Source organism: Euphorbia lathyris, chromosome 2, assembly GCF_963576675.1.
Source record: "Euphorbia lathyris chromosome 2, ddEupLath1.1, whole genome shotgun sequence".
NCBI classification, from domain to species: domain Eukaryota; kingdom Viridiplantae; phylum Streptophyta; class Magnoliopsida; order Malpighiales; family Euphorbiaceae; genus Euphorbia; species Euphorbia lathyris.
Genome location: NC_088911.1, coordinates 56,980,818 through 57,052,906, shown reverse-complemented (window position 1 = coordinate 57,052,906; position 72,089 = coordinate 56,980,818). Strand labels below are relative to the sequence as shown.

Here is a 72,089-nt window from a genome sequence, read left to right as displayed (position 1 = left end):
GATGGAAGGAGTATGTCGCCAGATACATTCATCGAAACATGTGCGGGATCCATAGGAAGAGCGTTCGGCCCTGAGATGGAGAGCCGCCTAAGGTCGTTCATGATAATTCCAGAGCTTCGGCGCACGACACCAAATCCTATAGCATCTCAATGGCCACAGGCAGCTATAGGATCGAACGCCCATAATTCTTCATTCTTCCAAACTCAACCTACGGATTCCATGGTGATTACTACCGTCGCAGCTAGTAACCCGCCACTCAATCGGCAACTATTTTCTGATCATGCAGAATGGAGTCGAAGGAATGACCAAACTCTCCTGGGGGGACCAGAAAACCCTAGGGTGAGTCTGGGCGGATCAGGTGCCCCGAATCGTCCACGGTCGAATCTCCCAAAAGGCGGATCGGGAGGCCGAAGACACAAAAAGAGGAAGAAGGGAAGCAGCAGGCGATCAAGGTCACCTTCACCTCCAAGGCAGAGGTCATCCCGATGGGGTAGGTCACCCCCATCCTCAGGTCGGAGACCAAGTAAGAGGCCAGTAGAGACACCTCATCCGGATAGGCCACAACCACCACCGAACCAAGAGGAGGATCTACAAGCCCCTTCTAGAGGACAAGTAGGTGGAGGTGGGCGTTCGCCATCAGATCCGTCGTCCGGCTCTAGCTCCTAATCTTCTCCAAGTAGATCTCCCCATAGAAGACCTCCGAGGGCGGGTCCGGAAAATTTTGATGATCGCGTTAGAGCTGCGGTGCTCCGCATAAATGAAGAGAATGCCAGGCATAATCTGTTCGCCAATCGTGATTCGCCCTTTACGGCATGGATCGAAGCTGAGGAAACAGACAGGCATTTCAAAATACCTAATATCCCGGTGTACATGGGTGCGGACAACCCCGAGGCCCATGCTAGAAAGTACCGAATGTTGCTCAGCCTTAACCGTGCCAGTGAGGCGGTATTGTGCCGGATGTTTATCACCATATTAGGAGGCCCAGCGTATGATTGGTTCCAATCTTTACCTCCCGGATCGATAGACAGTTGGGATCAGTTGAGTAGGGAGTTTTGTGGTAAGTTCGCCGGATGTATCCCTCCAGTGGTCAAGTCACGGAAGCTTTTTGAATTAAAGCAGAAGGCGAATGAACCCCTTCGAGAATATGTAGACAATTTCAACAAATTGTGTATACGAATTGTCGATGTGGATGTCTCCATGGCAGCGGAAGCTCTAGCGAAAAACACCACGTGTAAAAGCTTGCAGGAAGATTTAATTCGGAAGAAACCCAGAGATATGGCCGAATTAATTGAAAGATGCAAGGACTTCATGGAGGTGGATGATATCCGCAGAGAGTCATTGTCTCCACCCAAGAAGGACAAAGGCGAATCTCGCCATCGGGATAAGGAGAAAGACAAGCACCCGGATTCGTCCTCTAGAGGTCGGCGGAGGGGCTCTAAGAACAAATCGGCATACGTGTCGTTATTTACGCTGCTCAATGCCTCTAAAAGCGAAGTGCTAATGTGGATTGAGAACAGCCAGCACAAGCGGAGCATTTCATACCCCGAACCAAAAGGGGGGAGTACACCAACACCGGAAAAAATCCCAAAAATTATTGCAAATACCATAGGAAGAATGGCCATGACACAAACGCATGCTGGGAGTTATCCAAAGAGATAGAAAGGCTTATCAAAAGGGGAAAGTTGGACAGGTTCGTCCAAAATGATAACAAGAAGGGAGATGGTGACAGATCCAGAGATGATCAGAAAAAGAAGGCAAAAGGGACCATCAATGTCATAGCAGGCGGACCAGGATACCAACCTGTGTTGAAAAAGGCAAAAACCACTGCTCTGGATAGGGCATCACTTAATCGTCCCTTTGCAGATGCCGGCTCAGAGATCTCTCCTCATGCGGATGCCCTAGTCATTACTATGATGGTGGAAGGCTGGGAGATGAAAAGAGTGATGATTGACACCAGAAGTTCATGCAATGTCATCACAAGAGGAGCATTCGCCAAGCTTATGGTCGACCCAATCAAAGTGGAAACCACCATAGTGGACATCCTGGGAGTAACAGGGCACACCATCCAAACGAAGGGCCAGGTAACATTAGATTGTGAGTTAGCCGATGAAGATCAAATCTGGAAAGGAGATCTAGAATTCTCCATCCTGGATGGCCAGTTAGCTTACAATATCATCCTTGGGCGACCCTTTATCTCCGAAGCCACAGCTCTCATCTCCATACGCCACTTAACTATTTACATCCCCACGGCCAAGGGAGGCGTAATGATCTGAGGAAACCAAAAGGTGGCTCAGGAAACGTATTCGACATCTTTGATGATTCGCCCACAGTCTAAAGATGAGGACGAGGAAGAACTTGTCACAATGGCCTTGGGTGAAACAGAGATGTACCTCATGGCGGATGAAAAACAGGTACGGATGGCTAAAGGGCTAAAAGGAGAAATTAAGGAAGCTATCACCAAGGTTCTCCATGAGTCAGAAGATGTCTTTGCATGGAAAGATGAGATTCTTCCCGGGATTAGTCCAGATGTGATCACTCACAAACTCAACATCGACAAAGACGCGGTACCGGTGGCACAAAAACGGAGAAACCATGGCCCTGAGAGGCAGAAGGTGATAGAAGAGGAGATCACCAAGCTCAAACGGGCGGATGCCATCGAATAGGTACTTTATACACAGTGGTTGGCGAATGTGGTTCTAGTCAAAAAAGCAGGCGGATCATACCGCATGTGTGTTGACTTCACAGATCTCAACAAAGCTTGTCCTAAAGACAACTACCCCCTGCCGTGTATTGATATCCTAGTAGATGGGACCGCGGGACACGCCATGTACTCCTTCACTGACGTGAAGTCGAGTTATCACCAGATTCCAATGGAGCCTTCGGATAGAATCAAAACTTCGTTCGTGACACACCAAGCAACCTATTGCTTCAAAGTCACGCCCTTTGGGCTTAAAAATGCAGGGGCAACTTATCAACGGATGATGAACAAGATATTCGAGGAAAGCAAATGTGATAATTTTTCTATCTATATGGATGATATGATCATCAAAAGTACCACTGTAGAGAAGCATGCGGATGATATAAAGGAGGTACTGGGCGTACTCCGACATCACAACATTAAACTGAATCCAGAGAAATGTACCTTTGGAGCGACATATGGAAAATTCTTAGGATTCATGATCAGCCAGAAGGGAGTGAGCCCAAACCCCGATAAGATCAAAGAAGTCTTGGAAATGAAAACGCCACAGAATGTTAGAGAAGTACAACGTCTTAACGGGTGTATCGTAGCCTTGGGCAGGTTTATCTCGTGTTCAGCTCGACGATGCCAACCCTTTTATGAAGTGATCAAGAAGCAAAAGGCGTTCGAATGGAGTGAGGATTGTGAAAAATGTTGGGGTTTGGTGTCCTATAGACAATTGTTCTAGGATACAAACTTAATGTAAATGAATTGTTCTTTATATCATTTGTTTTAATGAGATATATGTTTTATAACTATATAAAGGCAATCCCTTTTAAGCACTAAATAAAGTCTAATAAAAGGAAATCCGTAAGTTTGTTTAAAGTGATTATAAAGTGTTCATACAAGCATGAAGTGAGACAAAACTTTATAATAAACTAATAAACTTAAAACCACCCCAAGTCAAGTGATATGTTTAGGATTGATATATCACTGTTGAGACTTGTATGTAACAATGTCTTCTGTCCGACAGAAAGCTGATCTCACAAGCTTTATATATATAGATATCTAGACAGTTACACAGATCCGATAAAACGTTGTTCATTAGGATTGGGGATCCGATTTGAGATAACAGGATGGGTAGATTCATCCTTGTCACCTGTTCATCTCATTGGTATTAATAGGTATAACTAATCCTCAGACTCAAAGGAATGTTAATTGGTCATCCTGAATTACTGAATGTGAGACTTTGATCCTGCAGTCCCACGATCCTTAACAGAGATGACTCTGGGGTGTGAACTGCAAAGGTTGGGTGTCACAGGAGGTAATGTCAGGGTAGTTATACATTGGATTGAGCATTTATCACTCCCGATTAATGGGAGATACGTCCATGGATCACTTATGGAAGACTCGACTCTAAATCCTTGCAAGGTGATAGCTTAAGACTTGAAATGCGGATTTCACTTAACCTATCTATTTGAGTTGACTCGGCCTGTACAAGAAAAACGAACGTCTCGCTATATGTGACTTTACATCATCCATAGTCATAAGATTCAGTTCAAGGATGTAGTTGATAAAGGATCGAATTATGCTGTAACTAATACGGAAATGTTAACTACGGAATCAACCTGTCTTCTTAACGGACTCTGGGGGAATGATTACAGACTTGCCAATAACATACTCAGTACATCATTCTGTTATGCAAAGATTAAATATAATTCTTGAAGAAATTAATTTAATAGTTGCATACGGCCAGAAGTAGTAAGAACCTAATGGATCACACATAAGACTTGGAACCAAAAGAGAGATGGATGTTATTAATTGATGGAAGCCCAATTGAGCCCAGTAAGGCCCATTTAATTAAAGGGGGCCGAAATTTATATATAATTAGTAATTAATTATTTTGATTTTATTAATCCTAATTTGATTAGGAATATGAATTAAATTAATTAAGAGATAATTAAGTTAGGAGTTTTAATTAGATTAATATACTCCTATTATTATCCAATAAGGTTGTTTATTATTATCCTAGATATATTAGATATATAGTAAGATAATAATTAGGAATTCTATTCCGAATGGAATTCCTATTAAGTAACCTATTCCTATCTAACTAGGGTTTAGATACAAGTGATTATATATACCCCCTACTACATAGAATTTCGACTAAGCCTATAGACTCCCCTTTGTGAATTTCGATTTTTGCAAGAGAGAGAGAGAAAAGAATTCGACTCCCCTAGTTCGTGGACAAGAATTCATACGGCTTCCATCGATCGATTAATTTCATCTATCTCCCTTTTTCTTTGATCTTGTGTTGATTAATTAGAGGCAATCTATTTTGGTTGCATCTCATACAGTTGATTCTTACTTATCCTCACCGTGTTTTACTTCGTGCGTGGGAACTCGGAGAAGAGTTGTGGGCGCTTCTTTAACAACGGTAGATTGTTCTTCAAAAGGTATTTCTTCTTATCCCTCTTTATATGAAATAACGATTAACAGATCCTATGGTTAAAAGGAAGTAGGCTAAAATTTTTATATTTCCGCTGCTATACCTTAGCCTAATTTCCAACAAAAAAGCCTTCCAGGGGATCAAACGGTTTCTCACGGAACCACCCCTGATGAGTCGACCCTTGAAAGGTGAGGATCTCTACATGTATGTCTCCGTTACAGATAAAGTCGTTTGCATGGTCATGATAAGTGAAGAAGATGGCCAACAGTATCCAATTTATTACGTGAGCAAAGTATTAAAAGATGCTGAAACCCGATATTCCAAGCTGGATAAGATGGCGCTGGCCGTCGTCACCACGTCAATTCGCCTCAAGCCCTACTTTCAGGCTCATACAGTCATAGTTCACACAAGCATACCCATGAGGAAAGTGTTACAAAAGCCAGAAACCTCGGGGAGATTGATGGAATGGGCCATCCGCCTAGGGGAATTCGATGTTCGTTATGAAAGCCGATCAGCCCTGAAAAGTTAAGTCTTGGCAGACTTTGTGAATGAATTCACAGAAGACGGAATGAATCTCCCCAAATCTAAAGTTGAGGAATGGACGATGTACATAAATGGGGCTTCTTCGGCAGAAGGTGCAGGTATTGGCATCGTGATCAAAGGTCCCCAATATATAAAGCTACACTACGCGGCAAAATTGGATTTCCTCGCAACCAACAATGCAGCGGAGTATGAGGCCTTAATATTGGGACTACGCCTGCTAAAAGAAATCACTCCCGAGCGGATCGTAATCTACAGCGATTCCAAATTAATGGTCAACCAGGTGATCAAAAATTTTGAGGTAAAAGATGACATTCTTGCCAAATATGTCGACGGGGTTAAGAAACTGCTAAATCACCTCGAAGCCAGAGACACCAAGTGGGAATTAATCCATGTGCCTCGAGGATCCAACACAGAGGCCGATCACCTAGCCAAAATGGCTTCAAGCAATGAGCATTGGGCGGATCTGCAATGCCCGTTCGAAGTCAAGACAGCGCCGGCCTTCGCCTTGGAGATGGCATCCTTACTCATGTCTGTGGAGAGTGATTGGAGATCACCAATCCACCAGTATCTAATAGATGGAACATTGCCTTTGGACAAGGAAGAAGCTCGGCGGATCGGAAGAAAGGCGGCCTATTTCTCCGTGATAAATGATTGCCTATACAGAAAGTCTTTTAGCCACCCCTGGCTGAAATGCATCGTGCCGGAAGAGGGGCAAAAGATCCTCAAGGAGTTTCACGAAGGCACTTGTGGAGCCCATGAGGCATCTGCCTCCATTTTGAAAAAATCCAGGTTAGCAGGATTTTATTGGCCAACAGCGGAACTTGATGCTCAAAAGTTAGTGGAGTCTTGCCATAATTGTCAGATTCATGCAAATGAATCACACACAGCCAAACACCTTCAAAGTCCCATCATCGAAGGTCGACCCTTTGCAGTATGGGGAATTGACATCGTTGGACCATTTCCTCCTACCCGAAGACAGAGGAAGTATGTGGTAGTGGCTGTGGATCATTTCACCAAATGGGTAGAGGCTGAGGCTGTCTCCTCTATCACTGCTGAACGAATGGTGGAGTTCGTCAAGGATAACATCGTAGGAAGGTATGGAGTTCCCCACACAATTATCACTGACAATGGAACACAATTCAAATGTGAAGAGTTCAAAACTTTTTGTGAAAAATTGGGCATTCAGAACAGATTCGCCTCAGTTTATTATCCCCTATCTAACGGTATGACCGAAGTTACAAATCAGACAATCGTTAAAGGAATAAAGAAAAGGGTGGGAGAGCATGACAAGAAGTGGGCAGATCAGTTAATGAGCGTCCTATGGGCGTATCACACTACTCCCAGAACAACCACTGGCGAGACGCCATTCGCCCTTTCTCACGGTGTGGAAGCTGTAATCCCAGTTGAAATACAGGTCCCAAGTGACAGAGTTGCATTCTATTGCGAGGAGGATAACAGCCAAAGATTGAAGGCAAGTCTTGATCAAGTGGAGGAAAAGCGAGAAAAGGCATATGTACGCATGGCAGCTTACAAGCAGCGGATCGCAGCTTATCATGATGAAAATGCCAAGCTTGTAAACTTGAATGTGGGAGACCTCGTGCTCCGCAAAGCAGACAAGATCCAATCTAAGGAAGGGAAAGGAAAGCTGGGACTCACTTGGACAGGTCCGTACAAAATAATCAACAAGATTGGATTCGCCACATTTAAAATTCAAGACATGAAGGGAAATACGCTGTCGCGTACATGGAATCTCCAAAACCTCCGCAAATATTTCGCCAGAAAATAGAATGTAATCAAGGTCTTGAGTACTATTTTTCCTTTAGTAAGCTTTTTTCGCATGAGGTTTTTCTTATTAAAGGTTTTAATGAGGCTCACATATAAGATCCACTTACTGTAATAAAGCATATCGCCATTCAATAAAAAGCAATTCTTGTCTTGTCAAATTCTTTTTTTAATTATTTTCTTGTAGCAATATAAATATTCCAGCTTAAAAAAGAAGGGGGGCACCAACGCTTCCTACACAAAAAAGTAATGCTATCACGACATAGCTACTTTTTCTCCTTGAAGATAGGAGAATAATCTCATGGGCGGATCAATCCTTAAATGATCACCATTAGAGATAGAGTTAAAACATTTGTCGGACGCGAGATCTTTACACTCTCTTACATCCTTCCCAAAGAAGGGATCCTAAGTCCTAAGGGCGGATCGATTCACCTCAAAGATAGGAAGCAAATCGATCCCCTAAGGCAGCTTAACTTCCTCTAAAGGAATAAAATAGCTTCAAACCTTCACAAAGGTTCACACCATGGGGTATGGCTGGCCACCTACTTCACATCAATCCTAAAACCTATAATTTTACTTGCACAAAGCATAAAGTAAACATAAATAGTTATAGCAAGGATTAAAAATTGTACTTAGTTTTACAAAACTAAACATTCACAGGAGCATCCTCCTTAGCATCTACCACATTAGATGCACCCTCCAAAGGGGCTTCCTTCTCAACAGAAATAATTTCTCCTTGAGGAATGGTACCATCGGTTATCAACTTCTCATTCTGGTCACTCGCTTTTGGAAGCACTTTATCGTGGCCCTCTGGCTCAAGATCAACAAGGGGCTTGCTTTCTTCGGCGGATCCATTCATCACCTTGCGAATGTAATCACGGATATAGTCCTTGACTTCCAGGATTTTGCGATACTTAAGGACCACATCCACATCGGGAACCACAAACTCCGGATCTATAAAATCAATCTCGGGATGCGCCAGTTTAACATACGCCATGATCCATTCGCCGTAGTAGTAAGCTCGCTCCCCTGCCAAAATCTCCGTGTCCTCTAAGGCAGCTACATGTTCTTTAGCATCCGCATCCTTTAGAGCAATGGCGGACGCAACGTTCGCATTGGCAGCGGCGATCTCCTTCTCCAACCTTTCTATGGTTGCCTTATCCGCCACTCCTTGAAGGAGATCCGCTTCCATGGCACGCATACGGGTGTATACCTATCAATGCAAAAGCCCAATTCAAGCGAAAGAACAACAACAAAAATCTCCCCAAAGGAGATCACTCTTTCATCCAAAAATGCAGAAAAAGATAAAAAGAACTTACTGTAAGAAGCTCCATTTTTCCCATCTGAACATGGGCTGATCCTGGGATCTCATTTTGACTCTTCCGCACCCCGCCTAATTGACCAAGAGCTTCGTCCAGGTCATTGATGACAGATTCATTCCTCAAAGATCCCTTGTCACCATATTTGGCGGACCAGTAACCGCCTAGATCAGGCTTCACCATCTGCATAAGGATTGGAAGGTCAAAACTTAGACTCACAATATGGGGAAAAGAAACATTAAAGCAACCTACTGTAGACACCGGGGTCGGAGGACCGATGAAGAAAAATTATAAAAAGGAATCCAAATCAGTCGATTAAAATAAATGATGAGTCAATAAAAATAATAAATATAAAAAAACGTTGTTCAAAGGAACCGTGGAGACCGGTTTGATCGAATTCGGAAATCGAATCGAGATGACGGGCGAATCGGTTCCAAGAATGAAATCTTAAATCGTCTCGCCGAGTTCGGGGTGTTTCATTATTAATGAAATCTCGGATCGATAGGGGTTTTGGTTGTAGAATTTGAACAATAAAAAAATAGTTTTGTAAAAAGATCGATTTTATAAAAGCTAATTTTATAAAATCGGTTTTGACAAAAATCCTTTTTTTGATTTCGGTTAATTTTAGGTAGATTTTATTTGCTTAAATATTTTTTACTTTTATTTTTTTATTACAAATATAAACTCGGCCCCGTCGGGGGCCGCTATTTTCGTCACGGGCCGTTGGACGGCCCGTGACGGGGTTGGGCCGCCCAAGCCCAACCCAATTGCACTTGGCTTTGGCCAAGTGCTTTAATTTGTTTTTAAAGAAAATAAAAAATAAATAAAATAATAAATAATAATAATAATGATGATTAATGATGAAAAGGAAATTGCTATGTAATTTCCTAAGCTAATTTAGCTTGTCTTTGGCTCCAAGTTGGCTTGGAGCCAAAAATAAATTAAGCTTAGGGCTCCATTTGCCTATAAATAGGATGGAGTCCAAAGCATTAAGGAGGAGAAAAAAACCCGAACCCCTGGAAAAATTCCCCGAGATCCGAACAAAGCAAAAAAACAAAAAAATCCGACTCAAAACACTATCAATCGACTTGATTTGGCATTCCTATTACCGATTGAGAGGTAATAATCCGAGGAACTAGACCCGTTTATTTATTCATCTCTTTTTGTTGTTTAGATCTATTTATTTATTTGTTTTTGCACTTTTATTGTTTATATTTGTTGAATTAATTTCATGTTTTCATTAAATAAATCTTTGGTTTTGATTTGAAACGGAAAACCTCGTTTTAAGTCCCAATACGAACCGTGACCCGATTTAAGGGTAGTTCGGGACTAAAACGTTGTAGATCTAAAATTTAAAAATGTTTTTGATTAACGTTTTGAAATAAAACATCGTTTTTGGATGCTCCGTTATAGACTATGACCCGATTTGGGCAGTTCGGTGGCCAAAATGATAGATTAGATCAGATCTAAAGTTTTTTAATAAATCTGGAAAATATAGGAGCTGTTTCTGTAATTCTTCCGTTTCTGTCGGTAAAGGCAGTTTAGTGACGGAATTTCCATCGGTAAAGCTGCTGGAACTTAAAAAAACCCATTTTTCAACCTTTTTCTCATCTTTTTTGACATTTATTCTTGTATATGTATATGTATAATTATGCAATATGTTTTTTAAAATTATTTTTGAGGTATATAACTAATAATTACTTATTATGTATTTATTTATTTTGTACATTTGGGTATCCTTTTCATTAATTTGATTTTGCAAAACTATATGTATATATTTTCTTTTAACTCATTTAAACTATATTGGGTATTATTTTAGAGGGTTATTTACTTGGGCATTTTGGGGTAATTAATTAGTAGACGTTTTGGGGATAATTAGATGTTATTTTGATGTTTAATGTATATTTGGGGAGGGTTATTTTCTATATATTTATTATAATAGTTATTTTGGGATATAAGGTTTATTTTCTTATTCTTAATGAACTTTGTTCATTGCTTTACATGTTTTTAATTAGGATAAAAGTGTATTATACTTAGTATTTTTCATTATCATTATTATACATATATTTAGTATCTTTTACTTATTTTTTTTAATCTATAGATATATCCTTATTTTTGGATAAAAATGTATATATATATATATATATATATATGTATATATGTATATATGTATATTCACTTCACTTTTTGACCTTTATATGTATATATTTCAAATTTGTTTTATTTGGTGAATTTTGTGGATTTAAATGGTTCATTCTTGTAAATATATTCAAGTAAAGGTTAATTGAGTGAAAAGGGAAAATAAAAGACAAAAAGATATTTCAAGTTGTTTGTCTAAATTAAAAGTTTTTCTAGATATTCCTAAAGTGTAAATAACTTTTTTTTGTCATTTTTAAACCGTTTCCAAAACATCACGTGTTGAAACCTTAATCCGTTCCAACGACGGATTAAGCGAACATTGTAAATTGTTTCGTTGTAAATAATGAAGTTTTGAATTGCTTTCCTAACTAAATGGTTTTGTACAAAATAAATTGACTTGTATGCTTAATCACGTTTTTAGACTAAAACTATTTGCTCAACGTTTTCAAATGCTCAAGTCGTTCCAACGGCGATTCGAGTAATCATCATTAACAGGGCTTTGAAACGTACCTAAATCGTTCCAACGACGATTAAGGTACGAACCATGTAAATAAACTCGTTTTTGGGAGTGAGATTAGCATAGATGTAATATAGTCTAAAACATAAAATCACACTGTGAATAAATCAATTCTTTCTTCTCCCCCTCTCTCTCCTATATACTTTAAATTTATGCAAAATGGGTGATTCTTTACTAAAATGGCTTTCAAATAACATGCTCAAAACGGTTTTCAAAGCGAGAAAGAAAAGGTTTCAAATGAATTTTAAACTTAAAGAAATATGCGATTAGTCCGTTATCGCCTAACACGCTGAGTAGGAGGCCGGTGGTTCATAACCGGGCAATGTCGGGGTGCCTAGTAGCCTTTCTCCGGAAAGGAGCTAGCCTTCTTGGCTCGTACCTAAGTTTCCCGAACCCTCACCGGTCTCCCGCAAGGGATCGGTGTTCATTTTCCCATTCGTGGGTGGCGACTCTTCCATATCTCCGAGCTCCGGTCCTGCCGAGCAGCTTGATTCCACGATTGGTTGCTTTCGGCGCCAATCACCGCTTACGTCGCCATGAGGTGTCCACCCCCCGGTCCGCCCGGGCGAGGCCGTTCGGCACCTTGTCTAACAAGTGGCGACTCTGCTGGGAAAGCGAGAAATTTGATTCCGGAAGGCGTGTATTAAGCCCTTAACGGGGACGGATCGTATTATTTCTTTTCGTATGCATTCATAAGCATTATTGCAAACCTTTTGGGTAATTTCCGCGAAACCTCTAGCGAGAGTCCATTCGTCGCTCGAAAGAGGCTAGTGTAAGTTCCCCCTTACAGTAAGGCGCCAAAGGGTCCCCATCCATTTGTTAGGGGCGAATTTGTGCGGTCCTGTGAGGTCCCGCGATCAGCCGTGTCAGCATATAGTAGCCTTAGAAGTTGCCATAGGATTACCCGTTACCATTTTTGATGTGATAAATGAATCAGTTCGTGTTTTCAAATTGCCATGATACGTGTCTAATCCTAAAATATGTAAAGAAAATGAAATGATACGTTAATATATACTCTTAAACCGATATACAAATACCCCAAAACATCGAAACGATTCGAACTAAAGACGACTTAGTCATCTCGTATGAATGAACTTGTGCGACCCGCCTGGTCCCTTTCCGTGTCCCGAAGAAGGCACATGTTCAGGAAATGCGCTATGACGTAAGCACGTATTAGTATGAATTGGTTTGGTATTTAGGATAGTTATATCTCGATTCAAAAGACTATATTAACAGTAGCCGTTATTCACATTCTTTAAATAGGTTGGGATAAAACGAGATTATGACGAAACGAAAACGAAGAACATTTCTGTTTTGAACGACCCCATTGTAACGTAAAGAGTTTTGCAAACATGGCCCGCCCCTTCCGAATAAAAGACGAGCTCTTACGTTATGCCTTGCGTTGTTCTTAAGAGAAATGGATGTATCCGCAAAAGTGACTAAAGAAAATAAAAGAAAATAAACAAACGACCAAAGTCATTCTGTATCTACGATGTATATCCATCCCGAGGGTAGTTAAAGAAAATGAACCAATGCCGTTAAATACGTGCCTCAAGTCGGTATATACGCCGTTTAAAATCATAAAGCCAAATTAAGCTAAACTGCATAATTGCGCCGTATGGACGAGACTGTGGGCTTGACTAATGGCTCGATCATTTCGACCGTTACCAAAACTACAAGAAATATGGCCCGATCTGCGTGTTTGCTTAACTCGTGCCTAAATGAAAAAGAATGGTAATATCCCTGCTTCGAATAAGCATGCGATTCAACGAAACGTTGATTTTCTATAACCACGCCAGGATGGTATATCCCGTAAATTGGAAGAAATAAAAATTTGTGGCTAGCCGAAAGATTATCGTGCGCTCGAATAAGACTCGCCGTCTTTTCACGTAGCCAAAACGAGCAAGCAGGATTCTTGACGCTAAAAACAAACACGTTACACGATGAGTCTGTTCCCTAAAACAAAATCCAAAAGTGATTTCATCACTAAATAAACACGTGGTTGCGTCTCTCGATAGATCCAAAAGATCCTGTCGTAATCCAAAAATCGAGACACGAACCCACGCGAATAAAAGGGAACGAGTCATTGTCAATAATGAACGATTGAACCAGAAGAATAACTCGTACCACGTCTAAAAACCGAGATGCGTTCAAAGGGTGTCAAAACCGGAATTGAAGCATCTCGCAAAAATAACGAGGGACGAGTTATTCGGAAGAACAATCCATTTGGTCGATATCTTAGTCACTAAACGTTGATATGTCAAAACGAACTGTATTGTCTGGTGGATGATTTACTTTTTCCGTAATAATCGATGGCATCACCCATCCCTTGGACCGCAATGTGAGCCCCAAACCAAAATCCTAGGAAAGAGACTTGGACCATCGAGTGTGTGGAGGAATAAGGGTGGAAGAGAGATGTTGTGATACGTGTAATTAGACTGACGTTTGTTCTTCTTATCTTATATATCCGTAAATAAATAAACGCACACACCACGAATCATGCATATAAAATCATGCATACATACTAATGGATACCGTTCGCGCAAACTTCATCATTAAGCGGTTGTGGTTTCGCGAGAGTAACCGGCTAGTCAGGCAGTTTGATCAGCTACAGATTGACAGTTCCGAATCAGCAGTTGTGGCTTCTGAATCACCTTCGTCCGAGTATACTCAGTCTTCTGCCAGTATGTCTACGACCGACGAAAAAGTGGCCAAATTAGAAACCTCTGTGAACAACATTAATGATCAGTTGGCCACAATTTTGGCCCAGCTCGCCGAGCTAGCGTTAAAGGATAACAAGAGTGGTAGTAAGCGCGCTGAGAATGAAGTGAACGTCGGTCCCTGCCTCGGGAACGAAGATGACTATCAGGATTATATCCAGAAACAGCTTGAGAAAGAGAAGTCTAAGGAAGAGGAGTGGAAGCAGCACATCACTCAGGAGATGCAGGATCTGCGTGGGGGAAGTTCCGGGAGTCAAGACTTTTATAATTTGAAAAACTGCTTGTCGGTAACTGCTTTGCCTTTGAAATTCCGGCTTCCGGACATGAAAAAGTTCGATGGAACCGGGGATCCCACGGCTCACATGAATCAGTATGTCGCAGTAATGAAGCACACGATCCTAACTGAGGATCAAGTCCTGGGACTATTCAATACCTATCTGGAGGGAGCGGCCCTCGTATGGTTTCATGCGTTGCCGCTGGTGACGAAGAGAGATTGGAAGGAGTTGGCAAAGTCATTCATCGCCCGATATAGTTTCAACACTATGCTTGAGGTTACCCTGAAGGAGCTGGAGAGTACTAAGCAACAAACTGGTGAGTCTTTTTCCGATTTTGTGAGAAGGTGGAGAGCCAAGGCAGCAATCATGAAGCAGAAGCCGCTTGAGCAGGATCAGATCCGAATGGTAGTTGGTAACACGTTGCCGTATATTAAGAATGAGCTGCGGTATATGCCTTTTACCGATTTCAATCAGATGTATAGTTGTGCTTTGACAGTTGAGGGGGATGGAGAGCCGAAGAAAGCTTACACTAAGTGGACGAAGTCTGGATATAGTGCCGGAGGGCCAAGTGCGAGTACAGAATCAGCCGCAGTGAAAGTGCTTGAACTTAACGCTATCGAAAAGAGGCAGTTCGCCAAGTTTGATCAAAGCTACGCAAAAGTTTTCGAACGATTGCAGAAAAGGGGATTGTTGAAAGCCCTCACTCCTAATGGCAAAGCACCGTCTACTCCTCAGATGCAAGCTAGGGGGTACTGTGAGTTCCATAGCAACTACGGGCACACTATTGAGAACTGTGAGAGGTTGAAGCATGAGATTCAAAATTTGATTGAGGAGAAAAAGATAGCTCATCCATCATCAGCAAACCCTTCCACTAGGCGCAATCCATTTCCTAATCATAGGGTAAGTATGATCGAATCCGGGCTCGAGGAGAGTACGGTGGTAGAATCCTTTGAGGAGGATGAAGAGGAGTTGTTGGACTCCGATGAGAAAATGACGATAGGAAGCGGATTGTATGTGTCTTTTCTGGGAGAGGAAACAGCGGGCGAGATGATAGATGAGGAATTGGGCGATGGAGCGCTATATGACGAAGATGACACCGAAGAGACCAGGCAGGGGTCATCTCGGAGAATTATTCTTGAGTTAAAGATATTCAGTGGGGTGGAGGACCCTGAGGTCCACTTGTATGAGTATATGTGTGCTATGTTTGTTGAACCATTTAGGATTAATGAGATCGCTCAGTGGTTCCACCCTTCGTTGATAGGCGAGCATTTGGAGTGGTTCCGATCCTTGCCTGATTCCATCAAGGGTGATTGGTCACAATTGGCAAGTTTATTCTTGGAAAAGTATAAGAAGGCTAAAGAGAGAGCGGCAGAAAGTAGCGCAATGCAGGTTGGGCCCATCAAGCGCCCGTTGCCAGCAGTTAGTAAGTATAACGGCAACAAAGACCCTATGGAGCATTTGCACTTCTACTTGTCAGTGATGGGGCCGTTGGGCTTCAAAGGGGAGGAAATCACGAGTTTGTTTTGCAACTCGTTGGCAGGAGAATCGCTGGTGTGGTATATGTCTCTTCCGATGAATGTTAAGGTGAACTGGGCTGAAATGACTAAGAGATTCATCAAGAAATGCACCGCATGGGGACATCCAGAGGAAATGCTTGAGTCACTCGATGAGGAGACACCTGAGGAAGTATTAACCATGGCTAAGTACAAGGGAGATGAGAACCCCATCGATCATGTAAACCGTTTCCGTGCCTACATGTTTGACGCGGGACTCTATCGAAGTGAGTTGGTTCAGCATTTTCCAAAGACACTCATAGGAGAAGCTTTGATGTGGCACCGAATGCTCTCGGCAAAGACAAAAGGGGACTGGGGGTCCCTCATGGAGGCCTTTGTGCAAAGGTATGAGATGTACATTCCGTGGACGGGGTCGTTGGAAGATTTAGAAAGGATCAAGCAATTTCTCGAAGAAGCATTTGTGGATTACGCAAGAAGGCGGAGGTTCAAGTATGCTTCATGTCAGGTCACCTTGAGCGATCAGGAGCAACTCATGTGCATCCGAAAGGGTGCTTTTCCACTTGTGGCAAAGAGGTTAAGTAGGGTGTTCTTGAAGGATTATGATGAGGTTATAGGATGGGCTCGGTATGGATCGTCGGACACTTCCTACGTAAATCCGAACGTCCCTCACATGATGGATCTGATTGTTGTGGATATCTGGGGAAGTTCCTCGGAAGAGGAAGGTATCAATCAGAAAGCTCCAATCCATATCTGGGATGAGTCTGATGACGAGCCGGAAATTGCCGTAATGGTAGAGTCGGGCCGAGGCACCGAGGGAAAGAATCTGCCTGGATTTAAGATCTTCAACGATGTTACTGACTGGGGCAAAAGAAAGGAAAGCTGCTTCATAGAGGGGATCATGATGCTTGACCTGAATGCTGAGGAGCAGGTGATCACTATTGAGGCCACTGTGGGAGCGGTGGATGTGCCCAGTACCTCTAAGACTTATGAGAAACTCGAGAACCCTGTTGATGACAACTAGATTACCGCTTTGTTTGAATCTGATGATGTACTCACCAATACTATCAATGAAATGAATTCTGATTTTGCTTACTTGCTTGATGTTGATTCTGATCATTCCATGCATTCTCATTCATATAACATGCCTACATTTGAAATCAATACAATAGAAATGTCAACTTTCAATCTTGGCACGGATGAAAATCCTAAACTTATACAAATTGCTCAAGAATTAACTATTGAAGAGAGGAAAGAATTTGAGAGAATAATTAAAAAAAAATACGAAATAGTGTTTGCTTGGACGTACGAAGACATGCCTGAAACCGATAAATCCATCGTAGCTCACCGTATTCCAAAATACCCCGATGCTAAACCCGTAAAGCAAAAGCTCCGACGCATGAGGCCAGAATGGGTAGATAAGATCAGGGAAGAAGTGAAGAAACAGTTAGAGGCAGGTTTTATCGAAGTAATTGAATATCCATCGTGGGTGGCAAATGTAGTGCCAATCACAAAGAAGGACGGTAAGGTGCGAATGTGTGTCGACTATAGAGATCTCAACAAGGCTTGAAGATGAATTCGCATTGCCTCACATCGATGTATTGATCGACAGTGCAGCATCAAGCGTCTTGCACACGAATGTGGATGGCTTCATGGGCTACATGCAGGTTCAGATGGCTGAGAAGCACAAAGCAAAGACCTCATTCACTACTGAGTGGGGGACATGTTGCTATAGAGTAGTGCCATTTGGTTAAAAAAAAACGCCGGGGCAACTTATCAGCAAATGGCTACGGCACTATTCCACGACATGATACACAAAGAGGTGGAGGTCTATGGGGATGACATGATGGTCAATTCGGATACAAGAGAAGGGCACTTCATAGCACTTGAGAAGTTTTTGGCCCGAATCGCAGAATTCAAGCTAAGGTTGAACCCGAAGAAGTGCTTCTTTGGCGTTTCGTCGGGGAAAATCCTAGGCTACGTAATCAGTAACAAGGGGATTGAGGTGGATCCCGATAAAGTGAAAGCCATACAGGAAATGTCGGCACCGAAGAATGAGAAAGAAGTAAGGGGATTCCTGGGGCAGGTTCAGTATATCAGTCGGTTCATAGCACGACTCACCACGATCTGTGAACCCATTTTTAAGCTGTTACGGAAAGATCAACCCACAATTTGGAACGATAAGTGTCAGCAAGTGCTGGAGGGTGTACGGACTTATTTGACTAATCCGCCAGTTTTGAGGCCACCTAAACTCGGGAAACCACTTCTTCTATATGTGGCGATCGAGGAGCGATCTATTGGGGCAATGCTGGCCCAAGAAGGGGACATCGGTGTGGAGCATGCGGTGTATTATCTGAGTAAGAAATTCCTGGAATATGAGCTCAAGTATAACATGATCGAAAAGACGTGTGTGGCAGTAGTATGGCTAACAAGGAAGCTACGACACTATTTTCAGTCCTACAAGGTGATCATTATATCCCGGATGGATCCCGTGAAGTATCTGCATCGAACTCCATCTCTAACTGGGAAGCTGGCCCGATGGTTGTTGTTATTATCAGAGTTCGACATCGAATATATGACGAAGAAGGTTATTAAAGGGAGAGCCGTAGCAGAATTTTTAGCCAATCAGCCTCTAACTGCGGAAGAAGAAGAGATAAACTATGACTTCCCCGATGAGCACTTGAACGCAGTAGAAGTTATACCGTGGAAAATGTTCTTCGATGGTGCAGTTAACTCAAATGGAGCCGGGGTACGACTACTACTCATCTCACCGGAAGGAGAAAGGATCCCAATGGCGAAGAAGTTATCATTCCCTCTTACTAACAATATGGCTGAGTATGAAGCGTGCATCTACGGGTTAGAGTCGCTAGCAGTATTGGGAGCATCGTATGTCGAAATCTGGGGCGACTCAAAGCTGATCATCGAACAGGCACAAGGAAATTGGGAAGTAAGGGAGGAAAGGTTGCGCCCGTACCTGGACCAATTAGAAGGGTTGGCACAGAGATTCAACGAGTGTCGCTTTTATCACATCCCTCGAGCACAGAACCAAGCGGCGGATGCTTTGGCCACTCTGGTGTCAGTTTGGGATAATCCACGGAATCTGGCCTCAAAGCCTTTGGTGCTAAAGAGGTCTCACAAACCGTGCTATGAAGACGTAATGTTGCTGGGAGTGGATGAAAAGCCTTGGTATTTCGACATCGTGAACTTCATAAAAAAACGGGATGTATCCGGCGGGATCAGAACTTAGGGATCAGGCTGTGATCAGAAGGCTAGCTCAGCAATTTGTTATCCACAACGATCTGCTTTACAAAAGGCACACCGATGGGTTACAATTGAGATGTTTAGACGAAGGAGAAGGCCGTGAAGTAATGGAGTCAGTGCACTCGGGAATTTGTGGAGCCCACAAGGGAGGAGCAGTGCTAGCAAAGAAAATCATAAGGCAAGGCTTCTATTGGCTCACTATGGAAAGAGATTGCAATGAATATGCAAAGAAATGCCACGATTGTCAAATCCATGGCGATTATAATCACCTGCCAGCTATGGAACTGCATGTGTTGGCACCCGTTTGGCCGTTTGCAGCTTGGGGCAATGATATCATCGGTGAGGTGAGGCCTACTGCATCAAATGGACATAAGTTCATCGCAGTTGCCATTGATTACTTCACCAAGTGGGTAGAGGCAGAATTGTTTAGTAAGCTGGGATCGAAGCAGATGAGAAAGTTTATTGAAAAGCATCTAATCACCAGGTTTGGGGTGCCTCACCACATGATCACGGATAATGGGATCCAGTTTCAAGCGGAAGTGAAAAGTCTCTTCCAAGAGTATGGTATTGAGCATCATAGATTGTCTCCATATCGCCCACAAGCTAACGGGGCAGTAGAAGCGGCCAATAAGAACCTTATGAGGATTCTCGTAAAGACAATAGCATCGCATCGGAATTGGCACGAGCAGCTTCCGCTCGCTTTATGGGCTTATTGCATGACAGTTAGAGCGTCAACTAGGGCAACGCCGTTCTCCTTAGTATATGGGGCAGAAGCGGTTCTGCCTATTGAGGTTGAGAAGCGATCGCTGAGAATCGCGATAGAAGTAGAGATTCCTAAAGCAGAATGGGTGAAGAAGCGTTATGAACAGCTGGCATTGGTAGACGAGAAGAGGATGGAGGCCCTTTACCACATACAGCTATATCAAAGGAGGATGGCCCGGGCTTTCAACGAAAGGGTTAAGGTCAGTCCTATCAAAGAAGGAGACATGGTGCTGAAACAGATCCGAATGACGCGCATCGACCCTAGGGGCAAGTTTAGGCCAAATTGGGAAGGACCGTTTCTCGTGAAGAAGATCCTAAACAAAGGGGTGGTGAAACTAACCACGATGGATGGCATTGAGTTCTCCAAACCTACCAATCTAGATAGGCTTAAAAAATACTTTTCGTAAAAAAAAGAAATAAAAAGAAATAAAAATTCCCGATAGGTTGAAAACCCGCAAAGGGTGATCTATGCAACAATAAGGGACATCCCAATGAGTGAAAACCCAAAAGGGCGCTCATTTGAAAATTCCGGGATAATAAAAGGAGAGTTGAAAAATCGTTGGGACCTGAAAACCGAAAAAAGGCGGGTCCTGGTAACAGTAGTTATATCTTGAGCAATTATGGAAATAGTGTGTAAGTGGCTAAGTATTTCTGTTGCTTGTAAATAAATAAAGGCATGAATATACTCGAAGAGAATGTTTGAAATGATTATGATCGACTGAATGTATGGTATTACAAGTCATGAGTTATACATTTCTTTTCCCCACTGATGCGGCTTCTCGCGAAACCTCACTAAGGGATAAGTGTACCCCGTCGTTATCAAGTAATAAATTTCTGGTTTAAGTCCAGGTTATCGTCCACAGGATTTATTTTTGCAAGTATCAAGCTACTAAGTCTCGGATGTTATCTAGGCTTAGGGGGTTTTGAGTTTGGTTTTGTTAAATTAATCTACTCCTAGGTTGAATTGTGCTAATTCTAGCTAAATTATCTAATTCTAACTAAGTTATCTAATTCTAGCTAAGTTATTCTAAGCCTAACTAAATTACTCTACCCCTAATTGATCTTTCATTAATGAAACTATTCGAAGGAACATGGAATGATCGATAATAATTAAGATAGATTATCAAGTCTATTGAGTAAAACCTAATCCAAGTCACTTGTATTCAAGGCGATTAACCCTACTTACCCTCCTGAGGTTACTAGCGCGTGATTCCCTAAGGCCGAAACTAGGTCTAAGGCTCAGTAAATTGGCGCTTAATCAACTAAGAGGTCGTCAATCTCCTAGGCTCTGACTAGGTCAGATTCAGCTCGCAATATGTGCCTACTAGATTTTGGGGCTTTTGAATGAGTTAAACCAATTGAATAAAGCGTAAGACAAGAATTAGACAATAAACATAGAACAAAACAAGAGCTAAATTATTATTAAAGGCGAGATGATTGTCACACGATACAATAAGACAAGTTCGGCAACTGTATCAAAGAGTACAAACATAGAAAGATGAAAGAAGATACAAAAATCCCTTTCAGGGAACCTGTTTACTCTGCAGCCGGCGACTTGATCTTAAGGACGGACCTTGATAATTCCTCGGTAGAAAGCTTTGAAGGAGCTTCAATGGAGTTTGAGGAAGATGGAGAAGATGGAGAGGAATTACAAGGGGAAAGCTTAAATAATTTACAAAAACGAAAGATATTTAATTTACAATTGAAAATTCCTATTTATAGCCGCGTCTCGGGTCTCGTTTTGACCTAATTTCGTGTCCTAGTTGGTGTAGGAAGATGTGGGGCCGAATGTGGCTTCGTGGGGACGGAATTGGTCTTTTTGACCAATTCCCGCAAGTCTGCTCGCCGAGCAGGAAAGGCTGCTCGCCGAGCAGAATTGCGACGAGCAGCCCCTGCTCGGCGAGCAGGCCCCTGGGTGCCTGCTCGGCGAGCAGGCACACTGCCTGGGCGCTGCCTGGGCAGTGCCTGGGCACTGCCTAGGCGCTGCCTGGGCGGTGCCTGGGCTGCTGCCCGGGCTGCGTGCCGATGCTCAATTCACCGAGCGGCTGCCGGGGGGTCCTGCTTGCCGAGCGTTTTCGCCCGAAACGCGCTCGATCCGTGCCGGATGACTTCTATACCCTTTTTCGTCCGAACTTACACCTGCACACGCATAAAAACTCCAGGAAACATTAGTCCAAAAGCCAAATTGATCCGTCAATCGCTTATTTTGAGCAAACGCTTCGTTTGGTGCGACTTTTGACGGACCAATTAGCTTTAAAAGATAACGGAATTCTAATATGCATGTTATTCCGGCCGTATTTGCCTAAATTGATCACAAAACGAGCCTAAACGACGAAAAGTAAATAGAACGTTCCCAATTTCTAACTAACTCATACAAAAGCATTTAAATGCGAGAATTGCTCGCTTATTAACCAAATTACTCTAAAAACCGTCCTAAAACCGTACCCAAAGATAGGGGTTTTTGACCCCTATCAAACCTCCTCGCACTTAAAATTTTACTTGTCCCCAAGTAAACTAAAAAACTAAACCCGGCATCACAAGCAAGCTAGAAAACTTCCCAGTTTGACTAGGTGCTTGACACAATTTCGAGCATCTGTAATTACATGCATTCGGTAATACAAAGTAGAGACACGAAATCCAAAAGCCGCATTTCAATTACAATAGGTCATAGTTTTAAGCAAAAAGGACACATGTTCAATTAGACGAGCTTGAGGGGATCGCTAAGTAAAACACCTCACCATAGGTAGTTCACTCATTCACACAATTTTTTTGGTGGCTAAGGTGTTTGCTCTCGGCTTATGTTCTTGCTTAGGATTACATTGATTTTGCACGTTCATCCGAGTTCCTCTATTATGCTATATGACTCCGATGATATCAAAAATAGCCTCTAATTGGGGTTGTAATGTGGTTAGAGGGTTAAAGGTACAACAAGGGTTAAAAGTTCTAGCGCTACAAAAAAACAAAGTTAAAATGGCCTTAGCGAATATGAAGTGACTGAGCTCTTTATTCATCCCTTATTTTTTTTTTCTTTTGGGATATTTTCTTGAGACGTTTTTTATTTTTAGGAACTGGGGAATGAAGTTTTGTTTTCCCTTTTGTTCGTCTCTTTTTTTTCTTTTTTTTTCTGTTTTTCTCTCCCCTTTTTTTTCTTTTTGGGATAGTGATGCTCATTCACTTCTTAGCCTTTTGGCTTGCTACTGTAATGCCATAAACAAAGATAAAGCGCTAGAAGAAAACAAAGGCTCAGTTCGAGCTTTGCAAAAACGACGGTTAAGTAGCGAACCAAGTTGTGGTTCGCAAAAACGGGTTGGAACGAAAGAAAAATCTACAAACTACAAAAATGTCGGCTCAAAGGGGCTTCTTAGAGTGGATGAAAAAGAAAAAAATAAGGTAAAGAAAAGGGTTAATTCTAATGAGGCTGATTCATCGTTTATCATCTCAAATCATTGCATGTAGGTTCAACACAGTATTAGGTGCAAAATCTGTAATCTTCCACAAGTCAAAGCATTCACACAAAAATGTCAAGAAAAAGAGCTTTTTGATGTTCGCTCTTAGGCTCAAATTCAGCTCGCAATTCTTTGGGTTTCAATTTTGTGTTTACTAGTTTTCCCCAAACTCAAGTTTAATATCACATGCCTTCAATTCTTAAGTTATCTACCTAAGTAATGATTTTAGCATTTCTTCAAAAGTAGGGTCTAAATGCAAACTGTAGCTCATGCTTTTACAGATACAAGAGTTGTGTCCTACGCCTAAACTAGTTGTCATGCAATTTTATATTCGGTTCTCAGCCCTCAAAGATAAATAATGAAGTTTAGATTCGAAGGAGGTTCACGGTTTTAGGTCCTAATCATGCAAAAACATAAATAAAACAAAAATAAAACACCAAAACGCAAACCTAAACTAGACACGACGCAACAAAAATTAAAAATTTATATAATTTTTGTAAGTTTGTCTACCCCTCCTCCTCACACTAAAATTATGCAATAAGTTCCAACATTGCATCATAAATCATGAAGTACGAGTGTAAAAAGTTAGGGTGGAGAAGAAAACTTACGGATTTTATCGCAATCGCAAAAGCTTGACGATTTGCGGTGGCAATTTTTTTTTTTTATTATTTCAGCTTCGTTCGGGATTTTTAAAAAAAAAATCTCGAAAAAAATTCCTTAATCGCGGCCGAGCACCGCCGCTAGGCAGCAGTGCCCAGCGGCGGGCTGGGCGCAGTGCCCAGCGGCCAGCGGCAAGCTGGGTGCCATGCCCAGCGGCGGGCTGGGCGCCAGCGCCCAGCGCGCGGCGAGCAGGGCGGCAGTGCCCTGCTCACCGAGCTGGGCCTCCTGGGGCCAATTTTTTTTTTTTTTTTAATTTTATTTTGAACCTGAAAACTTTAAAATAATAATAAAAAAAAAATAATAAAAATAAAAATAAAATAAAATAAAATAAAACTAAACAACTAAAAAAAATATTTATTTATTTAATTATTTATTTTTTTTTTCTTATTTTTTTTTTTTTTTTTAAACGAACACTTTAAAAAAACGTAAAAGAAAACTAAAAAGACTAAACTAAAAGATCAATGTATAATCTAAATAAAACAAACCTGAAAAGTTTTATTAAAACTTGGGTTGCCTCCCAAGAAGCGCTACGTTATAGTCGGTGAGCTCGACATAGAATTCCCGCCTAAGTGTATGCTTCTACTCGGGTTAGGAACTCGAACTCCTTAACAAATAACCCGTACCTACAAAACGGATTAAGATCCTCTAATAAGTTTAATGAAAGTAGGAGGCCGAATTTGAACATATTATGAAAAAGTTTGGTTTGCTCCCTTTTGGATTCTCTTGGTAGGTCGAAGAGAATGAAAACTTCCGAGCATGAAGCAAACCTAAACTTTTCTAATTTTTGAGGAAGAGGTAGTTGAGATACACAAGTTTTGATTTGATCTTTTATCTCTATCACATGATTTAGAAATTCAGATTTTGAACCGGGGTTGCTTACCGCTTCCGGTTCCTCACTTACCTCGAGTGATGCATGTGATAGTGGACTTGGTTCTACCTTTTTGTGATTCCTCAAGGAGATGGCTTGAGCTGATTCCCTTTTTGGGATTTCTATGTTTTCCTTTATGCCTGGGAAAGCATCTCGGGATTGCTCTTGCATCTCATGGTTTATTTGAGCCAATTGGTTGCTCAAGTCCTTGCAAACCTCCTCGTTGATTGTAAGTCGGGCTGATATTCCTTTCAAAAGGGACATCACCTCATCTCGTGAGCTAGAGGGTTGTGGAGGAACTTGGCTTGCTTGTTCGTAAGGGAACATTCCCAATTCGTTTTCCCTGTGCTCATTAACAAACCTATTTGGAGGCCTCAACATGTTAGGATTCTCGTAGGACAGATTTGAGTGTTGAGGTCTCCTCCAATTATTATCATAAAAGATATAAGAATTGGGGTTAGAATTGTACCTTTGGTGATTACCCACAAAACTTACACTCTCATTGGTGTTGAGGCTCAGTTTCGCCATCAAGATATCCATTTTCTTATTTAACTCGGCCATGGAGGGATTGGGAGCCTCATTCTCCAGGGCATGAATGTATCGTCTTGATGGGATAGTAAACTTTTGAGCTTGCGACTCGACTCTTTCTTGCCAATTCATTGATCAGAGAACGCTGAGAAAAAGTGAAATTCTAGCACAAAAGTTGATAAGTAAAAAGTATATAGTTATGGACAGAATACAAAAGATATGAACAACTACAAAAGTTATAAAGAATTATACATAAGAAGATATAAACGATATAAACAAAGGATATTTACAAAAGAATGCCTAAACTAACAAGTCGACCTTTGGTTCGATATTGCAGAAGAAATAAATCCCCGGCAACGGCGCCAAAAACTTGATGCGGCTTCTCGCGAAACCTCACTAAGGGATAAGTGTACCCCGTCGTTATCAAGTAATAAATTTCTGGTTTAAGTCCAGGTTATCGTCCACAGGATTTATTTCTGCAAGTATCAAGCTACTAAGTCTCGGATGTTATCTAGGCTTAGGGGGTTTTGAGTTTGGTTTTGTTAAATTAATCTACTCCTAGGTTGAATTGTGCTAATTCTAGCTAAATTATCTAATTCTAACTAAGTTATCTAATTCTAGCTAAGTTATTCTAAGCCTAACTAAATTACTCTACCCCTAATTGATCTTTCATTAATGAAACTATTCGAAGGAACATGGAATGATCGATAATAATTAAGATAGATTATCAAGTCTATTGAGTAAAACCTAATCCAAGTCACTTGTATTCAAGGCGATTAACCCTACTTACCCTCCTGAGGTTACTAGCGCGTGATTCCCTAAGGCCGAAACTAGGTCTAAGGCTCAGTAAATTGGCGCTTAATCAACTAAGAGGTCGTCAATCTCCTAGGCTCTGACTAGGTCAGATTCAGCTCGCAATATGTGCCTACTAGATTTTGGGGCTTTTGAATGAGTTAAACCAATTGAATAAAGCGTAAGACAAGAATTAGACAATAAACATAGAACAAAACAAGAGCTAAATTATTATTAAAGGCGAGATGATTGTCACACGATACAATAAGACAAGTTCGGCAACTGTATCAAAGAGTACAAACATAGAAAGATGAAAGAAGATACAAAAATCCCTTTCAGGGAACCTGTTTACTCTGCAGCCGGCGACTTGATCTTAAGGACGGACCTTGATAATTCCTCGGTAGAAAGCTTTGAAGGAGCTTCAATGGAGTTTGAGGAAGATGGAGAAGATGGAGAGGAATTACAAGGGGAAAGCTTAAATAATTTACAAAAACGAAAGATATTTAATTTACAATTGAAAATTCCTATTTATAGCCGCATCTCGGGTCTCGTTTTGACCTAATTTCGTGTCCTAGTTGGTGTAGGAAGACGTGGGGCCGAATGTGGCTTCGTGGGGACGGAATTGGTCTTTTTGACCAATTCCCGCAAGTCTGCTCGCCGAGCAGGAAAGGCTGCTCGCCGAGCAGAATTGCGACGAGCAGCCCCTGCTCGGCGAGCAGGCCCCTGGGTGCCTGCTTGGCGAGCAGGCACACTGCTTGGGCGCTGCCTGGGCAGTGCCTGGGCGCTGCCTGGGCTGCTGCCCGGGCTGCGTGCCGAAGCTCAATTCGCCGAGCGGCTCCCGGGGGGTCCTGCTTGCCGAGCGTTTTCGCCCGAAACGCGCTCGATCCGTGCCGGATGACTTCTATACCCTTTTTCGTCCGAACTTACACCTGCACACGCATAAAAACTCCAGGAAACATTAGTCCAAAAGCCAAATTGATCCGTCAATCGCTTATTTTGAGCAAACGCTTCGTTTGGTGCGACTTTTGACGGACCAATTAGCTTCAAAAGATAACGGAATTCTAATATGCATGTTATTCCGGCCGTATTTGCCTAAATTGATCACAAACGAGCCTAAACGACGAAAAGTAAATAGAACGTTCCTAATTTCTAACTAACTCACACAAAAGCATTTAAATGCGAGAATTGCTCGCTTATTAACCAAATTACTCTAAAAACCGTCCTAAAATCGTACCCAAAGATAGGGGTTTTTGACCCCTATCACCCACCACCAAATAAAAAGCCTACACAAACATCTTTTTCACATATACCCACTATACATCACGATAGTACTAATAAAGTCGTAAACCAAAACAATGACGGGACTATCAAGGAGGAGGAACCCCAAAGTCCCAAAAGCCCTCAAGCGAATCAAAGCCTCTGAAGTAAGGTGCCCATTCCTCGGCTAAGGCCTCCTCAGCAACCCGATGACCCTTTACCGCAATCCGCAAACTCTCCTCAGCAGCTCGCTGGACCTCTATATCCACACGGCTCCTTTCCTCGGTTGCTCGACCTCGCTCCTCCCAGCTAGAGCACTCATCCTCCATCTCTCGATAACGATGTAAAAACTGAGCGTCATCATTCCGTAGTGACACTCCTCGCCCGGCCGCCACGCCCTCATGTACTCTTCGGTCCATAGAATGGAGGCCTCCCTGTAAAGAAAAATAGGAGGGAAGCAATGTAAAAAAGGAGAAAGAAGAAAAAAAAGAGAAAATATACATACATTCATTCATAATCATGTGCATACATATCATTACACTAGGTTATACAATACTCACCAGATGATGGGCGTGACTTAAGTCAAGCCGCACGTAGAAATACTTGGATAGCTCCACGAAATTTGTGCAAGTCTAGGCAGGCTTCGATAGGCAAATTAGGATTCGATCTATGGGCACAGGCCCCGCTACGGACTGCGGTCTATGGCATCATCAATGGGCACAGGCCCCGCTACGGACTGCGGTCTACGACATTATTAATGGGCACAGGCCCCGCTACGGACTCCAGTCTACGGCATGAAGCGACTGCGGACACAAACTCTCGGACGAGTGATAAAGCCCAAATATCAAAGCGACTGCGGTCAAAACCTCTTGGACGAGGTCTCAATTCCAACTCTCGAACGACTGATAAAGCCCAGCTATCATCAACGAAGAGCACCTGCGATCGATGTAGAGATTAAGGTCGAACGATTGATTTGGAGATATGCGAAACAAGCAAACGCCTGCGATCGATGTATAGATTAGGGTCAGATGTTCGATTTAGAGATCTGCAATACAAGAAAACGCCTGCGATCGATGTAGAGATTAGGGTCGAACGATGGATGTGGAGATACGCAAACGAAAGGACGCCTGCGCTCGATGTGGAGATTAGGGTTGAATGATTAATTTCAAAACGAAAGAGTACCTGCGGTCGAGATAAAGACTAGGGTCGCTAGAAAAAGCAACTTCACCTACGGTCGAGATAAAGACTAGGGTCGCTAGAAAAAGCAATTTTACCTGCGGTCGAGATAAAGACTAGGGTCGCTAGAAAAAGCAACTTTACCTGCGGTCGAGATAAAGACTAGGGTCGCTAGAAAAAGCAACTTCACCTGCGGTCGAGATAAAGACTAGGGTCGCTAGAAAAAGCAACTTTACCTGCGGTCGAGATAAAGACTAGGGTCGCTAGAAAAAGCAACTTTACCTGCGGTCGAGATAAAGACTAGGGTCGCTAGAAAAAGCAACTTTACATGCGGTCGAGATAAAGACTAGGGTCGCTAGAAAAAAGCAACTTTACCTGCGGTCGAGATAAAGACTAGGGTCGCTAAAAAAAGCAACTTCACCTGCGGTGGAGATAAAGACTAGGGTCGCTAGAAAAAGCAACTTTACCTGCGGTCGAGATAAAGACTAGGGTCGCTAGAAAAAAGCAACTTTACCTGCGGTCGAGATAAAGACTAGGGTCGCTAGAAAAAGCAACTTTACCTGTGGTCGAGATAAAGACTAGGGTCGCTAGAAAAAGCAACTTTACCTACGGTCGAGATAAAGAATAGGGTCGCTAGAAAAAGCCATTTACCTGCGGTCGATTTAGACTAGGGTCGCTAGAAAAAGCCATTTACCTGCGGTCGATTTAGACTAGGGTTGCTAGAAAGAGCCATTTTACCTGCGGTCGATTTAGAGACTAGGGGCCCCAGAAGGAGCGTTCGCCGGCAGCCGATTCAGAGGCAAGGACGGGACAGCCAAAGTAAAGATTGAAGACAAGATAGGAACTTGCGACATGGAGATCAGGTATTTCTCCTCCCACTCTATAGGTGTCTTTTACTTTAATATATTTCGCATTGCATGTGTTGAATTCACGAAAAGAGGTTTTCGAAAAAGCACACACGTCACTGCCAAAAATAGAAAGTAGGGGCAACTGTAGACACCGGGGTCGGAGGACCGATGAAGAAAAATTATAAAAAGGAATCCAAATCAGTCGATTAAAATAAATGATGAGTCAATAAAAATAATAAATATAAAAAAAACGTTGTTCAAAGGAACCGTGGAGACCGGTTTGATCGAATTCGGAAATCGAATCGAGATGACGGGCGAATCGGTTCCAAGAATGAAATCTTAAATCGTCTCGCCGAGTTCGAGGTGTTTCATTATTAATGAAATCTCGGATCGATAGGGGTTTTGGTTGTAGAATTTGAACAATAAAAAAATAGTTTTGTAAAAAGATCGATTTTATAAAAGCTAATTTTATAAAATCGGTTTTGACAAAAATCTTTTTTTTGATTTCGGTTAATTTTAGGTAGATTTTATTTGTTTAAATATTTTTTACTTTTATTTTTTTTATTACAAATATAAACTCGGCCCCGTCGGGGGCCGCTATTTTCGTCACGGGCCGTTGGACGGCCCGTGACGGGGTTGGACCGCCCAAGCCCAACCCAATTGCACTTGGCTTTGGCCAAGTGCTTTAATTTGTTTTTAAAGAAAATAAAAAATAAATAAAATAATAAATAATAATAATAATGATGATTAATGATGAAAAGGAAATTGCTATGTAATTTTCTAAGCTAATTTAGCTTGTCTTTGGCTCCAAGTTGGCTTGGAGCCAAAAATAAATTAAGCTTAGGGCTTCATTTGCCTATAAATAGGATGGAGTCCAAAGCATTAAGGAGGAGAAAAAAACCCGAACCCCTGGAAAAATTCCCCGAGATCCGAACAAAGTAAAAAAACAAAAAAATCCGACTCAAAACACTATCAATCGACTTGATTTGGCATTCCTATTACCGATTGAGAGGTAATAATCCGAGGAACTAGACCCGTTTATTTATTCATCTCTTTTTGTTGTTTAGATCTATTTATTTATTTGTTTTTGCACTTTTATTGTTTAGATTTGTTGAATTAATTTCATGTTTTCATTAAATAAATCTTTGGTTTTGATTTGAAACGGAAAACCTCGTTTTAAGTCCCAATACGAACCGTGACCCGATTTAAGGGTAGTTCTGGACTAAAACGTTGTAGATCTAAAATTTAAAAATGTTTTTGATTAACGTTTTGAAATAAAACATCGTTTTGGGATGCTCCGTTATAGACTATGTCCCGATTTGGGTAGTTCGGTGGCCAAAATGATAGATTAGATCAGATCTAAAGCTTTTTAATAAATCTGAAAAATATAGGAGCTGTTTATGTAATTCTTCCGTTTCTGTCGGTAAAGGCAGTTTAGTGACGGAATTTCCGTCGGTAAAGCTGCTGGAACTTAGAAACACCCATTTTTCAACCTTTTTCTCATCTTTTTTGACATTTATTCTTGTATATGTATATGTATAATTATGCAATATGTTTTTTAAAATTATTTTTGAGGTATATAACTAATAATTACTTATTATGTATTTATTTATTTTGTACATTTGGGTATCCTTTTCATTAATTTGATTTTGCAAAACTATATGTATATATTTTCTTTTAACTCATTTAAACTATATTGGGTATTATTTTAGAGGGTTATTTACTTGGGCATTTTGGGGTAATTAATTAGTAGACGTTTTGGGGATAATTAGATGTTATTTTGATGTTTAATGTATATTTGGGGAGGGTTATTTTCTATATATTTATTATAATAGTTATTTTGGGATATAAGGTTTATTTTCTTATTCTTAATGAACTTTGTTCATTGCTTTACATGTTTTTAATTAGGATAAAAGTGTATTATACTTAGTATTTTTCATTATCATTATTATACATATATTTAGTATCTTTTACTTATTTTTTTTAATCTATAGATATATCCTTATTTTTAGATAAAAATGTATATATATATATATATATGTATATATGTATATATGTATATTCACTTCACTTTTTGACCTTTATATGTATATATTTCAAATTTGTTTTATTTGGTGAATTTTGGGGATTTAAATGGTTCATTCTTGTAAATATATTCAAGTAAAGGTTAATTGAGTGAAAAGGAGAAAATAAAAGACAAAAAGAGATTTCAAGTTGTTTGTCTAAATTAAAAGTTTTTCTAGATATTCCTAAAGTGTAAATAACTTTTTTTTGTCATTTTTAAACCGTTTCCAAAACATCACGTGTTGAAACCTTAATCCGTTCCAACGACGGATTAAGCGAACATTGTAAATTGTTTCGTTGTAAATAATGAAGTTTTGAATTGCTTTCCTAACTAAATGGTTTTGTACAAAATAAATTGACTTGTATGCTTAATCACGTTTTTAGACTAAAACTGTTTGCTCAACGTTTTCAAATGCTCAAGTCGTTCCAACGGCGATTCGAGTAATCATCATTAACAGGGCTTTGAAACGTACCTAAATCGTTCCAACGGCGATTAAGGTACGAACCATGTAAATAAACTCGTTTTTGGGAGTGAGATTAGCATAGATGTAATATAGTCTAAAACATAAAATCACACTGTGAATAAATCAATTCTTTCTTCTCCCCCTCTCTCTCCTATATACTTTAAATTTATGCAAAATGGGTGATTCTTTACTAAAATGGCTTTCAAATAACATGCTCAAAACGGTTTTCAAAGCGAGAAAGAAAAGGTTTCAAATGAATTTTAAACTTAAAGAAATATGCGATTAGTCCGTTATCGCCTAACACGCTGAGTAGGAGGCCGGTGGTTCATAACCGGGCGATGTCGGGGTGCCTAGTAGCCTTTCTCCGGAAAGGAGCTAGCCTTCTCGGCTCGTACCTAAGTTTCCCGAACCCTCACCGGTCTCCCGCAAGGGATCGGTGTTCATTTTCCCATTCGTGGGTGGCGACTCTTCCATATCTCCGAGCTCCGGTCCTGCCGAGCAGCTTGATTCCACGATTGGTTGCTTTCGGCGCCAATCACCGCTTACGTCGCCATGAGGTGTCCACCCCCCGGTCCGCCCGGGCGAGGCCGTTCGGCACCTTGTCTAACACCTACCTGTTCTTTCTCCACAATGGGCATGGCGGCTCTCATGGCATCCACCATAAACTTTCGTCCGCCAGAAGTTGTAGTCTTCTTCTTCTTCTGTAGAGGGAGATCAACCATTGTATCAGCGGGGCGCTTTTCTGCACCTTTCTGAGGATTCGCAGCCTGCTCCTTCTTTCGAGCCTCATCCTCCTTCAGTTTCTTGTGTATCTCTACAAGAGCGTGACTGGCCTTAGACAACCCCCTGAGAAAAGAACCATAAAATAATCAAGGTTCAAGGAAAAACAAAGTTACCTTCATCGAGATCTATAAACTTCACATAAGAGGTCTTGTCCCCATCCTGGCGGATTAAGGGAATATCATTCATCATGAAGTCTAAGGCGTCAGCGTATGTCCAGGCATCCGCCTTGACACTTTTCATGATTTCCGCCACTCTCTCATCACTGTCTGTCAATATACGCATGTCTCCAGCCATATGCAAGGGTCTGGCATTCCAAACCAACGGAAAGCCTAGAGACTCGCCCTCCTTTATCTTTACATAGAAAAATTTCTCATCCCAGAGATGGACATTGGACATCTTGCCAGATAACGGCGAATAGGTACCAAATTTAGCAAAGGTGTAAAAGGACTTGGCCTTTCGTTTCGTCGGTTTGTGAAGTGTTCGGAAGACTCGGGGGTTACAAACTATCCCTAAATTTGAAGCTAAATAACAATCTAGAGCTACATCTAACCAGCCATTTGGATGCAGCTGGCTGACAGTGATGTCAAAGTAAGCTAAGATGTTCGCCATCATCTTGGGAAGAGGAAGCCGGAACCCTCTTTCTACGTGACTACTGTATACGGATAAATACCCCGTTGGCGGATAGGCGGGTCTCTGGTGAGCTTCCGCCAATTTAGTCTCGTAATCTTTTATCTAAGGAAAGCAATCTGCCAGATTTGCTAGATCCATGGTGCTCATACGGGAGGAAGTGGATTCCGCACGAGGAGCCTTTTTCCTAGATGGGGTTGAAGAAGATGCCTCCATCCCCGAAAGTCGCCTAGAATCTACTGCCGGAGAAAAACTAGTAACGGTGACGGGAAAGTTCTGAATCCTATCTGAACGAGTTCGATTGCTATTACGCGCCGAGTTACACAACTCAGCTAAATTGCAACTGACAGTACCTTCGGAAGAATTGGAATTTTTCGAAGAAGAAGAAGTCCAGCAAACTACGGTTTCGGAAGAAGTGGTCAAATTAAAAAGTTCAAATGTAGACTCAAAGGATGAAGAAGAACTCCTAAACATTCAGAAAAATAGAATGAAAAGATTCACTTACATGAGAGTTAAAAGCTTTGAAAGATTCTGAACTCTGAGAGACTCTGGGCAAAAACTCGAAGGAAAATGGAAGAGAAGTGCAAATGGAGTGGAAAGAGCAAGAGAGGAAGGAAGAAGACGTTTTCTCTTTCCTCGAGCGGCGCGCTTACGACACATGTCACTCATTGATTGGCATCGAACAGAGTGATCATTAATGCAAGTCATCATAACGGCGCGCGAAGAAGCTCAAAAGCCCTAAAGGACTTTAAAGGAACTTTAGGGGGGCTTCTGATAACATTGGGATATTATCCAAAGGATCAAAGGAGATATTCGCCTAGAACGGCCACGTATTGATCACCTGATACCGAGATGTGATGGCGTATCAGGCAAGGAGATCTGACAGGCGGATCACCAAGACTTCGCCACAAGAGATCCGCAGTCATGTCTATGTGGCGATCCGCCATAACCTCTCAATCCGCCAGCGGAACAGCTGAGCCGATCTCGCAATAAAGACCGTTAATGAGCTATTAATAAGCTAACAAGCATACTTAAAGGAAACCAGTAATCGCCATTAATGAAGCATTAATGGAGACTTTCTAGTTACTAAAGGCTACAACTTCACGACTATATATAGCTTGCATCTCAAAGCTATCAAGGTACACATTCATACAATCCTAGAAACCCTACTTTATCAATTCAGTTTACTCTTTCATACTTTATACTGACTTTGGCATCGGAGCTTCCCCCCGTCGAACCCAACGACGCCCCCCATAGGGACGGAAGCTAATCGGAAATTCTCCACAAGTCATCAGTAAATATGACATTCGATGAGTTGAGGAGGGGTAAAATGTCTAATTTTGACAAGTTAAGGGGGTGGGAAATACCATTTCTATGAAGTTAAGGGGGTAAAATAGGACATTCGATGAGTTGGAGGGGTAAAATGACCAATTTGAACAAGTTAAGGGGACTGTAGGACCATTAGGCCTTTTTTATATTTATTTTTAATTGATGTTATAATAATAATTATTTACTAAATTTATTTTTAACAAATATTGTATTCCTTCGATTCGATCATTAAAGAACCAAACATCTTCAAAGAGAATCTCATTCTGATTCCAGAGTGAACCAAACATAATAAATAAATAGTCATTCCAATTCAGATTCCACCAGATTCAGATTCCAATTTTGTTTCTGATTTAAAAGTTTAAACCAAACGCCGCTTTAGTCTCTCTTTTTTTTAACTATTTAACCTCTCCATCTATAACCTATCCATATATGTTATGTGAGTATCTAAACTTGTAACTGAATGTTTGAATTTCCTTTTGAACTTTCCCTTAACATACATGTAAGACAAATTAAGAGGTTAGAGAGAGGTCAGATTCCGGTGAACCCGCTCTGATTAAGTCAATAGTTATTTGGAAGGGTTTGAAAAGTGTTAATGTACCCTTTAGAGCAATCATACCTGTCTATTTATAAGGTTGAAGTTGATGAAGGAAAATAGGCTAACGTTTGGCAGCGGAAATATAAAATTTTTAACCTATTTCCATTAACCCAAGATCCGTTAATCGTTATTTCATATAAAGAGGGATAGAAAGAAATACCTTTTAGAAGTTCTATCTACCGTTGCAAACGAAGTGCCCACAACTCTTACTTCGAGTTCCCAAGCACAAAACAAACAATTGAAGATCAAGTTAGAATTCAACTGTATATAACAACCAAAATAGATTGTCTCTAATTAATCAACACAAGATCAAGGATAAAGAGAAAAGAGATGTAATCAATTGAACGGAAGGAAACGGTGGATAATCTCGTCCTTATGGTGTGGGTCGAAAATTCTCTCTCCCAGCTTAGTGTGTGTGTTTCGAAAATTACACATGGGGGGGGGTATTTATATTCTCTTGTATCTAAACCCTAGTTAGATAGAATTAGGTTACTGAATAAGAATTTAATTCGGAATATAATTCTTATTTATTATCTATAATTATATCTTAAATATAAAGATAATAATAGTAACCTTATAGGATAATAATAGGTGCAATTTAATCTCATTAAAACTCCTAACTTATTTATCCTTTAATTAATTTAATTCACAATTATAATCTAATTAGAATTGTTTAAAATCAAATTAAATGTTTATGTATTATATATACATAAAATCGCCCCACCCCATGTACTGGGCCTTAGCGGACTCAGTTGGGCTTCCATCAATTAATTAACATCTGTTTCTCTTTTGGGTTCCAAGTCTTATGTGTGACCCATTAGGTTCTTATTGCTTCTAGCCGTACGCAACTATTAAATTAATTTTCACAGAATTATATTTAATCTTTGCATAACGGAATGAGTAGTAAAATGTGATTAGCAAATCCGAAACATTCCCCCAGAGCTATAAGAAGACAGGTTGATTCTGTCGTTGACCTTTCCGTATTAGTTACAGTATAATTCGATCCTTTATCAACTACATCCTTGAACTGAATCTTATGACTATGGATAATGTCAAGTCACATATAGCGAGACGTTCATTTTACTTGTACAGGCCGAGTCAACTCCAATTAGATAGGTTAAGTGAAATCTGTATTTCAAGTCTTAAGCTATCACCTTGCAAGGATTTAGAGTCAAGTCTTCCACAAGCGACCCATGGACGTATCTCCCATTTATCGGGAGTGATAAATGCTCAATCCAATGTATAACTATCCTGCAATTACTTCCTGTGATACCCAACGTCTGCCGTTCACACCCTAGAGTCATCTTTGTTATGGATCGTGTTACAACAGGATCAAAGCGTCACATTCCGTAATCCAGAATTACTAATTAACATTCCTTTGAGTCTGAGGATTACTTATACCTATTAATACCAATGAGATGAACAGGTGACAAGGATGAATCTACCCATCCTGTTATCTCAAGTCGGGTCCCCAATCCTAATGAACTCCTTTTCATTGGATCCACGTAACTGTCCAAATATCTGTATATATGAAGCTTGTGAGATCAGCTTTCTGTCTCGACAGAAGACATTGTTACATGCAAGTCTGAGCAGTGATATATCAATCCTAAACATATTACTTGACTTGGGGTGGTTTTAAGTTTATTAGTTTATTATAAAGTTTCGCCTCACTTCATGCTTGTATGAACACTTTATAATCACTTTAAACAAACTTATGGATTTCCTTTTATTAGACTTTATTTAGTTCTTAAAAGGGATTGCCTTTATATAGTTATGAAAACATATCTCATTAAAACAAATGATATAAATAACACTTCATTTACATTAAGTTTGTATCCTAGAACAATTGTCTATAGGAAACTAAACCCCAACAGTTGATCCCCTCTTCTTTTAGGAATCCTAGTTGTATTAAGAATCCTTCTTCTATTAAAGTCCTCTTATAGGAGAAGTCTTTTATAGGGAGAAGTTTGTCTTAGCCGCATGGGGTTTTCCATAAGTTTTTTATGGATCCGAAAGTTTGTATTTCTACACGTGGTATAAGATCTGAAGGTCCGTAAAGTGCCACGTGTTCTGATTCGTTTCATACGATACCATATGTCCTTCCCCCTTTTTTTTGAACTCTTGCAGGGTTCGGTAAAAGGGAGAATGAAAAATGTCTTCAACTTAGGCCAGCTCCTTCAGTTTGTTTTACTGCTTGTGTGCGACTTTCCCTATTTACACGTGTCACGAAGGCTTTCTCGAAATTTTTTTGTGCCCTTCCGTATGGCACGCACTGTCCAAGTGGCCTATTTTTTCGCGTTTGTTAGGGGTTTTGGAACGACGGTTTTTTTTATGATTGTGTGTATTTATTATGCATATTTCTGTCATTTCTTCTTCACCTTTTACTTTTCTTCTCTTTTATAATGGTGATTTGAGCCTGCTCATACTTGTTTCCGCTGTTTTTTAATTCCCATAACTCTCTCGTTTTCTTTTGTGTTTCGAGCTCTAATCTGTATGTTTTCTTCTGTATTTTCATTTTCCTTCTTCCTTTTTTCTATTTTAACCTTTCATCTGCTTGTCATGGGTCGTAAGAAGCCCCAAGTTGAGGAGGTTTCTAATTTCGAGAATGCTAAAATCAACATAAGACCAAGAAATTTGAGTAGCCTTCTACCTTAAATGACCTATCTTTGTCGGAGTTAGTTTCCCAGTATCCTGAGTTTGAGCATCTCGGTTTTACCGTGACCAACCCAAATAAAGTGATAACTAACACTCCTGAGGGATATTTGGGCTTTTACCGCCTATTTCTAGAGTGTGGGGTTTGGCTCCCCTTCTCTTCAAGCATCATTAATATGCTGAATGAGTTTAGTATCTATCATGCTCAACTTTCCCTAAATGGCTGGCTAGACTTGCTTGGGCTGGTGAAAGTGTGTGAAGATCTAGATATTGAGCTGACTAGCTCTTTGTTCCGTCGTATATAGACTCCTTCTATAAGACCGGAGACTGATGTTCTCTATGGATCTCGAAGTTGCCTTCAAACCGAATGTCCTTTGTGCGGAATGAGACTCTAGTAATAAGGCTTTCAAACCCAATTGGTTATGGGGTTTACCTTTAAAAGTTGAAGGTGGGAGTCTAGTGAAGGGAGCCTTGTATCCTAAAGGATTCCCCTTTTGGTCCTCCTGAAATGAGGACCCTATTAACAAGGAGAAGTATCATGTGTTGGGGCCTTTATTAGCTAATGAGGAGGCTACTCATGATCTTTTGGTGAATCCAGGTTTGTCTTTCACCAAATAGGCTTTATTGAGTCATATCAACAACAATATCCCTTTCCTCTTTCAGTCTCTCGAAAGGGATTTATTCTATAAAGGATCATCTAGATATGTCGCTTTACTTGAAGGTGTTTTTTTCTGATATTTTTTTTCTTGTTTTTTCTTGTATTTTAGCCCTGCATGTGCTTGCAGGCTCTAACATGCCTTTTTTGCTTCAAAAATTGTTAGCTGAACAAGCCATCAAACAGTTGACATCTAAGGAGAGGGAATAGGATGCAGCTTGAAGAGGTGAAGTGTTCTCTTCTAACATTCCTAAGGGATTAACCTCATTCTATTATCTAAGAGTTGACTCCACTCTTCTTGTATCAAGCTCTTTGGGAGTGTCATCTGAAATAGTTTAAGGTTTTGCTGTTGGTAGGTTTGTCTTTGTTTTAAGCTCCTTGTTTTTACCCTATCATTTTCTAACTTTGTGTTTATACAAAAGAGGTGCTTCAACATGCTTATACTCAATCCGTTGCACCCTCTATCTCTTAAGGGGTGCCTTCGGTCCTACTCCCCTGGCCACATTTGTGCCAGCAGATTTGCGTGCGGTTAAGTTTATAGCAAAAACAACAGCCTCTTATCTCAAGAAGATGTAGAAGCAAGTCGAAGTGGTGACCATTGAGGATGAGCTTGCCCCGGAGGGTAAGTGGTCTTTAAGAAGTAAAGCTTATGAGAAGATTGAGGCTAAGCCTCAGAAGGCTTCTAAGCCCTCCCTTAGTTCGGAGATGCATATTGAGAAGGTGTCTGAGAAGGCTGAGGCTAAGCCTAAGAAGGCTAATTATTCTTCCTTTAGTTTGAAGAGGCGTTTTGAGGAGGTGTCTGAAGCTGTTATGACTAAGAAATCAAGAACTGGAGATTCGGACAAGGCTTTAGCACCAAAGTCTCCAAAGAACCCCACGACAAAGAAGAGTAATACGACTTCTTCAAGACTTCCCCCCAGCCCCCCGTTTGTAGGGTTCGGGAAGGGTACCATGTATTATTCTATCGTGGCTAGAGCAGATTCCTGAGGTGGTGGTTGTCCCTTAGGAAGAGATGAATTTGTTCGTTAAATACAATACCTATAATGTAAGTATTTTCTGTTGGATATGGTATTTTTTTGGTGAGTTTTCCATGTGCCGATAGAGTTTTCCATGTGTCAAAAAAGTTAAAAATGGATATATAAAATCTCAATGATGATTATAGAGAATTAAATCTCATTAATTGAATTCAATGAAATTCAATTAATGATGTACAACATTTTAGTGCTTACATTGGTTTTAATTGTAGTTAACATGGATTAATTTAGTAAGAATAATTCCATATTAAATGAATTAATTATGGAAACAAACATTCCAATAGTTCATTTGAAAATTTTCCTCTGTGCCAATTTTTGTTCATCCCACATAACTTTTGTTTCGATTATTTCATTCTATTTATATGTGTTCTGGTGATAATTCGACACACACAATTAGCGTTTTGACCCACACTTCTGTTGTATCGTGGGAGACGATTGTCGATTCCTACAAAATATGTCGTAAAGGAGACTATTTCTTCTTCCTTTCATCTAGTTCATCTGGAGGTTTATTATATCCCGTTTATTGTAATTTTATTATTTATGTTCTTCAATTTAATAAAACGATTTCTCTGTTCTTTCAATTAATGATGAATTTGAAAGTACTTTTTATTGGAAATTAGATTATAGGCTTAATACATCATCACCCCCCAAAGTTATCCAAAAACTGCAACTGACCTCATGTACTTTAAAATGTTACAAGTAACCACATCAACTTGCTTATTTGGAATAAATAACCCCTCAAATGCTACGTGGCAGCGTGTGATTGTCAATCACACACTGCCACGTGGCATTTGAGGGATTATTTGTATGTGTATATATATATAAGCTTAACCTAAAAAATCATTTCTAAGAGTGACACATCAAAAAACATTGACGAGTCAAACAAATCAAAATCAATACATAAAAGCTCAATGATGGTTATTAGAAAATTAAATCTCATTAATTGAATTAAATGGAACTAATGTCCATGGTTAATTTTGTAAAACGTTCTAATGGCTACACGAGTTTTAATTGTAATTAACATGAATTGATTCCGTAAGATTAATTCCTCATTAAATGAATTAATTCTTAAATTAATTGAGGAATTTTTTTCCAATATTCCAGCTTCCAAAGTTCAACTCTCTCTCGCTCGTTCGCTCTCTCTCTATATATATATATATTAAATCTTATTAATGAAATTAAATAGAATTAAAGTTTATTATTTTTTTTTGGGTTACATGGAGGGGAAAACCCGAAAAACTAACTACTTACAAGACGAGGGAAGAAAATTCCCAACCTATCCCGATGAATAATATCCTGGATGCCTGCAGGCGGCACACCACACTCGTGATGACCCAAGGCTAGAGAGCCCGTGAAGTTTGCCATCCAATCAGCAGCTTGGTTACTCTCCCTGTAGACGTGCTGAAGTCTAACAACCCAATTTCTAGCCAGAAGTTTTTTGCATTGTTTGAGTAACCAAAAATATCTGTGTCTGGTCGCATTATGTTCAATGAGCTGGATTACTACTTGCGAATCAAGCTCCATGATGACCTGTCTGAACCCCTACCTCCAAGCATAGTCTAACCCAAAGTATAGCCCCCATATCTCGGCTAAAACCGCTGTGCATATCCCTAGGTTCACCAAAAAGCCCCCTCGCCAAATCCCGTTCCAATCCCGAATGAGACCACCCGTGCTCGCAAGCCCCGGATTACCTTTACTAGCCCCATCAGAATTGATCTTTACCCAATTCATTTCAGGTGGTTTCCATCCGATACTGATAACCGTCCGATCTCTTCCGATTCCTCCATTTGTTGTCGCAAAAGCTCCCGCAAATGCCACAGTCTGGCTTCGGATGAAATGAAGGACGTCGCTAGGCATTTTGAAATCTGGATCGAAAATCGCAGCACTCCTCCATCTCCACAGCCACCAAACTACCGTTGCAAACCACACGTCCCATCGGACCCCATTCCACAAACTCTTACATTCGAGATTAATTCTGATCCAAGCCTTCAAATCTCTATCGAAAAAGTTCTGCACCACCTATTCTGGCTGCAGCAGCTCCCAGACTTCCTTCCCCCGATGGCAATCTCGAACGATATGAAGAGCCGTCTCAGGTTGAGAGCAGAAGTTGCAAGACGGGTCAGTTGCGATATGTCGGTGGACTCGCACAACATTGGAGAGGATATTATCCCCTATGAGCATCCAGATGAAGTATCTGATGCGCTCCGGGGTCCATAGTTTCCAAATTGATTCATACACCTTGTCCTGGATTGGGACATTGCCTTGCCGCCTGTTTATTTGATAAGCCGAGGCCACTGTGAACTTACCAGTAGGGGACGCCGGCCAACTCCATTCATCTTCTTCATCCGCCTCATCGAAAATAACACATGATGCTATCTTGAGCAGCCAGTCAGTCGGGATTAAATTAGCAAATTCGGCCCATTTCCACCCCTCCGTCTTATCCCAGTATGATTCAACTGTTCTTGCTTTTACCTCATCTGGGATGCTTCCTGTTGCAACTTCAGCTAGCGTTAGTTTATCCGTCCATCTGTCAGTCCAGAACCTACAGTTCTTGCCGTTATTAACCGTTCGGCCAATCCCTCTTCGTAAGACTTCCGCCCTTTTAATTAAACATCTCCATGGGTGGCTACAGGCTAGTCGGTGCTGGAACTGCTCCATCCCACTTTGATTCCTTGCATACTTGTGTCGTATCACCCGTGTCCATAATGTATTTTCCTCCGTCAAGAACCGCCAGCTTAGCTTCGCCAATAAGGCTTCATTAAACTCTCTAGTTGCTCTCATTCCCAAACCACATGTATTCTTATGTTGACACAGCACATCCCATTTTATTAGGCGAACTCTTCTTGATGTTGCTGTATCTCCCCAAAAAAAACCTCGATGAAGTCTGTCTAGTGTTTTACATGTACTTTGGGGCAGCCTTGCAGTTTGCATCAGGTATGTTGGAATCGCTATGGACACTGCTTTGGTTAGTGTCGCTCTTCCCGCAAGAGAAAGTGTCCGCACCTTCCAACCACTAAGTTTAGCCTGTGTCCATTCAATTATCTTCGTGAAGGTTTCTTTTCGCACCCTAGAATGAAGCAGCGGAACTCCCAGATATCTCCCAAGATCCGTCGTCTGTCCAATGTTCAGCTCCTCACAGATCACGTCCCTCATCCGCTCCGAAATGTTCGTTGAGAAGCAGATTTTGGATTTGTGATTGCTTATACGCTGACCGGAGCACTCACAGAATCGATCCAGCACTCCCTTGATGATTCTGGCTTGTTATACAGACGCTTCCGCCATCATAATTATGTCATCTGCAAAAAAGATATGTGAGATATTTGGGCCTCCTCTTGATATTTTTATGGGCTTCCAATCTCCAATTATTGTGGCATCCGTAATAAGATGGCTGAGGCGTTCTAGACAGAGCACGAAGAGGTACGGTGAGAGGGGGTCACCCTGTCGAAGACCTCTCTTAGGCTTAAAGTTGTCCATTCGAGACCCATTCCACAGTACTGACATATTGGGGGATGTCACACATAGCATAATCACCCTAATTAGGTTGGGAGGGAGTTCTAAAATTCTCAATGTATCTTCGACAAAATCCCAGCTTAGCCGGTCGTATGCTTTCTCAAGATCCAGTTTGAGTACCATCGTGCTTTTACGCCCTTGTTTCCGTTTTAGCGATGCGACTACCTCCTGCATTAATATAATGTTATCTGTGATTTGTCTCCCTGGGACAAAACTGCTCTGGTTAGGATAGATGAGATACTTCAGGTGCTCCTTCAATCTGTTTACAATACATTTCGTAATTGATTTATATAGCACATTGCAGAGGCTTATGGGTCTGAATTGGCTCAGGTTCTCTGGATGACCGACCTTTGGGATAAGTGTAATAAGTGTGTCATTAAGCTGTTCTTCAAAGATTCCATAGTTCAATGCGTTTAGCACGCATTCACAGGCAGCTGGTCCGACTGTAGGCCAAAGAACTTGGTAGAATTTAGCATGAAAGCCATCTGGTCCTGGAGCTTTCAGGGGAGCCATCTCAAAAATCGCTTTTCTCACTTCCTCCATAGTAAAAGGTCGACTCAACAATTCCGTGCTTCTAGGCTGCCAACTAGGAAAAACTGAATTTGTTCTGAGATTATCTCCAACTGGTTGATCATCGGAGTAAAGCTGCTGGAAAAAATCCCTAGCAAGATGAAGAAGTGTCGTTTTCTCCCAAATCCAGTTCCCGTTGGAGTCGCATAGGCCCTCAATCCTGTTCCGTTGTCGGCGGATTAAAGTTGACGTATGGAAGAAGGCGGTATTCCTGTCCCCGCATTCAATCCATTTATTTCTTGACTTCTGAAACCAGAACACTTCCTCCTGGTTAAGCACTTCGTCGAGTTCCTGCAGTAAGGTTTGCTCTAATTTCAGCAGCCCCGGGTCAACGCGACTACACAAGGTGCGCTGAATGCCTCCAATCCGTGCTTGGAGTCGTTGCTTTCTATAAAATATATTTCCAAACACTGTTTTGTTCCATGATTGTAGTGCATCCCTTGCTTCCCTGAGTCCGGTTCTCATCCCTTGGTCCCCGTTCCAAATCGACTGAAAGAAATTCTTGAACTCGGGATGGAGGAGCCATGCCGCTTGGAAGCGGAACGGGCGATTCTGTGGATTAATGGGAGGTGGACCGACCTGGATCAACAGCGGTGCGTGATCAGACTGAATTCTAGGGAGATGTCTCACAATAGCTTCAGGGAACTCATTTCGCCACTCCACATTACAGAGAGCTCTGTCCAGTCGGCAAGCAACTCTAGTTCGGGCTGTCAGACCACGCACCCAAGTGAAAGCCGAACCCACATAGCCCAGGTCAATGAGGTGGAGGGCATTAATCCAATTTGAAAAAACGGCACAGCGGTTGGCGGTGACTCCCGATCCCCCACGTCTTTCACTAGAATTCTTGATGCAGTTGTAGTCTCCCGCCAGCACCCAAGGTTCGTCAATAGTCTGCTGTAGAACTCGCATTTCCTCCATGAAGATCCGTTTATAAGTAGTTTGAGGTCAGACATAGACAGCCGTGAAGAGAAACTCCTTTTCAGTAGTCTGCCCCGTCTTTATAGTAACTTTCGTGTGAATAAACTGGTCATTCCGAGCTAGAATTGACACCCCCACTCTATCATCATCCCAAAATAACCAGATACCGCCTCGAAAGCCATCTGCTTCCACAATTTCCATTTGGTTAAAGTTTAACTTCTTCTGTAACTCAATGGCCCTGTTACCAGGCACCCTTGTTTCGAAGAGTGCAACAATTGCTGGTTTATTTGTTTTAATAAAGTGACTCAAAGTGCGCTGGAAAGATCTGCTCCCAGCGCCAAAGCAATTCCAAGTAAGTATGTTCATCATTAAAAAGGTGGTTCAGTAGAACAGATCTTAGCTTCACCAGCTCTTACATGCTCGTGTTGAGGATGCTTAGACTCCCATTCTCGCTTGTGTCTAATCGTGTTCGCTTGCCTCTTATCCCCGGGCTTTCTTGGTGTTGGACGTTGGAGGTTATATTGGAATCATCTGCTAGGAAGTCTTCTGCTAGCACTTCAAACACATTTCTGCCCGTAAATTGGAAGGCATGCTCATCCGACTGTTTCCTCGGATTACGGCTATTACTACCTCTCCGTAGCAAGACTTTTCCGGTTTGGTTCCCTCCACTCTTGCCCATAGGATTCTGGTTTTCCTTGTTTCCCACTGCATAAACATGTTCCCTGATATTCGCTGTTGAATTTACCCCCTTTGCACTGCTGTCCATACCGACTGGAGTCCCTGTTTGTGGTTTTGCCGTGGGGGTACGATTCGAAGCTTTACGCCGGGGTGCCATCATCCATGGTCCATAATCAATTTGCCTTTGGTTATTCACCTGGCCCTCTACAGTATCGTGTGCAGTTGTAGCCTCAGATTGCTTCTCATTCACGGCGTTGCTGTCAACATTCATGGAGACCGATCCTCCGGAGGTGGTTGGTAGGATGCTTGGATTTCCACAGCCGGCCCTAGTATGGCCATACCGCCCACAATTGGTGCAAGCTATGTGGAGGCCTTCATATTCAACCCGTTGTTCAACATCCTCAAGATCAAAGCGGGCAATTAGTGGTTTCAGTAAATCAACTTCCACGCAGACTCTTGCGAATTTTCCGCGGGTGGCTTCAATAGTGTTTCGATCAATCCTCACGGGTTTTCCAATTGCTGAGGCAATGGCCAACAAGATATCCTCATCATAATAGTACAGTGGTAGTTCTGGGAATCTTGCCCAGACCATAGTAGTATTGACCAAAGATGCAGAGGGGTTGAATGCGGGAGTCCAGGTTCGAACAGTTAGGTAGTTTCCTTGCACAAGCCATGGTCCATCCATGATGACGTGTTCTCTATCCTCATCGTTGTCAAAATGTACCAAGTGGAATCCATGCCCTAAGTCCATCATATCAAACTCTCCAACTGGCTTCCATAACTCAATTGCACGCTTTTGTAGTGCTATATATCCCAAGTTTCGACCTAGGAGCTTGATAACAAGTGCACGTTCCCACGGTATGACTAACTGATCCTTCAATCTCGAGTCGATGCTCACCTTTGGTCGTAACAGATCGTCTGTTGGAAAAACAATTTGCACTCTTCCTTCAGCGCAGTAATCCTTGCGGGCTCGTTCACGGGTAGGGTTCTTCCTCTCAGCAGCGATATCTTTCCAAGTTTTCCTTTGGGGCGGCGGCTCATGGGGGTCGGGCGGTATCAGTGGTGGCGATTGACGGTGATTGGCGAAGGGATTCTGGAGGTCGGCCATTAAATACATCAAATTAAAGTTTATTATTACTTATGTAAAATGGTTTAGTAGTTACAATGGTATCGATTTTCATTGAAATTGTAGCTCAAAATCTGCACAATACACAAAATTCTCCATCCATATAGAAAAAACCTAAAAACAATAAAATACAAATCATTGCAGAACCTAACCTTTATCAGTCCATGGATCCTCTAAAAAAGAAGATGAAGATAAAAAAAATTTAAAAAAATCCTAGCTCGGACGGTCTCTGTAAGTTGTTTAATATATGTTTTATTGTCAAGTTGTTTAATATTAAATAAATAGAAGTAGGTAAGGAAAGATGAGAATACATAAGTGAATAGACAGAGATCTTAGGAAAGGAGGGGAACGTCTGATGTTTCTAGTTCTAGCTCTTCCTATGACATGGGAGCCATTATGGCTCGTTTGGCGGGGCTAGAGGAATCAAATGCTCAGATTGAGGCATCCAACACCCGGATAAAGGAGTCAAACGTCTGAATAGAGATGGGAATTCCATAAGCCATCTCTCTCCACTAAAGGAACACCAAAAGTATAACAAGTCTCACACACGACTTGCAAGGGGGTGAAGGCTGTTGAGCATCATCACCAGGTGGATAAGTTCATCGACTACTCTATCCAACAGTGGGACTGGCGCGATTGAGAGAGTATCCTCTATTCTTTTTCTTTTCACTTTATTTTTCTTTTACTTTCATGCTTTTTGGGAGTAAATGCATGCTTAAAGTGTGAAAAGGGGAACATATAAAGTCTATCTTTAAATTTTTGTTCATTTATTTATGTTTTTATTTTTTTTACTGTATTTTACCTTTAAATTGTTGGCTTTCTGTGTTTCTTAGAGTATATGTTGAGTCGTAATAATAAAATTGCTATGCTTCTGAACTCTTGTTTTTTTACCTAAAATCTTATTGATATATCGAAGTGATTTTAGATTGATTCTCTAAGGTACTTTAAGCTTTAATAGGGCGAAGTTTTATCTTAGCATTCACCTATTCCAACAAGTGCTTTCTGAATAAAAGTTTGAAAACTTAGAAACTTTAAACAGGAGTAACATACTTTGAGAAGTATAACTGGATGCATTGTTAGTATTGATCAAATTGATTGTTGAAAAACGGTCATTGAACAAAAAGCCATATTCTGTGAGATTTTGAGCCATTCACAAGAGCATGTAAAACAGAAAAGATTTGCTCAAATTGTTCTTTTTTGAGAGTCATACTTGCATTGTGATATTAACATCTCGTTCCACACTTAAATCAAAACCACACACGTCTAATTATGATGTAAAATGATAGAAGTCATATAGCTTTAAGCCCCTTATGACACATAAACTTTCTCTTTGTTGGCCAAAAATCATTTTACATTACGTGTAGTGAAGCCTATTTGAAACCAATTATTCATCTTTTTTTTTTTCATTTAAACCACACTATAAGCCTAAACCTTCATAAATACCTTTGACACCAAAGGAATTTCTGTGTCTTGTGAGCATAAATTTGCTTTAGTGTATTTAAAATCTCATAAGAATAAGCTTACTATCAAAAGACAGTACATCTATCATTTTAGCAGCAGCTCGACGAGCAATTCATTCATGCTCGATGAGCAAAAACACCATTCACAATACAATCCTTCTTATCAAATAACTTGATGGGCAAATCGTTCAAGTTTGATGAGCAAGAGATGAAAACAACGCAAAAAAAGCTAAAAATCCAGAAAAAGGCATATAAATAGAAAAATTCAGAGAAATTTATGAAGAACCAGAAAATAAAAGAAGAAAATGCATTTCACTATTCATTCCACATACCCATTCTCAAATCACACTATTTTGCCCTAAATTATGCATAAGATTCTAGTAAATTCCATTTCACCCCATTATTCCCCCATCAATACCTAACCTAAACCCACATTACAACCCATGTAAAAGATATTTTTGATTATGTTTTAATTAGATTAGCAAGTGGTGGAGATTAAGGAATTAAAGACGTCGTCACTTATTGCAATGCTTGTATTGGATTTGTGCGTAAACACTTCAACCCTGAGCAGAAAAGAGATAAAGGCTATTAAAGAAAAATAGAAAATACAAAGTCTTGATAGATCACTTTGTGAGGTTCTACACCGGTTCACACTTTCAATATTGGGATTTCTTATATAGTGTAATACTTTTGAGAAAATCTTAGCGATTTATTCAAGTTCATCCGTGTTCTAAGTTTTTACTCTTTAGTTTGGTTTGCATAAGTTAAGGATGGTGGAATGTCAAGTGAAATAAGCCTTATCACCGACTTACACTTTCTTAGTGTTTTGATATTTGATATTGTCCTGATACTGAGACTTGCTTAAGGACAAGCAAATTTCAAAGTGTGAGGAAGTTGTTATCACCATTTTAGATAGGGTTTTATAGTATACTTTTGTCTTTATTTTGAGTCTTTTTATATATATTCCCCAGATTACTAATGACTTTTATCTTATTCCAATCTTATTAGAGTTTTGAGTTATTTCAGGTAGTTTCGGGCTTAAATAGAGAAAATGGGCAAATTCAGCAATAGCTACTCGGTGAGTTAGATCAGTCTCCTTGATGAGCAGAGCAAGTTACTTGACGAGCAGCCATTACTCAGAGTCGGCGAAGGATTTCATAGTCAAAGTCACAGAACGCGATAAATCAGAGTTGCTCGGTGGAGTTGGTAACTAGTAGCTTGATGAGCCAGCACAGAAAATAGAAGTTGAACTCCAATAAAAAATCTACTTAGAAAGCCTCGATTTATCCAACTCATACAACTCTAATCCGACAAAAAGAAGGATAGAAGACTCATTAAAGGATCAAGGGACGTTCTAGGGTTTATAAGGTCTTTGACCCCTATAAATAAGAGATTTTTCGTTGTAATTGAGATATTAGCTTAGTCATACTTTACGCTTTCAAATACTTTCACCTTTAGTTGGGTTTTAATTCATTTTTCCTTAGTTTAGTTTACTGTTTTTGTTCCATTTTTAGTTTAGTTAAATCAAGCTTTGACATTAGTTGTGTTTTCATCTTTTGTTCTCAAGTAAAGTTCGTTCAATTCAAGTTTCTTTTCATCTACACTCTTCTCCATCTTTTAGTCTTGGATTGATAAACCCAACTTGTTGAACACGAGTTCATCTCCAGTCCATCCCATTATGCCTTCGTGTTCTAGCTCAAACATGAGCTAAACCACTTTTAGGCTAGGATGGCGGTGAACCGTGTTTGACAAGTATGGGTAGTTAAATAGGTGTGATATCCTGTAGATTATCTTTGACTGGAGCTCTTCCCTGTGGGGCGCCGTTGGGATCGGTCGGGGACACTCCGATGCTAAAGTCAGTAATAATCTTAAGAATAAAATAATAATCACAAAGTAGGGTTTAGAATAATGTGTACTTAGAATACTCTGTTGTGGGGGTATTTATATGGGACTTTGTAACAATCGTTGTAATACTTTTTTTAATACTCTTGAATGTAGTTTAATGCTACGTTACCGGTCTGACCATTAATACTTTTAAAGAACCATTAATACTATTAATGGCGGCAGTTTCCTTGATAACAGCTTGATGATTCTTTGAGCATATCTGCCCTAGACGACACATTCATACCCATATGGCGGATGTGAATCTCCCTTGTGGCGAGTTTATATGGCTGGGCCTGCCGAGTATATATCTTCTAGTATACGTCATTCCTTTGACATTGGCAGGTCTTTCCATGTGTTTAGCGAAATGCTTCTTTATTAGTTGGTCCTTCCCCCCGGGGGTATTTATGATTATGCCTCAAGTGTAACTTTCAGATGTTATCAAAGTGTTTATGTTGTGTTGTAAGAAGATTAACTAGAGAATTAGTTAAACATATTTGCATGCCTCTATCTAAGAAACCTAACCAAGTAATTAGGTAGAGAAGTTAATTATGAAACCTAATCAAGTAAACAATTCAACTAAGCATTTTGGTTAATCCTATCCCCTATTCAGATAGTGTGGTTTCATGGTTTAGGTTATGACTAGGCCTTGGTTTTCATAATAACTAATGATTTCAAATATACTTATGGATTTTGCCTAGCTAAGCATCGACCTAAGGGTGTTTGAAGTAGATTTAGTAGTGCTTGGCCGAAGTTACTTTCTAAATGAAAACCACCATATCGAGTTACCTTCAATACACACAATGTACACTTATTGATCCATAGGATTTAGCACGGGGAGCTTAAATCCTACTCTTCCATTCATTCATTCCAACAAGTTAATTATTAAATTGCTTTGCTGGTTTTATTACTTTATTAGTTTAGAAACAACCCAAATCACTTAATTGATACCTTAAATAATATAGGATTCAAGTACGAATATGACATTAGATTATAGTCTATGTGGGGGATCGATACTGTTCTTTAGAACACTTTATTACTTGATACGATAGGGGACACTTGCTCTTATTAGTTATATAGATTTAGCGTATCAAGCATACTCTTCATGGTTTCCTTGACATGTATGCCATGTAGTGTTGGATGGTGGCCCTCTTGAACTTGAATATGCCTCTGGTGGACTCTTTCAACTTTTGATTTGCCTTGCTTCTTTAGCGTCACAATAACATTGTGGTGGCTAAAGTCTGTATGGTTCTTTGGGGGATTTGGCGCCATCGAAATAACGTGGCATGGCAACATCATTTTTCACATGCTTCTCTTACAGTTCATCTCTCTATTGGTTTCCTGATGCAGTTTCAAGAAGCCAAGGCTCAACTTTCAGTTTCTTCGCCTATCTTTACTGGTGTCCTGTGTCCTATTCATTGGTCTTGCTTGATCACTCGTTCATTGATAAGTCCAAAATACACATACTTTAGCATGCATAATTGTGTTTGTTTTCGTGTAATTTGTGTGTTATTTACTTTATTTTGGAAAGATTTCACGTGGGTATTTGATGTTTGTTTGCAAGGTATTAATTATTTGGAAAAAATGGATTAAAATGAGCAAGATAGCAAGCTTTCAAGTAAAGTCACGTCCGAGAATTGGAAGTCGCGTCTGAGAAATTGAAGCAATTATCCAAGGATATGAAGCAAAGTCTTTGTCATTGACGAGATTGCCAAAATCTCGGCAGAGACGCGTTGGCAAGGAAACACACGCCTATTCCCCCCTCTCCCTAGTGTTTCGTAATCGAGATTCTTGAATCTCGAACGCGTCAATATTGTTGAAACACCTTTCCATATGATTTTGATTTGACAAAATTATTTAAAGTATATTTAATTTCCCATGATAAAATATTCCAAAACATTAAATTTAAATGCTTTGCTTTATTAATACTAATGTGTTTGTTAAATGTTGAGTTAATTGATTTATAAGAATCAAGACATTAAAAGTTCAAAGCCCAAAAGCCCGCAAGAGAAAGTCAAAGCCCAAGTCAACAGTCGAAAGCCACGCGGCCCAGCAGAACAAAACCGAGCCCTGCAGTGAGAAGGATTGAGAAGCCTTCTCAATTGCTTCATGCCGAAGCTGCTGAGTCAAGCGACAAGCTAGTCAGGTCAGCAGCTGGCCTGAACAACTTGGAGACAAAGTATTTCCACTTAAGGAAATATTCAGACGAAGCAGAAAGCTGTCTGGAAGACTTTTCCTGAAATATGGAGATACTTTGACGAGACTGAGTAAAAGCAACTGATCCCTGACGAAGACAGAAGATGCAACGTTCTTATTGGCCAAAGACACTGAGCACTGACCGAGTGAAAGCGACAGGAAGCCGTTTCCCTCCAACGGTTATTTTGAAATTCAAAATGACCGGTGCCTCAGATGTCACTATAAATAGGCCTCTCAAATGCTTCATTCGATGCTGATCTTCATCAAGTCGAAACGCTGACCAAATACCAACTCGAAGTTCTGTCTTGAAAAGCAAAGCAAATACTTACACCAATTCCTATTTTTGTGTAAACGTCTAGAGTGATTCATTCATCTAAAATGTTCTTCATTTTGTTAGAACAAACACTTTATCATTTCTAGAGATTAGAAAGGAGAAGCTGAGTTGCTCGGTTATAGCACTCAGCAGTAGATATAGTATTGGGTAGAAGAATAGAGGAAGGTACTATTGTATACTCAGTAGCTATTGTAAACGGTTTGTGCTCTACCTTAAAGAGCTCAGTAGTGGATTCTAAAAGCTCGGAAGGATTCCGGGGACTGGACGTAGGCAAGGAGGCCGAACCAGGATAAGTCTGCTGAGTAACATATTTGTAACCATTTACTCCTTTATATATTGCTTGCTGTGTACTGCCAAGTAAAACGCTAAAAAGAACATACGCTGAGTTGAGCGATCTGAGAGCTGGGTTCAGGAATAGACTTACGTGCTATCTCTTGACTCACGATAGAAGCAGTTTTAGTCAGCAGTTGACTAAGCTTGCCTCTAATCTTACTCAGACTTAGTAAAAGTCTTTGTTAAAAATATAAGTCAGCCTTACGTGAAAACTTTAAATAGTTCCTAACCCCCCCTTGGAACTAACTTTGTCACGTTTCACGGGACTAACAAGTATCAATTCATGCACTTTTCCATCCTTATCTTCCTCCAAGCGACGTATCTTTTCATCCAGATCGAGGCTACTCTTCACCAACTGACATGCCTCTCCAGCAGATATTTTGGAGATTATAAAAGGAGGAGAATTTTGTAGAAAAAAAGTGACTTCATTTTATTATTATTTACATACATTAGATTTATTGTACTTAGAGTTATGCTTATCCTAGTTACGGTTTGTGCTCAGTAGCTATTGTAAACGGCTTGTGCTCTACCTTAAAGAGCTCAGTAGTGGATTCTAAAAGCTCGGAAGGATTCCGGGAATTGGACGTAGGCAAGGAGGCCGAACCAGGATAAGTCTGCTGAGTAACATATTTCTAACCATTTACTCCTTTATATATTGCTTGCTGTGTATTGCCTAGTAAAACGCTAAAAAGAACATACCCTGAGTTGAGCGATCTGAGAGCTGGGTTCAGGAATAGACTTACGTGCTATCTCCTGACTCACGATAGAAGCAGTTTTAGTCAGCAGTTGACTAAGCTTGCCTCTAATCTTACTCAGACTTAGTAAAAGTATTTGTTAAAAATATAAGTCAGCCTTACGTGAAAACTTTAAATAGTTCCTAACCCCCCCTTGGAACTAACTTTGTCACGTTTCACGGGACTAACAAGTATCAATTCATGCACTTTTCCATCCTTATCTTCCTCCAAGCGACGTATCTTTTCATCCAGATCGAGGCTACTCTTCACCAACTGACATGCCTCTCCAGCAGATATTTTGGAGATTATAAAAGGAGGAGAATTTTGTAGAAAAAAAGTGACTTCATTTTATTATTATTTACATACATTAGATTTATTGTACTTAGAGTTAGGCTTATCCTAGTTACGTTTATGCTTCGAAGTTGATTGAGAGATTTCTGTTTCGAAGACTCGATAAGAAAATCTAGAATTGAAGGTGAACCAAGGCGTGACGAACCTACGAAGTAAAGAAAGGATTGACAACCCGAAGTTCTTACTTTGTTCTTATGCATTTCAATTCCATTCTTCTTTGTTAAACTTGTGATGTTTATGACTCATAATAATAATATATCTTTTAATTCAATTCCATTTTCACATTGTCTTACTTAAGGTTTGATTTAACAATATTCTTTAAGTATTATTAATTGGCGTTTACATGTAAAAATGCTTAGAAAGAAATTTAGTATTCAAACGTGCAAACTTTGTTGAACACCTAAGCAAATTCGGATTTAGATTTGGTCATCGCGGTAATTCGAGTGATCGGGTTTAGTTTCCGAATTTGATTAATGTTTTCAATCTAAGATCGAAAGAAAAGATTGATAACAGTTCAACTCCTCTAATTGAATCAATTGGTAATTTATTACATTTATTTTAAACAAAGCAAAGTTTAAAGTTGTGTTTTTGGCTTAGCATGAATTAACTTTGGAATAAGTTGTAATTTAGATTTAATTTCTGTAATTAGTATTAAAAAATAATTTCGCAAATGTTGATTTTCTATTTACCTTTAGAGAAAACGAATTTAATCAAAACAATAATCTTTTAATCAAAATATCAAACGTTCCGTGTGAGATCGATATCTTTTATTACTTAAACGTGCAAATCGTATGCTTGCGGAACATGACCAACATTCATTCAAAGCTAATGTTGATGCAACCCTCTTCTGCGATATAAAGCAGGTTGGTTGTTGGGTTGTGGTGAGGGATCATTCCAACATTGTTATGAGTTGCTTCTCAAAAGTTATTCCAAAGTTGCTAGAATCCAAAGTAGTAGAGACCATCTGCATTATAGAAGCTATCTTCTAACTGAAGCATACAAATTACTCGAATAATGTCTTAGAAATTGATTCCCAATTGGTAGTTGGAGCTCTTAGCGGTCGCCTGGAAATGTTTATGTAATTTGGTGATGTTATCCATGATTGTAGAGTTTTAGCTAACCGGTTCTACCATTCAAGTTTTTTCCATATTCATAGACAAGCTAATCGAGCTGCTGTTAGTCCCTTTTTTTTTTCTTTCATGTTGGTTCGTGATGTTTGTGCTTGTTGAGTTTTAATCAATTTCCCTCTAAAAAAATCAAATTGAGAAACCACCATATTTAAAAGAAAAAAAACCATTTTTTATTAAGAAACGATAGGTCGACTTAACACTTTTACCAAAGCAAAAATGAACAGTCAATGATAGGGCTCCTGATACAATACCGTCCGTTATTAATCCAAGGGGTTTAAGAGCACCTCTAGTGGGTGTTACAAACCACTAGAGGGCTAGTGACTTTCTTGTTACAAATTGTAGTAAGTTACTACATTTTGTAACAAAGAAAAGTACAACAACAAGTATTATTAAATGAGTTTTCTTTTCTTTTAAGAGTACTTTTTTTTATTAATTTGTCAATTGTTTTTAATCCTTTAAATTTCAATTATTATTTGCCAATTGTTTTTTTTATTGATTTGTCAATAATAAGTATTCAATTAATTATTAAATTTTAGAAAAATAATAATACATATTGAATTAATTACTAAATATGGTTCGTTTGAGTGGTCAAAGGTCTCAAATCGCTTAAGCTAAATCTCGAGTTCGAGTTTTAATGTACGCAAAAAAAAATTAATCCGACAGTTTATAAAAAAAATATTGAATTAATTATTTTATTGGACATATAGTTTTATGAAATTATTAATAAGTAATTGAATTAATTATTTTATTGATTAAAAAATTATTAATAGTATATTAATTGAGTGAATGTTGTACAGTGTTCATGACAAGTAGACCCTACTAAATTTTAAAGTAACACAGAGCTATATGTTTTTTTTTGTGGGTGTTTCTTATACTTACGATGGCACCCAATTGTAACAAACCTAAACCTTTGTTACAACCACTGAACATGCTCTAAGTTAAACCCTAGTGAGTTGTACTAAAATTCAGACGATCATCTTCATCTGCACCGGTTCCGGCTGGATTCTTCCTAATCTAGGTATGCTTCGCGTAACCCGCTCCATCACTGCACATTTGGATTATCTCAAAAAACCCTTCTGTGATTCTTTCACAAACCCTTATATTAGCGTTCAAATCAAAGGCATTTCGAGCCTTAAAGTTGTGTGGCGCAAAGACCCAAATTTGGACTTCGCTATAGAAAAAGATAAACGATACAAAGTCTGTGCTCGGGTCGTCAAAGAGGTATTAAATGAACCGGGTCAAGTTATCCCTCTTCGGTACCTCGAGAAACGGCGCGAGAGGTTGCGCCTCAATATCAGAGTCCAGACTTTTATTAATCAAAATCCGGGCATCTTTGATACTTACCATGATAGAATCAGATCCAAATCTGAACCTGTGTTGTTTTTGCGCGCCAGTGATCGACTGAGGAATTTTCTTGAAGAAGAGAAAAGGATTCAATTAAAAAATGAAGGGTTGATGGTGTCCAAATTGTGTAAATTGCTGATGATGGCAAAGGGTAAGGTACTTAGTGATGATAAATTGGTTCACGTGAAGAGAGAATTCGGTTTTCCTAATGATTTTATGGTCAATTTGGTCCCCAAGTATCCAAATTATTTTAGGCTCGTAGGATATCCTGGCGAGGGAAAGTCGTTTCTGGAGTTGGTGGATTGGAATCCTGAGTTCGCTAAATCGGTTATTGAGCAAAGAGCTGAAGAAGAGTCCCAGTTAACAGGGATTCGGGTTAGGCCTAATTTCGATTATAAGCTTCCTTCAGGGTTTTTTCTGAGGAAGGAAATGCGTGAATGGGTTAGGGATTGGTTGGAACTTGATTATATTTCACCGTATGTGGATGTATCGCAATTGGATCAAGCTTCACCAGAAATGGAGAAGAGAACTGTTGGGGTCTTCCATGAGTTGCTATCGCTCTCACTCTTTAAGAGGATTCCAGTTCCAATAATTGGGAAGTTCTGTGAAGAATATAGGTTTTCAAATGCATTTTCAAGTGTATTTACTAGGCATTCGGGGATATTTTACATGTCATTGAAAGGGGGTATTAAGACTGCAATGCTAAGAGAAGCTTATAAGGATAGTGAGCTGATTGATAAGGATCCTTTGCATGAAATCAAGGATAAGTTCGTTGAGATGTTGGAAGAAGGTTGGCGAGAGAGAGCAGAGCAACAGAAGTTGAAGATAAATGTGGTAAAGGAGGACCTGAAAAAGATGGCTGTAAGGGATCTGGACGTTTATGCACAAGAGAGCAGTGACCATTCTGACGATGATGGTCGAAAAGTAAAGGATTGAAAGGAGTGGAATGTTGCAGTTAAGAATTGGCACTAGGAAGTCCGAGAGAAAAGTTTGATAAGTGAGATTTCCTAATTTAAATGGTAATTAGAAGTGGAAACATGATCCTGAATAGAGCAGCAAGGAGTCGGATACAGTAGAGTTCAGGGACAGATGTGAATTTGCAGTATGATACTGGAGAGTCTCACTTGATGAGAAACATTATTTTAACCTCACTCTGGTTAGTGATTTTTGGAACTCCATATACTGAATGACTGCTGAAGAATTGTTGTCTTGGTTCTTGGTAGATATGGTCTCTGACCTCTTCGGCAATAGGACATAGTTACTGGAGTTTCTTTTATGCAAAGAGTTGGTATAAGGGTCCAATTCAACATTTCTTTTCCAATCATCAACATTGTCTTTTTATTTTATTTTATTTTATTTTTTTATGCAAATATCTACATTTTGATATGCTGCTGAGTTTTGAGCCTTTTGCTTTCATACATTAATTATTGCAATTAGCAGTTAGTTATCTGCTTCGAATTTTATTCATGTATTTTGATGAATATTAAGTGGCAAAAACTTCTGACTTGTTACTGAAAAGTATTTTGAAGGACCAGTAGGTTTGCAGATTTTTTTCCTTGATTATCGTTCTGAAACTTTTGGGTACTTGTGCATAATTAGGGATGCAACCAATATGTGTTATGCCCCAGCCTGGTTCAAGTTTCTGGAATTCGAAGTGTGATTATTCACGCAAGAAGCAGTGCTTTGAAGATTGAAGAGTTGACTAATGAACATAAACCACTGTTTTATAATTGCTAAACCCTGACACATGCTTGCGGCCTGAAATTCTTGAGATTGTGTTAACCTTCTTCTAGTAGCACTGTCTTATATTGGTTAAGTTGGTCTGGCTCGTCTGTTTTCACTTGCTTACGCTTTGAGATGAAACTTGCATTGTTTATCTAAATAGTTGCATGATTCTTTCAAAATTAAGATGGAAAATGTTGTCCCATTCATCTTGTCACTCTAATTATTAATAATGTAAAAAAGTATAGCCTGTGATAGTGTGTGTTGATCATATCCTTTAAACTGTTTCCTTTTGGCCCCTAGGAATAATATTCTTTCATTATTTCAGTTCTAATCAAATGGTTTAAACATTATTCTTATTCTGAATAAGATTCTGGAAAACCGCTAACATATTCTCTGCTTTTGGTGGGAAAGCATGCACCACCATGTTCGAGATTTGTTTCAAATTTGGGTTTGAGTTCTTTACTCAAGGGACATTTCGAAACAGTGGATGCATAGAATCTATGAGCTATGGATCATAAAGAAGGTGCAATTTCTTCTTCATTTATTGTGATTTCAATTTATTAAGTACACAGCTTTCTACTATTTTAGCTGAAAAATGACTTGCAAATTAGAAGAATATGTTTCTGTTTTATTGCTCTTCGGAGTCTCGATAACAAACAATAGATTCAGTTAAGAACTTATACCATCTCGAGTTACATGGAGTTCTTACAGTCCTGATGTTGCCATTTCAATCTAATCTGTATAAAGTTCTGATGTTTTGTTGCAGGACGTTAAATTGTTGTCTATTAGGATTGGTATCACACCTAACTTGTAGTCACACAAAGTGAATGAGCCACCCTAAAATTCAGAGTTGCACTCTTCCATAATGTCAACTAACATAGCGGCCTCATTCTCTTGGTTATCTTTCCTCAGCTTTCTTTTTGCCTTCCGAGAAAACCTAACAAGGAGAAAACAAGAAATTCATGAGAAGTCACATATAAAAGGAAGGACTAGTTAAGAGTCATTTTATCAATATTTCCACGCTTATGTGGAAAATGGAGATAGTCAAGACTCTTGTCTTGGTGTTTTGTGCAGGCTTGTTAGCGTTTCTCCCTGAGATAGAGGCACAGATACAACCACCCCCACTTTGTGTTTCCCAATACGCTCTAGTAAACTATGCATGTGCTTTCACACGTACTCGGCCGTCCTTTGAAGATGCCTACCATGATCACGTTTACCTTCTTGCTCAGGGTAATGGTCATGAAGAAGGAAATGGGCGTGGGCAGAATTATACCCATGTCCGCATTCAAGCACATAGGTCTGAAGATGAACACGGGCACAGGAATAGAAGCAGCCGCAGGCATGAACATGAAGGTGGGCGGAATCATGGGCATGAAAATGAAGGTGGGCGGAATCACGGGCATGGGCATGAAGGCGGACGCAATCACAGGCCTCGACATGAAGGGGAGCATGATCCCAGGCATGAACATGAAGGCGGACGCAATCACAGGCCTCGACATGAAGGTGGGCACAATCACAGGCATGAACATGAAGGCGGACGTAATCAGAGGCCTCGACATGAAGGTGGGCACAATCACATGCATGAACATGAAGGTGGACACAATCACAGGCATGGATATCAACATGGGTCCAGGCATGAACATGGAAGGGGACACAATCACAGGCATGAGCATGAAAATGAACATGAACATGAACATGGATCCAGGCATAGACATAGGCATAGAAGGCATGGGCATCACAGAGCTTCAGAAGACGAGTGTTGCAAGTGGTTAAACGAGTTAGATGACGTCTGTGTCTGTAACCTGCTGCTTCGGTTGCCACCCTTTCTCTCAAGGCTTGAACACAAGTATTCTATCCGTGTTGGTGATACGTGCAAAGTATCTTACTCATGTCAGGGACGGAGACTGTAATATCATATTATATGTGGGTCTAGTTTTTCTAAAGAATAGTTACCGGGTTTCTAATAATTGTAAATTTAGAGCAAATGTTACACCCAATAAGCTGTCGAAGATGTACTTTCACATTCTTCTTACTCTCCAGACAGCTATGGTTAAGCTTGTATTAATTGGAATTGACATCAGGTTCTTTAAGAGAATATGTTTTTCATTACTCTTTTTAAGCAAGGACAAGGCCAAGGATAGAACACATTATAATTTTGTTATGATAAAATAAAACTCAAAACTGTATTCTCATGGATGCTGATATCTTTTATCAAAGTGGAAGATGCTACAAAATTAATTTCATTTCTCATGGCTAGCAAGTAAAAACACTTAACCTTTTCCAAGTCTTATGATGGAACTCCAGAAACAAGGTTATCAATCTTAATCTTGTTACAGGATATCAGAAAGAAAGAAACTCTTGAAATAGGCTTAAAAGTAGGGTATCACGCCAAGATGGGGGGATCTTAGATCTATCTGAGACCAGTTATATTTTTCAGCATCCTTGATTTGATTAATTGGGCTTTCAGTTGCAGGTATAGCCTTATTTGAAGGGTCTAGTCCGTCTGTGCATATAGATCATTCTTGAAATATAATTTTCTAATCTACAGTTAAGAACAATTAAATTGCATCATAAAATAGAAGCAAGAGTGGTGTGATATCCCACACCTAATTAAGTGATCACAGATAATGAATGTAGAGAGTATATAATTCCATAATGTCAACTAAAATAACCAGACTCACTCTTTTGATCACCCATATTTTGTTTGTTAATTTATGTCCTAAAGCATGAAAAACCTAACTTTGAACAACAATATTATGACTCCAAAAGTAACAACTATATAATCAAACATAGCCTCAGATGCCCAAAACAATATCTCAAATTAATGGAAGGAATGAAGGTATTTGTAGTAACATTTTTGACATCAATTTTGATGGTAATGGCACAAGTTAATGACGTCTTACAACCGTCTCAACGGCCATTATGCGTGTCTCAACTTGCACTTGCAAACTACGCCTGTGGAAGGCTGCCTGTTACGCCTCGTATTGAGGAGTCGTCTCCAAGCATTGTGACTTCTGATGAGCACAGGCATGGGCATGGGCATGGGCATGGGCAGGGGGAGGGGCATAGGCACAGGCACAGACAAGGAACTCATGATTCGCCTGCTGACAACTGCTGCCGATGGCTGAATGATCTGGATGATGAATGTGTGTGTGACTTGCTGATTCGGTTGCCGGCTTTTCTTGCAGGGCCTGTGCATGAGTACACTGTGGTTATTGGTAATGCTTGCAAAGTTAGTTATTCATGTAACGCACGAGGGAGGCCTTGATTCCTTCTGCTTTACTTTTGTTTAGAAAATTCTAGTGTTATTTCATATTGTTCTGATTTCACTAGCCTAATGCCACTTTTTCTTTTTATGTTCATTTTAGATTTTTGTATCATCTTTACTCAACTCTCTGTTTAAAATAAATAGAAAAAAGAAAGCTTCTCTTTAACTTTAACTTGTGCTAAATCACCAGCAATTGCAGAAATCTATATATGATTTGAGTGTTATTTTTCAGGGTTCATATGGATTCAGAACATTAAAAATGAGTCATTATCACTGAGTGATACATTTGCATTTGCATTCCAGCTAAGTAGACATAAACGACAAGAAAAGACCAGGTAGAAGAACAAATATGTCAAAATCTGTCTTGTTCAGAAAAAAGTTCATTACCAAATAAAGAATTTTGTGATTGAATCAAAAACTTTTGTTTTGTCTTATTCGTTATACATATACATATAAAAAAAACCAAAGCTTTTAAAAGTTGTAATTGAATGGAAATCATAGAAACTCCTCCTTCCTTCATCCTTTAAATAGATCAATGAGTTCTGATTAGTTTTGGACATGTATAAAATAAGTCCAACTTAAAATTTATAACTTTTTATATTTATTTTTATTGGATTAATGTGTTATGAAAAATTTTATTTGTAATATATCCATAATATTAGCAGCGAATAGTAATTTCAGATATTATTATAAAACACATTTTTTTTTATATCAGTTGTTTTTAAAAAACATTTCATATATTTTGTAATTTAATAATGGTTTTTTTTTGTCTAACTAGTACAAAATACAATATATTTTTTTAATATTTTTTTCACGTCTACTCATATGTTTGTGATATGTAACAAGATTCAGGATCGAAAAGACAATTTGATGAATTATGTCTCAAATTGACCCAACTTGTAACGTCATCGCCCCTTTTCCTCTCAGTCTCGTTCTCTCCTTAGTTCGTGAGATCATCGTCTCTCCACCTAGTATCTCTCGATGTAGTTGATTCATGATCAGCGATATGCAATTAAGGTTCATTCTTCCGCTACAACCAACATAAATGGAGTCCGCGCTTCAAGAGGTAATTGTGAATTCATTTATTTAATGATTAATCCGACATTCGGATCCGAGCCTCAAGGCTACGTGTTCTGTCTTTTAGTTCCGTTTGAATGAGCAAAATATTTTTTTTTTTGGATGTATGATGTCAATTAGAAAATTGTTTTTGCTTTTTCTATACGTCAAAATAATTTTCCGGGACTGTTTCACATCTAATTTCAATGTAAAATGATACTGAAATTTTGTTTAGAGATTGTACATTCTAATTTACCATTTTCCAGTATTGTTTAGTGTTTGTATCACTCTCAATAGACGGTCTGTGATGCCAAACTTGATAGGCTAAAATCGTATAACTATTAAGAGCAAGTGAACCCTATCGTATCAAGTAATAAAGTTCCTAAGAACAATATCGATCCCACAGATACTAGTACCTAATGCCCTATTCGTACTCAAATTCTATATTATCTAAGGTATTGGTTAAATGAATTGTGTTTTTATTTCTATTCAGCTGGATATTTCTTATTCTTGCTTTGATCAGTTAAGTTTGGATAATTACAATACAATGTTGTAGTTCATGTGGGAGATTGCGTTACCAGAATTGACACACCAAAAACCGTAGATATTGACAACACCACAAGACTTATGGACAGGGGCAGATCCAGCCCAGGGCTCGGGGGGCTCCGCCCCCCCCCCCCCCCGGACCGCCGGCTCCACCATTGAGTAAAATTTGCTCGGTAGTTGATAGTGTTGAAACACCTTTCCACACGATTTTGATTTGACAAAATTATTTAAGTTAATCCATGATTAAGGGACAATTAAATTTAAGTGCTTTGATTTAATTGTACTAATATGTTTGTTCAATGATGAGTATAAATATAGATACAAATAGAAATAAAAAGTAAGACAGGACGAAGTCAGCATAAGACCACAACACAAGCTGAGTAGAGTGGAACTCAACGTAAGAGAAGATAAGTCATCTTCAAAATAGAAGCTTAAAAATCAAGAAGCTGAGTGGAACGAAGCTCAACATCAAAGGTAAAAATGTCTTCTTGAGAACTATGTCTTACAGAACGAAGCTGACCATGGAAGCTGAGTGAAAGAGAACTCAGTATATGCATTAGCAGACAATCACAGACAACGGCTATCAAAGAGAAGCTGAGTGATCTTTAGGACAGCATGAATGATCCGTTTGCTAAAAGACAAGCTCCGACAACTGTCTGCACCAATAATAGAAACCTTGGAATTACGCAAAAGCCAATTTCAAGATGAATGGGTCAACTGTTCATTAGCTAAAAGACGAACTGGCACAAGAAGACGAAATCTGCAAGAAGAAGACAAACCTGACGCCTGCGGAATTCAGACGACAAGATTGGCCTGCAAAACTGAAGCTGACCAGAAGTTGTCTAAAAAATGAGCCGTTTGGATCAACGGACAAATCCAAAGATTCAAATCATTTCTGCTTTAGACCTCAACTATATAAGGACATGATCATTCTTGGATCATCAGTCGATCACAACAAGAACAAAAAGAGCATACATACAAAAGCACACAAAAGCCAAACAAGATCTTACACCAAATTTCTATTCTTGTGTAAAAGCTAGATTGATTTTCTGTAATCATCTAAAGTGTTCTTCATTCGAAAAGAACAAGTTGTATCAATTGTAAAATTGAGAGTGTTGTGCTGAGTACTCGGTGTTGAGTGCTTAGTGGTAGAGAAATCTAGGTGTTTGGTTATAGCACTTAGTAGGAGTTGAGTAGACGAATAGAGGAAGGTACTCTTGCATATTCAACTGCCTTGTAAACGGTTTGTGCTTTACCTTTAAAGAGCTCAGTATTCGATTTAAAAAGCCCAGAGGGATTCTGGGGACTGGACGTAGGCGGAGAGGCCGAACCAGGATAAGTCGTACTGAGTAATCTCTAACCCTCTCTCAATATATATATATATATATATCTGTAAGTGTTGCTTGTCATATTTACTCAGCATATAAATTGTTTAAACTGACACTGAGTAAATAAGAGTGCTGAGTTGGAAGCTGATCACAATAGTGTCAATTCCCAACTCATACGTAAAACAGTTCTAGTCAACATCTGACTAAAGCTGTCTTACACTATAATCGACCGAGCTGACCAAAGCTGAGTTAACTAACTCAAGAAAATATATTAAGTCAGCTCAATTAAAACGAAAAAGTTATATTAGTTTCTAACCCCCCCTTTGGAACTAATCATACGAGACCAACAGATAGCCCCACCTAATTATATTATATTGATGCGTGTTTGTAAAGTTATAACAATATGTTGAGATGGTTGGGTTGGTTAAGGAGCTTGTTTTAATGTGAAAGGTCATGGGTTCTCAAACCCCTTAAATCCTATAACTCTTTTAAACTTTTTTTTTTCAAATATACTTTTTAAGCAATTAATGTTGGATTTATAAAATATTAAATATCTCTACTTCTTTTAGGCCTAGCACTTTTAATTTTTTAGCATTCAACACACCAAAACGATGAAAATGTAGGTGTCTTAGTTTAGGAAATCAACATTGGACATATCGAAAATCAAATAAGTTTTACGCTTTTTACTTTGGTCAAAATGAAGCAGTTTTATCATGCTAGATGCTAAAAAAAATTTGCCCAGTCCTAACGGGATGAACTTTAAAAAATTACCGCAAATTACACATCTAAAAATTAGCCCCCCCAAACCTCAAATCCTGGATCCGCCACTGCTTATGGATCCTAGTTTCTGAACCACTTAGAGTTTGCTTCGACTGTAATTAGGGAACTTCGAGACCAGGTTCTTCACGAGATTGCTAGGTTAACTTTGGCATTTGATACATGTTTACCAAACCCCATTTCTATCCATGAGGAGTGACGACTTGTTCTGTTTCACCAGTTAGATTAGGAATAAGTAAATACAAACAATCCAAAGTTAATTCTTTGCTTAGATTATAATGATAAGAAACCGAGTAATTCGATACTTACAGTATAAATTTCGAGAATTCGATGCCTGAACTTAAAACGAGATTATTACTTGATAACGATGAGGTACATTTATCACTTAACGAGTCTTTGCACATTAGCTTGAAACACATTAAGTATGGTGAAACCACAGATGGAAAAAAGTACAATACAAGAAAACTCACAATAAAGCACTTAAGAATATGAGATTTGAGATTTGAAATCTCCTTCTAATGTTTCTAGATAGAAGAGTGAACATATCACTTAATCAAAGTGTCGAATAAAAATATATGATAGTTTATAGGTAAAAACCTAACAGAAATGCACAATCGAACAAGTTACATCCCAACCCAATATGTTATTTTGGAAACTCAAGAACTTAAAAACACACAAAAATAAATGCTAAAAAACTAAAACTAAAATAAAATAAGGACCTAATGATAATAAACCAATCCATTAAAAAAAAAAACTGATATAAGACTAAATATGGAGTAGTTAAAAATAAAAATTCCAAAAAGTGGGCATTTTAATTAATTTTGTCAAATTCAATATGTCAAGTCAATTCATCATTTGAGAATGAATTAGGCCAAGTTACCAGTGAAGAATCTTTTCCATAAGTCCACACTGCGTCCAAACGCGGTCGTGCTTTTGCATCTCCAACCTCTTTACCATTTTATTCTCAAACGAATATTTTTTTAATTAATATTCAATCTCCATCTTCAAGTTAACTTTTTTATTTGATTTTTTTTAAGGGTTATGTTACGTTTACTTTGTTTCTGACAAGGCAAGCCTTACTTTGTTTTTTCCATCATTGGATAGTGATGAACTTTGACAAAGTAAACTCTTCCAATGGTGAAAATAACAAAGTAAAGCTTACTTTGTCAAAAACAAAATAAACATAGAAAACACCATTTTTTAATATTTAATTGTGCAGCAACAAATTTTCTTATCGTTGTTTACGTATACTATAAAACAAAGTTTAGTATAGCAGCTAAATTTAGATTAGCAGGAACTCAATGCCAATAGGTCTTTAATTGATTTTTTTTGTTCTTTTTTATTATCATCAAAATTTAAAACTCCTTTAATGAAATTTTATAGATGTACAAACCTCATCTCTCCATCCACTAGATCCATGTATTATTGGAGTCCTCGTAGATGGAAACAATATGTAAGCCCTTTCGTTAATTTCTATGGAATTGCATCTCCTTTCAAAACCTTTTATGACAAAAAAAACTAAATCTGTCGTAATAATAGAGATTGACAATATAAAATCAGATAGTCCATTTGTTTTATTATATAAGTTATTTTAAAGTGTTTCATACAAATTAAGAAATACAATTAATATAGAGTCAAATTAATTAATTTATACTGGTTAACTTTATAAAAAATCATCTCTCATATAATGGTTGAGGAATAAGCATCGAAATGCTTTTTTTTTTAAAACATTAAAATATTAAAAAGAACACAAATACATTAAAAAAAAGATAAAACTTCAATAATTAGATCGAAAAACCAAACTATTTAAAAAAAAAACTAGAACAGTTTATATATTGGAAAAAAATTCACTTTTCAAAACAATTTATATAATGGATGGATAAATTACATACGTGGTGTATAACCTTTACACAATTTCACACTTTGGTGTACAACCTTCAATTTTGCACACAATAGTGTACACCATTTTGATGACCTCCCACTAAAGTGTACAACCGGTAATTGTGACCGGTCAATGCCTGGTCAATGTGCCAACTTAGCATTTTTAACAATTTAAAAAAAAAAAATAGGACACATTAAATATATAATTACCCAAATGCCCTTAATATTATTATTTTCCATCATCTCCTCAATCTTTTAACTTCTCTCTAACATCTCTCTCTCTCTCTAACTCCTCTCTCTCTAAATTCAACGTTGGAAGTAACCCAATAGCTGAATTGAATCCCAATTTGAGAGAATTTCATCTTCCTTTTTAATATTAAATTTATTCCAAAAAATCTAGAATAATCAGGAAATCAAACCCAAAACCCAGACTCCATAGTTGAGTTGTTCTACCATCTTCCTTTTACATCATCCGATTAAGTGAGCCGATGAGATTCTAGAAGATTCAAAGGCTCCATTGTTAAAGATTATTCTCTCTCTAATTCTCATTTCTTTCTCTAACTCTCATTTTTCTCTCATTCTCTCTCTACCTATTTCTTTCCTTTTACTATAATTAATTGTTTTCTATCCTTTTACTATAATTAATCGTCATCTTGAAGATTGTACTAAGCTCAACATTGCTTCTAATGATCAAAAAGAAAATTGTAGGATTAACTGCTATTCAGCAAAAGATACAATCTTTACCTTGAGGAATAATTGTGAGAATAATCTAGAGATTGATTTTGACTTGTAAGATTGTTTTAATTTAATACCAGTTTCTCCTACTGTATCCAGTGTAAATTCAAGTAGTGACAGATAAAGTCCAAGCATCCACTAATCGATAGAACCATTAATCGTCGGCCATCGTCGGTATAAATGTTGCCATGCTTGGTCCAGGTTCTTTCTTCGTTTGAGATGAACGATTTGTATTGGTCCCAGAGCATCCTCTTTCCTTTTACTATAATTAGAGAGATGAGTTAGAGAGAGAAATGATCTTTAACAATGGTGGAGATAGAAAATAAGGATGGAAGTTGAAGAAGATGATTTGATAAAGGGTATAAAAGTAATTTTTTTTATTAAAGGAGTTATTTTTTTACTTTTAGAAAAGTCAAAATGCCGAGTTGGTGTGTTGACCGGTCATAATTACTGGCTGTAAACTTTAGTTGGAAGTCGTCAAAAGATTATATACTTTTATATGCAAAATTGAAGATTGTACACTAAAATGTGAAATGGTACAAAAATTGTACATCACGTATGTAATTTACCCTATAATGGATGAAGAGAGTAATTAACAAGGGAAGTAATAAGATAAAAGAATAATTTAGTTTTTACTTTGAAGTAGATATTTTTGAGTATATATGCGTTGACTTAATTGTAAAGTTATTTGAACTATAAACTTTAGTTATATAGTTGTCCATTTATATGGACAAAAATAGAAAAAAGAAATTCCCTAGAATACAAGTAGAAAGTGGGGTATCAAATAAAAATGAACAATAAACCTTAAATAATAACAAATGTCCATCGAATTAATTAAAGATATCCCAGAAGGATTAATTAAATAAATAGTTGGCAAAGTGATTCTAATATTCTATGCTAGTTTGAATTAGCTGATTTGATTTTGGAATGGAAATGATTACAATAAAATAAAAATGAGCCACACAAATGCTTTCCGTACTCTTTACTTTCTATCCTTGTAATAACTCATTGCTCCTATGCTTTATACTAAACCAATATTTTAATTTCACAATTCCAACTTTGAATTCTATCACAAAAAAAGTCGATTTATAAAGAATCATATCCCACACCAATTAATTAAATTTTCCTATTTGAATGCGTTGAGTTGAGTGGTCTTTGGTTTGTGACCAAAACAATTAATTCATTAATACTAGTTGCTCTAATTGCATTATATTTTAGAATCATTAGCTAACACTGCATTGGCTAATTGACCCATTTACAGAATATATGGATACTTCCACTATTTTATCATCCTATAAAACAATTACTTAATGTCATGTCATATCATGTGATGTGACACTATTTGCTAATTAAATAAAAGTTTCTACCACTACTGCTAATGTCTAGTATACTGTTTTAAATATATTCTATCACAAATAGCATTTACTATAATTTAAGTTTTTAAATTAAAAGATTCGATAATATCATATTAAAGATATATAAATATGACGGGATCAGCTACTCAAACAATGTCATATCAGTCGAATTGCTATGTGACATCATTTGAGTGAAAGGGCCGATTTTGATCCCGATTCACAATTGAACTTTTCTTCATGAAGTAAGATATTATACCACCCACAAATTAATATCCAATTTTGCAAGTTTTAGTTTTACACCTAGTTCTAAGCTAACTAATAAAGAAAACGTATTAAAAAAAACCTTGTGATTTTATAGATTTGCAAGTAGAAGAAAATGATATTTTTGTTTAAAAATGAAGACGTGCGTTAAATTTTGATGATGTGTTTATTGACTTCGATTACATGACATTTTGATTTGTTGACTTTAATAATATGACGCTATAAAATATTTATATTTAATAATGTGACATATTAATTTGATGATGTGTCATGTTGATATGATGATATTGTTAGTCGATTTTTTTTTTTTTTTGTAAACTTTACAAAACACATGTAGTTTTTTTATAAAAATAAATATTATATTCTTAGATTTGCAAATCGATGAAATCACGTTTTTTAATCTTTCCAAATATTAATTTGTAAAAATGAGATAACATTCAAGGTATTCTTTATTTATTAACTTGGCATACAAATTTCACCATTTGTTAATTTCAATACATTTTGTAGTGTAGGTACTTCAAATCTAAGCAAAATTTAAGTAGAATTTATATAATAAATGATATTCCTATTGTCAAAGTTTTTGAATAATATGGTTTGAGTGACATATTCATCTAACATGATTTTTTTGCTTCTTTTTTCCAAAGGATTCTGCAATAAATCATTTCATTCTTGAATGAGATTCATGATAATGCTCTAATTGAAAAATGTAATCTTATTTCTGAATATTTTTCCATCCAAATAGAATTGGGAGAAGAAAGTAATTATTTAGATCAAAGTGTATACAAAATAATGGCTGTATTGTATTGATCCGCAATTCAACTCAAAAGCTGCTCGTGAGTGAGTATTGTGATATTTAGGAGATAAGACATGGTTCTACGTATTCTTTACGAGCCACATGAGAAGAAGCAACACTGTAGAGAAACTGTCTAACAATAGCGAGACTAGGCCTTGCGACAGCCTTCTTCCAGGCCTCGTCGGCTTCCTTTCCCCGCTTAACAAACACTTGGCTTGCATCAATCCGATGAATATCCCATCCTTTTACATTTCTAAACCGACGAATTTTCTCCACTTGTCGACACGCTAACTTGCAATTGTTTGCTTTAACTTGTGATATGGCTTCTTCTAGTAGTCTCTCACACTCTGATTCATCCATTAATCCTTCAGCTCTCAAGAACTTGTCAAACTCTGGAACTCCAATTGATTTTCTGATCCCTTTGGAGTAATCCGCATAAGGATCAAATATGTTTCTCACTTCATCCACCATTCCTTTTCGAACCATTTGATCCACTCGTTTCGATAAGAAATCGTGTAGAATAGGCATAGAAACATCCACCCACAGGAAGCAGCAGTCGTACTTTGATCGGAATCTATAATCTGCATCATCTACTAATGCTTCAATGTATGAATTGGAACCTCCAACGATGATTGGAAGCAGTCCGCGGGTAGAAATGGATTCGATAGATTGAGAAGCCATATTGCAGAAGTCTTTAGCAGTAAAATCAGAATTAGGATTGACTACTCCTAAGAGATGGTGAGGAATTCCTGACCTTTCTTCTTCAGTAATTTTGTTAGTAGTTATTTCAAGGCCTTTGTGAACCTGCATTTTATCAGAATTGATGATTTCGGATGGAAATAGAGAAGCCAGGTCCAGAGAAAGTCTAGACTTGCCACTTCCAGTTGCTCCCATTAAAAAGACAAGCTTAGATTTTTGCCATCTTGGAGTTAGTATGTCCATTTTGAGCCTGCCCGAAGGAATGTCAAGCACATGTTGATTATTGTTATGATGATGATGATATGCTGCTTTTTGGCATACTGGCATGGATATTCTCATCATCTAATTAACCCTTCCCTTTGGTTTATCTATCAAATAAAAGAAAAACAGATTAGTTGTGTTAATTATATAATTAGTGAAACATATATAATGCAAGAATGGAGGAAAATCTCACCTAATATTAGAGTTATAAAGAAGGTTAATAATTAGTAGAAAGTAGTGTATAAAAGATTAATGTGTTTTAATGCACGAAAGCATGGGAAGAATGGTATTTATAGGGATTTGTGGAAATGTATGTTTATAAGGTTATTCGAAAGGCGAAGGCAGAAGAAGAAAAGGGGTTTAGGACCATTCAGGACATGGAAGGCCAAAAACAAACAAGAATATCTCCTCCCTTCCTATAGTGCTTTTCATTTTGATTTTACTAATATATATGATGTTGACGATTTTTGTCTTTTGTCGCTATATATATTGGATTGGGTTTTCATGCTTATTAAATAATGCCCTCACTACATATACAATAACTTAAACATTCTCCTTTTTATTTTTATTTGTTACAAGAGTCTGCATAACTAAACTCATATGTAAAATTTTAAGTGATATGTTATTGGTTTAAAAACAATCAATTATAAGTGTGTGATACCTAGATATATATTAATCCAAATATAAATTATATATATATGGATTTCACTTGTAATATATAACTATTATTGAATCTTAATTATGAGTTTACACTTTTAGTTGAATTAGTTTTATGATATGGTGTTTGAGCCTTTTAAACCAAACGGTCAACAGTTCGAATTAGACCTATCCTTTAAATCCAAAAAGATCTAGTTTAAACGACTTGAGACTCTTAACCACTCAAGACAATCTTAATTAATTTTAACCTTTACATTTCTTTTAATTTTTATTACATAAAATTATATAAACAAAATATAAATATAAATGGATATGAATATGTTGCTCGGCCTGAGTTGACGAAGGTTTTTATAATAAATCTCAAACTCAGTTCATAAATTATTAGATTTCCATGGGTTTGAACCGACCCGAGCTAAATAAAAAATAAATCCGTTCTATTATCTGCGACC

General features: G+C 38.9%; 3 protein-coding genes across 6 annotated transcripts; 2 read left to right on the top strand and 1 right to left on the bottom strand.

Annotated features, from left to right (window-relative positions):
* Positions 1-55,819: 55,819 nt before the first annotated feature.
* On the top strand, positions 55,820-59,384 carry LOC136218304 (protein WHAT'S THIS FACTOR 1 homolog, chloroplastic). 4 transcript variants are annotated; one of them, XR_010683722.1, is made up of 3 exons: positions 55,820-57,454; positions 58,435-58,546; positions 59,253-59,384. XR_010683722.1 is itself a non-coding variant. In XM_066005102.1 (1 exon), the coding sequence occupies exon 1, from the start codon at positions 55,975-55,977 to the stop codon at positions 57,232-57,234; it is 1,260 nt and encodes a 419-aa protein (XP_065861174.1). In that variant the 5' UTR covers positions 55,820-55,974; the 3' UTR covers positions 57,235-57,662. The 4 variants fall into 4 exon arrangements, 1 of the variants encoding a protein (XP_065861174.1); XR_010683721.1 differs by lacking the exon at positions 59,253-59,384 and adding an exon at positions 59,098-59,235; XR_010683720.1 differs by lacking the exon at positions 59,253-59,384 and adding an exon at positions 58,790-58,925.
* A 1,464-nt stretch (positions 59,385-60,848) lies between these two features.
* LOC136220825 (uncharacterized) lies at positions 60,849-61,479 on the top strand. Its single transcript, XM_066008633.1, has one exon. It carries the CDS (start codon positions 60,857-60,859, stop codon positions 61,289-61,291), a length of 435 nt encoding a protein of 144 aa, XP_065864705.1. The 5' UTR covers positions 60,849-60,856; the 3' UTR covers positions 61,292-61,479.
* An 8,456-nt stretch (positions 61,480-69,935) lies between these two features.
* On the bottom strand, positions 69,936-71,235 carry LOC136220483 (adenylate isopentenyltransferase 3, chloroplastic). The gene is made up of 2 exons (XM_066008299.1): positions 71,177-71,235; positions 69,936-71,090 (listed from the first exon to the last, which is right to left on the bottom strand). The coding sequence occupies exon 2, from the start codon at positions 71,062-71,064 to the stop codon at positions 70,084-70,086; it is 981 nt and encodes a 326-aa protein (XP_065864371.1). The 5' UTR covers positions 71,065-71,090; positions 71,177-71,235; the 3' UTR covers positions 69,936-70,083.
* Positions 71,236-72,089: the final 854 nt, after the last annotated feature.

Coding starts and splice junctions, on each gene's coding strand:
- LOC136218304 (XM_066005102.1), top strand. CDS start 55,975: ATGCTTCGCGTAACCCGCTCCATCACTGCACATTTGGATTATCTCAAA.
- LOC136220825 (XM_066008633.1), top strand. CDS start 60,857: ATGAAGGTATTTGTAGTAACATTTTTGACATCAATTTTGATGGTAATG.
- LOC136220483 (XM_066008299.1), bottom strand. CDS start 71,064: ATGATGAGAATATCCATGCCAGTATGCCAAAAAGCAGCATATCATCAT.